General features: G+C 48.2%; 4 protein-coding genes and 1 non-coding gene across 6 annotated transcripts; 3 read left to right on the top strand and 2 right to left on the bottom strand.

The window, feature by feature from the left end:
• Positions 1 to 40,539: 40,539 nt before the first annotated feature.
• lg11h11orf65 (linkage group 11 C11orf65 homolog) lies at positions 40,540 to 45,569 on the top strand. 2 transcript variants are annotated; one of them, XM_031836376.1, is made up of 10 exons: positions 40,540 to 40,944; positions 41,178 to 41,227; positions 41,438 to 41,546; positions 41,618 to 41,710; positions 41,792 to 41,845; positions 42,314 to 42,523; positions 42,703 to 42,836; positions 44,425 to 44,595; positions 44,710 to 44,765; positions 44,902 to 45,569. In XM_031836376.1, the coding sequence occupies exons 2-10, from the start codon at positions 41,199 to 41,201 to the stop codon at positions 45,054 to 45,056; spliced, it is 1,011 nt and encodes a 336-aa protein (XP_031692236.1). In that variant the 5' UTR covers positions 40,540 to 40,944; positions 41,178 to 41,198; the 3' UTR covers positions 45,057 to 45,569. The 2 variants fall into 2 exon arrangements, with proteins under 2 accessions (XP_031692236.1, XP_031692234.1); XM_031836374.1 differs by lacking the exon at positions 40,540 to 40,944 and having other exon boundaries at positions 40,954 to 41,227.
• On the bottom strand, positions 45,371 to 45,442 carry trnac-gca (transfer RNA cysteine (anticodon GCA)). Its single transcript has one exon. It is a non-coding gene; the product is annotated as a tRNA-Cys (tRNA).
• An 8,278-nt stretch (positions 45,570 to 53,847) lies between the features above and the next one.
• LOC109882385 (proteasome maturation protein-like) lies at positions 53,848 to 55,413 on the top strand. The gene is made up of 6 exons (XM_020474484.2): positions 53,848 to 53,944; positions 54,393 to 54,493; positions 54,597 to 54,657; positions 54,809 to 54,910; positions 55,027 to 55,120; positions 55,210 to 55,413. The coding sequence occupies exons 1-6, from the start codon at positions 53,942 to 53,944 to the stop codon at positions 55,275 to 55,277; spliced, it is 429 nt and encodes a 142-aa protein (XP_020330073.1). The 5' UTR covers positions 53,848 to 53,941; the 3' UTR covers positions 55,278 to 55,413.
• A 2,883-nt stretch (positions 55,414 to 58,296) lies between these two features.
• On the top strand, positions 58,297 to 60,276 carry LOC109882383 (NADH dehydrogenase [ubiquinone] 1 beta subcomplex subunit 4-like). Its single transcript, XM_020474481.2, has 3 exons — positions 58,297 to 58,507; positions 58,831 to 58,974; positions 60,109 to 60,276. The coding sequence occupies exons 1-3, from the start codon at positions 58,331 to 58,333 to the stop codon at positions 60,169 to 60,171; spliced, it is 384 nt and encodes a 127-aa protein (XP_020330070.1). The 5' UTR covers positions 58,297 to 58,330; the 3' UTR covers positions 60,172 to 60,276.
• Positions 60,277 to 60,352: 76 nt separating this feature from the next.
• Positions 60,353 to 70,009, bottom strand: LOC109882382 (homogentisate 1,2-dioxygenase). The gene is made up of 14 exons (XM_020474478.2): positions 69,581 to 70,009; positions 66,468 to 66,539; positions 66,222 to 66,310; positions 65,937 to 66,042; positions 65,794 to 65,853; positions 65,581 to 65,672; positions 65,453 to 65,487; positions 65,287 to 65,366; positions 64,505 to 64,604; positions 64,291 to 64,415; positions 61,389 to 61,493; positions 61,171 to 61,297; positions 60,800 to 60,981; positions 60,353 to 60,726 (listed from the first exon to the last, which is right to left on the bottom strand). Exons 1-14 carry the CDS (start codon positions 69,593 to 69,595, stop codon positions 60,583 to 60,585), a joined length of 1,332 nt encoding a protein of 443 aa, XP_020330067.1. The 5' UTR covers positions 69,596 to 70,009; the 3' UTR covers positions 60,353 to 60,582.
• Positions 70,010 to 70,368: the final 359 nt, after the last annotated feature.

Below are 70,368 nucleotides of genomic sequence, written 5' to 3'. Positions count from 1 at the left end.
TCTCAGCCCTGATAGCCCTCTACCTCTCAGCCCAGATAGCCTCTACCTCTCAGCCCAGATAGCCTCTACCTCTCAGCCCAGAAAGCCTCTACCTCTCAGCCCAGATAGCCTCTACCTCTCAGCCCAGATAGCATCTAACTCTCAGCCCAGATAGCCTCTACCTCTCAGCCCAGATAGCCTCTACCTCTCAGCCCAGATAGCCTCTACCTCTCAGCCAAGTTAGCCTCTACATTTCAGCCCAGATAGCCTCTACCTCTCAGCCCAGATAGCCTCAACCTCTCAGCCCAGATAGCCTCTACCTCTCAGCCCAGAAAGCCTCTACCTCTCAGCCCAGATAGCCTCTACCTCTCAGCCCAGATAGCCTCTGCCTCTCAGCCCAGATAGCTTCTACCTCTCAGCCCAGATAGCCTCTACCTCTCAGCCCAGATAGCCTCTACCTCTCAGCCCAGATAGACTCTACCTCTCATCCCAGATAGCCTATACCTCTCAGCCCAGATAGCCTCTACCTCTCAGCCCAGATAGACTCTACCTCTCAGCCCAGATAGCCTCTACCTCTGAGCCCAGATAGCTTCTACCTCTCAGCCCAGATAGCCTCTACCTCTCAGCCCAGATAGCCAATACCTCTCACCCCAGATAGCCTCTACCTCTCAGCCCAGATAGCCTCTACCTCTCAGCCCAGATAGCCTCTACCTCTCAGCCCAGATAGCCTCTACCTCTCAGCCCAGATAGTCTCTACCTCTCAGCCCAGAAATCTTCAACCTCTCAGCCCAGATAGCCTCTACCTCTCATCACAGATAGCATTTACCTCTCAGCCCAGATAGGCTCTACCTCTCAGCCCAGATAGCATTTACCTCTCAGCCCAGATAGCCTCTACCTCTCAGCCCAGATAGCTTCTACATCTCATCCCAGATAGCATTTACCTCTCATCCCAGATAGCGTTTACCTCTCAGCCCAGATAGCCTCTATCTCTCATCCCAGATAGCCTCTACTGCTCAGCCCAGATAGGCTCTACTACTCAGCCCAGTTAGCCTCTACCTTTCAGCTTAGATAGCATCTAACTCTCAGCCCAGATAGCCTCTACCTCTCACCCCAGATAGCCTCTACCGCTCAGCCCAGATAGCCTCTACCTCTCAGCCCAGTTAGCCTCTACATTTCAGCCCAGATAGCATCTAACTCTCAGCCCAGATAGCCTCTACCTCTCAGCCCAGATAGCCTCTACCTCTCAGCCCAGATAGCCTCTACCTCTCAGCCAAGATAGCCTCTACATTTCAGCCCAGATAGCATCTAACTCTCAGCACAGATATCCTCTACCTCTCGGCCCAGATAGCCTCTACCTCTCAGCCCTGATAGCCTCTACCTCTCAGCCCAGATAGCCTCTACCTCTCAGCCCAGATAGCCTCTACCTCTCAGCCCAGAAAGCCTCTACCTCTCAGCCCAGATAGCCTCTACCTCTCAGCCCAGATAGCATCTAACTCTCAGCCCAGATAGCCTCTACCTCTCAGCCCAGATAGACTCTACCTCTCATCCCAGATAGCCTATACCTCTCAGCCCAGATAGCCTGTACCTCTCAGCCCAGATAGACTCTACCTCTCAGCCCAGATAGCCTCTACCTCTGAGCCCAGATAGCTTCTACCTCTCAGCCCAGATAGCCTCTACCTCTCAGCCCAGATAGCCAATACCTCTCAGCCCAGAAAGCCTCTACCTCTCAGCCCAGATAGCCTCTACCTCTCAGCCCAGATAGCCTCTACCTCTCAGCCCAGATAGCCTCTACCTCTCACCCCATATAGCTTCTACCTCTCAGCCCAGATATACTCTACCTCTCAGCCCAGATAGCCTCTACTCTCACCCCAGATAGCCTCTACCTCTCAGCCCAGATAGCCTCTACCTCTCAGCCCAGATAGCCTCTACCTCTCAGCCCAGATAGCCTCTACCTCTCAGCCCAGATAGTCTCTACCTCTCAGCCCAGAAATCTTCAACCTCTCAGCCCAGATAGCCTCTACCTCTCAGCCCAGATAGCCTCTCCCTCTCAGCCCAGATAGCCTCTACCTCTCAGCCCAGATAGCCTCTACCTCTCAGCCCAGATAGCCTCTACCTCTCAGCCCAGATAGCCTCTACCTCTCAGCCCAGATAGCCTCTACCTCAGCCCATATAGCCTCTACCTCTCAGCCCAGATAGCCTATACCTCTCAGCCCAGGTAGCTTCTACCTCTCAGCCCAGATAGCCTCTACCTCTCAGCCCAGATAGCTTCTACCCTCTCATCACAGATAGCATTTACCTCTCATCCCAGATAGCATCTACCTTTCAGCCCAGATAGCCTCTACCTCTCATCACAGATAGCATTTACCTCTCAGCCCAGATAGGCTCTACCACTCTGCCCAGATAGCATTTACCTCCAGCCCAGATAGCCTCTACCTCTCAGTCCAGATAGCTTCTACATCTCATCCCAGATAGCATTTACCTCTCATCCCAGATAGCGTTTACCTCTCAGCCCAGATAGCCTCTACCTCTCATCCCAGATAGCCTCTACCGCTCAGCCCAGATAGTCTCTACTTCTCAGCCCAGTTAGCCTCTACCTTTCAGCTTAGATAGCATCTAACTCTCAGCCCAGATAAGCCTCTACCTCTCACCCCAGATAGCCTCTACCGCTCAGCCCAGATAGCCTCTACCTCTCAGCCCAGTTAGCCTCTACATTTCAGCCCAGATTGCATCTAACTCTCAGCCCAGATAGCCTCTACCTCTCAGCCCAGACAGCCTCTACCTCTCAGCCCAGATAGGCTCGATCTCTCAGCCCATATAGACTCTACCTCTCACCCCAGATAGCCTCTACCACTCAGCCCAGATAGCGTCTACCTCTCAGATCAGTTTGCCTCTACATTTCAGCCCAGATAGCATCTAACTCTCAGCACAGATATCCTCTACCTCTCGGCCCAGATAGCCTCTACCTCTCAGTCCAGATAGCCTCTACCTCTCAGCCCAGATAGCCTCTACCTCTCAGCCCAGATAGCCTCTACCTCTCAGCCCAGATAGCCTCTACCTCTCATCCCAGATAGCCTCTACCTCTCAGCCCAGATAGCATGTACCTCTCATCCCAGATAGCGTTTACCTCTCAGCCCAGATAGCCTCTACCTCTCACCCCAGACAGCCTCTACCGCTCAGCCCAGATAGTCTCTACCTTTCAGCCCAGATAGCATCTAATTCTTAGCACAGATATCCTCTACCTCTCAGCCCAGATAGCCTCTACCTCTCATCCCAGATAGCCTCTACCGCTCAGCCCAGATAGTCTCTACTTCTCAGCCCAGTTAGCCTCTACCTTTCAGCTTAGATAGCATCTAACTCTCAGCCCAGATAGCCTCTACCTCTCACCCCAGATAGCCTCTACCGCTCAGCCCAGATAGCCTCTACCTCTCAGCCCAGTTAGCCTCTACATTTCAGCCCAGATTGCATCTAACTCTCAGCGCAGATAGCCTCTACCTCTCAGCCCAGACAGCCTCTACCTCTCAGCCCAGATAGGCTCGATCTCTCAGCCCATATAGCCTCTACCTCTCACCCCAGATAGCCTCTACCACTCAGCCCAGATAGCCTCTACCACTCAGCCAGATAGCCTCTACCTCTCAGATCAGTTAGCCTCTACATTTCAGCCCAGATAGCATCTAACTCTCAGCACAGATATCCTCTACCTCTCGGCCCAGATAGCCTCTACCTCTCAGTCCAGATATTCTCTACCTCTCAACCCAGATAGCCTCTACCTCTCAGCCCAGATAGCCTCTACCTTTCAGCCCAGATAGCCTCTACCTCTCAGCCCAGATAGCCTCTACCTCTCAGCCCAGATAGCCTCTACCTCTCAGCCCAGATAGCCTCTACCTTTCAGCCCAGATAGGCTCGATCTCTCAGCCCATATAGCCTCTACCTCTCAGCCCAGATAGCCTCTACCTCTCAGCCCAGATAGCCTCTACCTCTCAGCCCAGATAGGCTCGATCTTTCAGCCCATATAGCCTCTACCTCTCAGCCCAGATAGCCTCTACCTCTCAGCCCAGATAGCCTCTACCTCTCAGCCCAGATAGCCTCTACCTCTCACAGATAGCATTACCTCTCAGCCCAGATAGCATCTACCTCTCAGCCCAGATAGCCTCTACCTCTCAGCCCAGATAGCCTCTACCTCTCAGCCCAGATAGCCTCTACCTCTCAGCCCAGATAGCCTCTACCTCTCAGCCCAGATAGCCTCTACCTCTCAGCCCAGATAGCCTCTACCTCTCAGCCCAGATAGCCTCTACCTCTCAGCCCAGATAGCCTCTACCTCTCAGCCCAGATAGCCTCTACCTCTCAGCCCAGATAGCCTCTACCTCTCAGCCCAGATAGCCTCTACCTCTCAGCCCAGATAGACTCTACCTCTCATCCCAGATAGCCTATACCTCTCAGCCCAGATAGACTCTACCTCTCAGCCCAGATAGCCTCTACCTCTCAGCCCAGATAGCTTCTACCTCTCAGCCCAGATAGCCTCTACCTCTCAGCCCAGATAGCCAATACCTCTCAGCCCAGAAGCCTCTACCTCTCAGCCCAGATAGCCTCTACCTCTCAGCCCAGATAGCCTCTACCTCTCAGCCCAGATAGCCTCTACCTCTCACCCAGATAGCTTCTACCTCTCAGCCCAGATATACTCTACCTCTCAGCCCAGATAGCCTCTACCTCTCAGCCCAGATAGCCTCTACCTCTCAGCCCAGATAGCCTCTACCTCTCAGCCCAGATAGCCTCTACCTCTCAGCCCAGATAGCCTCTACCTCTCAGCCCAGATAGTCTCTACCTCTCAGCCCAGATAGCTTCAACCTCTCAGCCCAGATAGCCTCTACCTCTCAGCCCAGATAGCCTCTACCTCTCAGCCCAGATAGCCTCTACCTCTCAGCCCAGATAGCCTTACCTCTCAGCCCAGATAGCCTCTACCTCTCATCCCAGATAGCCTCTACCTCTCAGCCCAGATAGCCTCTACTTCTCAGCCCAGTAGCCTCTACCTTTCAGCTTAGATAGCATCTAACTCTCAGCCCAGATAGCCTCTACCTCTCACCCCAGATAGCCTCTACCTCTCAGCCCAGATAGCCTCTACCTCTCAGCCCAGATAGCCTCTACCTCTCAGCCCAGATAGCATCTAACTCTCAGCCCAGATAGCCTCTACCTCTCAGCCCAGATAGCCTCTACCTCTCAGCCCAGATAGGCTCGATCTCTCAGCCCATATAGACTCTACCTCTCACCCCAGATAGCCTCTACCACTCAGCCCAGATAGCGTCTACCTCTCAGATCAGTTAGCCTCTACATTTCAGCCCAGATAGCATCTAACTCTCAGCACAGATAGCCTCTACCTCTCGGCCCAGATAGCCTCTACCTCTCAGCCCAGATAGCCTCTACCTCTCAGCCCAGATAGCCTCTACCTCTCAGCCCAGATAGCCTCTACCTCTCAGCCCAGATAGCCTCTACCTCTCAGCCCAGATAGCCTCTACCTCTCAGCCCAGATAGCATTACCTCTCATCCCAGATAGCCTTTACCTCTCAGCCCAGATAGCCTCTACCTCTCACCCCAGATAGCCTCTACCTCTCAGCCCAGATAGTCTCTACCTTTCAGCCCAGATAGCATCTAATCTCAGCCAGATAGCCTCTACCTCTCAGCCCAGATAGCCTCTACCTCTCAGCCCAGATAGCCTCTACCGCTCAGCCCAGATAGTCTCTACTTCTCAGCCCAGATAGCCTCTACCTTCAGCTTAGATAGCATCTAACTCTCAGCCCAGATAGCCTCTACCTCTCACCCCAGATAGCCTCTACCTCTCAGCCCAGATAGCCTCTACCTCTCAGCCCAGTTAGCCTCTACATTTCAGCCCAGATAGCATCTAACTCTCAGCCCAGATAGCCTCTACCTCTCAGCCCAGATAGCCTCTACCTCTCAGCCCAGATAGGCTCTACCTCTCAGCCCATATAGCCTCTACCTCTCACCCCAGATAGCCTCTACCTCTCAGCCCAGATAGCCTCTACCTCTCAGCCCAGATAGCCTCTACCTCTCAGATCAGTTAGCCTCTACATCTCAGCCCAGATAGCATCTAACTCTCAGCCCAGATAGCCTCTACCTCTCGGCCCAGATAGCCTCTACCTCTCAGCCCAGATAGCCTCTACCTCTCAACCCAGATAGCCTCTACCTCTCAGCCCAGATAGCCTCTACCTCTCAGCCCAGATAGCCTCTACCTCTCAGCCCAGATAGCCTCTACCTCTCAGCCCAGATAGCCTCTACCTCTCAGCCCAGATAGCCTCTACCTCTCAGCCCAGATAGGCTCTACCTCTCAGCCCAGATAGCCTCTACCTCTCAGCCCAGATAGCCTCTACCTCTCAGCCCAGATAGCCTCTACCTCTCAGCCCAGATAGGCTCTACCTCTCAGCCCAGATAGCCTCTACCTCTCAGCCCAGATAGCCTCTACCTCTCAGCCCAGATAGCCTCTACCTCTCAGCCCAGATAGCCTCTACCTCTCATCCCAGATAGCATTTACCTCTCATCCCAGATAGCATCTACCTCTCAGCCCAGATAGCCTCTAACTCTCACCCCAGATAGCCTCTACCTCTCAGCCCAGATAGCCTCTATCTCTCAGCACAGATATCCTCTACCTATCGGCCCAGATAGCCTCTACCTCTCAGCCCAGATAGCCTCTACCTCTCAGCCCAGATAGCCTCTACCTCTCAGCCCAGATAGCCTCTACCTCTCAGCCCAGATAGCCTCTACCTCTCAGCCCAGATAGCCTCTACCTCTCAGCCCAGATAGCCTCTACCTCTCAGCCCAGATAGCCTCTACCTCTCATCCCAGATAGCCTCTACCTCTCAGCCCAGATAGACTCTACCTCTCAGCCCAGATAGCCTCTACCTCTCAGCCCAGATAGCTTCTAACTCTCAGCCCAGATAGCCTCTACCTCTCAGCCCAGATAGCCTCTACCTCTCAGCCCAGATAGCCTCTACCTCTCAGCCCAGATAGCCTCTACCTCTCAGCCCAGATAGCCTCTACCTCTCAGCCCAGATAGCCTCTACCTCTCACCCAGATAGCTTCTACCTCTCAGCCCAGATAGCCTCTACCTCTCAGCCCAGATAGCCTCTACCTCTCACCCCAGATAGCCTCTACCTCTCAGCCCAGATAGCCTCTACCTCTCAGCCCAGATAGCCTCTACCTCTCAGCCCAGATAGCCTCTACCTCTCAGCCCAGATAGTCTCTACCTCTCAGCCCAGATAGCTTCTACCTCTCAGCCCAGATAGCCTCTACCTCTCAGCCCAGATAGCCTCTACCTCTCAGCCCAGATAGCCTCTACCTCTCAGCCCAGATAGCCTCTACCTCTCAGCCCAGATAGCCTCTACCTCTCAGCCCAGATAGCCTCTACCTCTCAGCCCAGATAGCCTCTACCTCTCAGCCCAGATAGCCTCTACCTCTCAGCCCAGATAGCCTCTACCTCTCAGCCCAGATAGCCTCTACCTCTCAGCCCAGATAGCTTCTACCTCTCAGCCCAGATAGCCTCTACCTCTCAGCCCAGATAGCTTCTACCTCTCAGCCCAGATAGCCTTACCTCTCAGCCCAGATAGCCTCTACCTCTCAGCCCAGATAGCCTCTACCTCTCAGCCAGATAGCATTTACCTCTCAGCCCAGATAGGCTCTACCTCTCAGCCCAGATAGCCTCTACCTCTCAGCCCAGATAGCCTCTACCTCTCAGCCCAGATAGCTTCTACCTCTCATCCCAGATAGCATCTACCTCTCATCCCAGATAGCGTCTACCTCTCAGCCCAGATAGCCTCTACCTCTCAGCCCAGATAGCCTCTACCTCTCAGCCCAGATAGCCTCTACTTCTCAGCCCAGATAGCCTCTACCTCTCAGCCCAGATAGCCTCTACCTCTCAGCCCAGATAGCCTCTACCTCTCAGCCCAGATAGCCTCTACCTCTCAGCCCAGATAGCCTCTACCTCTCAGCCCAGATAGCCTCTACCTCTCAGCCCAGATAGCCTCTACCTCTCACCCCAGATAGCTTCTACCTCTCAGCCCAGATATACTCTACCTCTCAGCCCAGATAGCCTCTACCTCTCACCCCAGATAGCCTCTACCTCTCAGCCCAGATAGCCTCTACCTCTCAGCCCAGATAGCCTCTACCTCTCAGCCCAGATAGCCTCTACCTCTCAGCCCAGATAGCCTCTACCTCTCAGCCCAGATAGCTCTACCTCTCAGCCCAGATAGCCTCTACCTCTCAGCCCAGATAGCCTCTACCTCTCAGCCCAGATAGCCTCTACCTCTCAGCCCAGATAGCCTCTACCTCTCAGCCCAGATAGCCTCTACCTCTCAGCCCAGATAGCCTCTACCTCTCAGCCCAGATAGCCTCTACCTCTCAGCCCAGATAGCCTCTACCTCTCAGCCCAGATAGCCTCTACCTCTCAGCCCAGATAGCCTCTACCTCTCAGCCCAGGTAGCTTCTACCTCTCAGCCCAGATAGCCTCTACCTCTCAGCCCAGATAGCTTCTACCTCTCATCACAGATAGCATTTACCTCTCATCCCAGATAGCATCTACCTTTCAGCCCAGATAGCCTCTACCTCTCATCACAGATAGCATTTACCTCTCAGCCCAGATAGGCTCTACCTCTCAGCCCAGATAGCCTCTACCTCTCAGCCCAGATAGCCTCTACCTCTCAGCCCAGATAGCTTCTACATCTCATCCCAGATAGCATTTACCTCTCATCCCAGATAGCGTTTACCTCTCAGCCCAGATAGCCTCTACCTCTCATCCCAGATAGCCTCTACCTCTCAGCCCAGATAGTCTCTACTTCTCAGCCCAGTTAGCCTCTACCTTTCAGCTTAGATAGCATCTAACTCTCAGCCCAGATAGCCTCTACCTCTCACCCCAGATAGCCTCTACCGCTCAGCCCAGATAGCCTCTACCTCTCAGCCCAGTTAGCCTCTACATTTCAGCCCAGATTGCATCTAACTCTCAGCCCAGATAGCCTCTACCTCTCAGCCCAGACAGCCTCTACCTCTCAGCCCAGATAGGCTCGATCTCTCAGCCCATATAGCCTCTACCTCTCACCCCAGATAGCCTCTACCACTCAGCCCAGATAGCCTCTACCTCTCAGATCAGTTAGCCTCTACATTTCAGCCCAGATAGCATCTAACTCTCAGCACAGATATCCTCTACCTCTCGGCCCAGATAGCCTCTACCTCTCAGCCCAGATAGCCTCTACCTCTCAGCCCAGATAGCCTCTACCTCTCAGCCCAGATAGCCTCTACCTCTCAGCCCAGATACCCTCTACCTCTCAGCCCAGATAGCCTCTACCTCTCAGCCCAGATAGCCTCTACCTCTCAGCCCAGATAGCCTCTACCTCTCATCCCAGATAGCCTCTACCTCTCAGCCCAGATAGCATCTACCTCTCATCCCAGATAGCGTTTACCTCTCAGCCCAGATAGCCTCTACCTCTCACCCCAGATAGCCTCTACCTCTCAGCCCAGATAGCCTCTACCTCTCAGCCCAGATAGCATCTAATTCTCAGCCCAGATAGCCTCTACCTCTCAGCCCAGATAGCCTCTACCTCTCATCCCAGATAGCCTCTACCGCTCAGCCCAGATAGTCTCTACTTCTCAGCCCAGATAGCCTCTACCTTTCAGCCCAGATAGCATCTAACTCTCAGCCCAGATAGCCTCTACCTCTCACCCCAGATAGCCTCTACCTCTCAGCCCAGATAGCCTCTACCTCTCAGCCCAGATAGCCTCTACCTTCAGCCCAGATAGCATCTACTCTCAGCCCAGATAGCCTCTACCTCTCAGCCCAGATAGCCTCTACCTCTCAGCCCAGATAGCCTCTACCTCTCAGCCCAGATAGCCTCTACCTCTCAGCCCAGATAGCCTCTACCTCTCAGCCCAGATAGCCTCTACCTCTCAGCCCAGATAGCCTCTACCTCTCAGCCCAGATCAGCCAGTTAGCCTCTACATCTCAGCCCAGATAGCATCTACCTCAGCCCAGATAGCCTCTACCTCTCAGCCCAGATAGCCTCTACCTCTCAGCCCAGATAGCCTCTACCTCTCAGCCCAGATAGCCTCTACCTCTCAGCCCAGATAGCCTCTACCTCTCAGCCCAGATAGCCTCTACCTCTCAGCCCAGATAGCCTCTACCTCTCAGCCCAGATAGCCTCTACCTCTCAGCCCAGATAGCCTCTACCTCTCAGCCCAGATAGCCTCTACCTCTCAGCCCAGATAGCCTCTACCTCTCAGCCCAGATAGCCTCTACCTCTCAGCCCAGATAGCCTCTACCTCTCAGCCCAGATAGCCTCTACCTCTCAGCCCAGATAGCCTCTACCTCTCAGCCCAGATAGCCTCTACCTCTCAGCCCAGATAGCCTCTACCTCTCAGCCCAGATAGCCTCTACCTCTCAGCCCAGATAGCCTCTACCTCTCAGCCCAGATAGCCTCTACCTCTCAGCCCAGATAGCCTCTACCTCTCAGCCCAGATAGCCTCTACCTCTCAGCCCAGATAGCCTCTACCTCTCAGCCCAGATAGCCTCTACCTCTCAGCCCAGATAGCCTCTACCTCTCAGCCCAGATAGCCTCTACCTCTCAGCCCAGATAGCTTCTACCTCTCAGCCCAGATAGCCTCTACCTCTCAGCCCAGATAGCCTCTACCTCTCAGCCCAGATAGCCTCTACCTCTCAGCCCAGATAGCCTCTACCTCTCAGCCCAGATAGCCTCTACCTCTCAGCCCAGATAGACTCTACCTCTCAGCCCAGATAGCCTCTACCTCTGAGCCCAGATAGCTTCTACCTCTCAGCCCAGATAGCCTCTACCTCTCAGCCCAGATAGCCAATACCTCTCAGCCCAGAAAGCCTCTACCTCTCAGCCCAGATAGCCTCTACCTCTCAGCCCAGATAGCCTCTACCTCTCAGCCCAGATAGCCTCTACCTCTCACCCCAGATAGCTTCTACCTCTCAGCCCAGATATACTCTACCTCTCAGCCCAGATAGCCTCTACCTCTCACCCAGATAGCCTCTACCTCTCAGCCCAGATAGCCTCTACCTCTCAGCCCAGATAGCCTCTACCTCTCAGCCCAGATAGCCTCTACCTCTCAGCCCAGATAGCCTCTACCTCTCAGCCCAGAAAGCTTCACCTCTCAGCCCAGATAGCCTCTACCTCTCAGCCCAGATAGCCTCTACCTCTCAGCCCAGATAGCCTCTACCTCTCAGCCCAGATAGCCTCTACCTCTCAGCCCAGATAGCCTCTACCTCTCAGCCCAGATAGCCTCTACCTCTCAGCCCAGATAGCCTCTACCTCTCAGCCCATATAGCCTCTACCTCTCAGCCCAGATAGCCTATACCTCTCAGCCCAGGTAGCTTCTACCTCTCAGCCCAGATAGCCTCTACCTCTCAGCCCAGATAGCTTCTACCTCTCATCACAGATAGCATTTACCTCTCATCCCAGATAGCATCTACCTTTCAGCCCAGATAGCCTCTACCTCTCATCACAGATAGCATTTACCTCTCAGCCCAGATAGGCTCTACCTCTCAGCCCAGATAGCCTCTACCTCTCAGCCCAGATAGCCTCTACCTCTCAGCCCAGATAGCTTCTACATCTCATCCCAGATAGCATTTACCTCTCATCCCAGATAGCGTTTACCTCTCAGCCCAGATAGCCTCTACCTCTCATCCCAGATAGCCTCTACCGCTCAGCCCAGATAGTCTCTACTTCTCAGCCCAGTTAGCCTCTACCTTTCAGCTTAGATAGCATCTAACTCTCAGCCCAGATAGCCTCTACCTCTCACCCCAGATAGCCTCTACCGCTCAGCCCAGATAGCCTCTACCTCTCAGCCCAGTTAGCCTCTACATTTCAGCCCAGATTGCATCTAACTCTCAGCCCAGATAGCCTCTACCTCTCAGCCCAGACAGCCTCTACCTCTCAGCCCAGATAGGCTCGATCTCTCAGCCCATATAGCCTCTACCTCTCACCCCAGATAGCCTCTACCACTCAGCCCAGATAGCCTCTACCTCTCAGATCAGTTAGCCTCTACATTTCAGCCCAGATAGCATCTAACTCTCAGCACAGATATCCTCTACCTCTCGGCCCAGATAGCCTCTACCTCTCAGTCCAGATAGCCTCTACCTCTCAGCCCAGATAGCCTCTACCTCTCAGCCCAGATAGCCTCTACCTCTCAGCCCAGATAGCCTCTACCTCTCAGCCCAGATAGCCTCTACCTCTCAGCCCAGATAGCCTCTACCTCTCAGCCCAGATAGCCTCTACCTCTCATCCCAGATAGCCTCTACCTCTCAGCCCAGATAGCATCTACCTCTCAGCCCAGATAGCCTTTACCTCTCAGCCCAGATAGCCTCTACCTCTCAGCCCAGATAGCCTCTACTTCTCAGCCCAGATAGCCTCTACCTCTCAGCCCAGATAGCATCTAACTCTCAGCACAGATAGCCTCTACCTCTCAGCCCAGATAGCCTCTACCTCTCAGCCCAGATAGCCTCTACCTCTCAGCCCAGATAGTCTCTACTTCTCAGCCCAGATAGCCTCTACCTTCAGCCCAGATAGCATCTAACTCTCAGCCCAGATAGCCTCTACCTCTCAGCCCAGATAGCCTCTACCTCTCAGCCCAGATAGCCTCTACCTCTCAGCCCAGATAGCCTCTACCTTTCAGCCCAGATAGCCTCTAACTCTCAGCCCAGATAGCCTCTACCTCTCAGCCCAGATAGCCTCTACCTCTCAGCCCAGATAGCCTCTACCTCTCAGCCCAGATAGCCTCTACCTCTCAGCCCAGATAGCCTCTACCTCTCAGCCCAGATAGCCTCTACCTCTCAGCCCAGATAGCCTCTACCTCTCAGCCCAGACTCAGCCAAGTTAGCCTCTACATTTCAGCCCAGATAGCATCTAACTCTCAGCCCAGATAGCCTCTACCTCTCAGCCCAGATAGCCTCTACCTCTCAGCCCAGATAGCCTCTACCTCTCAGCCCAGATAGCCTCTACCTCTCAGCCCAGATAGCCTCTACCTCTCAGCCCAGATAGCCTCTACCTCTCAGCCCAGATAGCCTCTACCTCTCAGCCCAGATAGCCTCTACCTCTCAGCCCAGATAGCCTCTACCTCTCAGCCCAGATAGCCTCTACCTCTCAGCCCAGATAGCCTCTACCTCTCAGCCCAGATAGCCTCTACCTCTCAGCCCAGATAGCCTCTACCTCTCAGCCCAGATAGCCTCTACCTCTCAGCCCAGATAGCCTCTACCTCTCAGCCCAGATAGCCTCTACCTCTCAGCCCAGATAGCCTCTACCTCTCAGCCCAGATAGCTTCTACCTCTCAGCCCAGATAGCCTCTACCTCTCAGCCCAGATAGCCTCTACCTCTCAGCCCAGATAGCCTCTACCTCTCAGCCCAGATAGCCTCTACCTCTCAGCCCAGATAGCCTCTACCTCTCAGCCCAGGTAGCTTCTACCTCTCAGCCCAGATAGCCTCTACCTCTCAGCCCAGATAGCTTCTACCTCTCATCACAGATAGCATTTACCTCTCAGCCCAGATAGCATCTACCTTTCAGCCCAGATAGCCTCTACCTCTCATCACAGATAGCATTTACCTCTCAGCCCAGATAGGCTCTACCTCTCAGCCCAGATAGCATTTACCTCTCAGCCCAGATAGCCTCTACCTCTCAGCCCAGATAGCTTCTACATCTCATCCCAGATAGCATTTACCTCTCATCCCAGATAGCTTTTACCTCTCAGCCCAGATAGCCTCTACCTCTCATCCCAGATAGCCTCTACTGCTCAGCCCAGATAGTCTCTACTTTCTCAGCCCAGTTAGCCTCTACCTTTCAGCTTAGATAGCATCTAACTCTCAGCCCAGATAGCCTCTACCTCTCCACCCCAGATAGCCTCTACCGCTCAGCCCAGATAGCCACTACCTCTCAGCCCAGTTAGCCTCTACATTTCAGCCCAGATTGCATCTAACTCTCAGCCCAGATAGCCTCTACCTCTCAGCCCAGACAGCCTCTACCTCTCAGCCCAGATAGGCTCGATCTCTCAGCCCATATAGCCTCTACCTCTCACCCCAGATAGTCTCTGCCACTCAGCCCAGATAGCCTCTACCTCTGAGCCCAGATAGCTTCTACCTATCAGCCCAGATAGCCTCTACCTCTCAGCCCAGATAGCCTCTACCTCTCATCCCAGATAGCCTCTACCTCTCAGCCCAGATAGCTTCTACCTCTCAGCCCAGATAGCCTCTACCTCTCAGCCCAGATAGCCTCTACCTCTTAGCCCAGATAGACTCTACCTCTCAGCCCAGATAGCCTCTACCTCTCAGCCCAGATAGCCTTTACCTCTCAGCCCAGATAGCCTCTACCTCTCAGCCCAGATAGCCTCTACCTCTCAGCCCAGATAGGCTCGATCTTTCAGCCCATATAGCCTCTACCTCTCAGCCCAGATAGCCTCTACCTCTCAGCCCAGATAGCCTCTACCTCTCAGCCCAGAGAGCCTATACCTCTCATCCCAGATAGCATTTACCTCTCATCCCAGATAGCATCTACCTCTCAGACCAGATAGCCTCTAACTCTCACCCCAGATAGCCTCTACCTCTCAGCCCAAATAGCCTCTATCTCTCACCCCAGATAGCCTCTACCTCTCAGCCCAGATAACCTCTACCTCTCAGCCCAGATAGCCTCTACCTCTCATCACAGATAGCATTTACCTCTCATCCCAGATAGCATCTACCTCTCAGACCAGATAGCCTCTAACTCTCACCCCAGATAGCCTCTACCTCTCAGCCCAGATAGCCTCTACCTCTCATCACAGATAGCATTTACCTCTCAGCCCAGATAGGCTCTACCTCTCAGCCCAGATAGCATTTACCTCTCAGCCCAGATAGCCTCTACCTCTCAGCCCAGATAGCTTCTACATCTCATCCCAGAGAGCATTTACCTCTCATCCCAGATAGCGTTTACCTCTCAGCCCAGATAGCCTCTACCTCTCATCCCAGATAGCCTCTACCGCTCAGCCCAGATAGTCTCTACTTCTCATCACAGATAGCATTTACCTCTCATCCCAGAAAGCATCTACCTCTCAGCCCAGATAGACTCTATCTCTCACCCCAGATAGCCTCTACCTCTCAGCCCAGATAGCCTCTACCTCTCATCACAGATAGCATTTACCTCTCAGCCCAGATAGGTTCTACCTCTCAGCCCAGATAGCATTTACCTCTCAGCCCAGATAGCCTCTACCTCTCAGCCCAGATAGCTTCTACATCTCATCCCAGATAGCATTTACCTCTCATCCCAGATAGCGTTTACCTCTCAGCCCAGATAGCCTCTACCTCTCAACCCAGATAGCCTCTACCGCTCAGCCCAGATAGCCTCTACTTCTCAGCCCAGTTAGCCTCTACCTCTCAGCTTAGATAGCATCTAACTCTCAGCCCAGATAGCCTCTACCTCTCACCCCAGATAGCCTCTACCTCTCAGCCCAGATAGCCTCTACCTCTCAGCCCAGTTAACCTCTACATTTCAGCCCAGATAGCATCTAACTCTCAGCACAGATATCCTCTACCTCTCGGCCCAGATAGCCTCTACCTCTCAGCCCAGATAGCCTCTACCTCTCAGCCCAGATAGCCTCTACCTCTCAGCCCAGATAGCCTCTACCTCTCAGCCCAGAAAGCCTCTACCTCTCAGCCCAGATAGCCTCTAGCTCTCAGCCCAGATAGCCTCTACCTCTCAGCCCAGATAGCTTCTACCTCTCAGCCCAGATAGCCTCTACCTCTCAGCCCAGATAGCCTCTACCTCTCAGCCCAGATAGACTCTACCTCTCATCCCAGATAGCCTCTACCTCTCAGCCCAGATAGCCTGTACCTCTCAGCCCAGATAGACTCTACCTCTCAGCCCAGATTGCCTCTACCTCTGAGCCCAGATAGCTTCTACCTCTCAGCCCAGATAGCCTCTACCTCTCAGCCCAGATAGCCAATACCTCTCAGCCCAGAAAGCCTCTACCTCTCAGCCCAGATAGCCTCTACCTCTCAGCCCAGATAGCCTCTACCTCTCACCCCATATAGCTTCTACCTCTCAGCCCAGATATACTCTACCTCTCAGCCCAGAAAGCCAATACCTCTCAGCCCAGATAGCCTCTACCTCTCACCCCAGATAGCCTCTACCTCTCAGCCCAGATAGCCTCTACCTCTCAGCCCAGATAGCCTCTACCTCTCAGCCCAGATAGCCTCTACCTCTCAGCCCAGATAGCCTCTACCTCTCAGCCCAGATAGTCTCTACCTCTCAGCCCAGAAAGCTTCAACCTCTCAGCCCAGATAGCCTCTACCTCTCAGCCCAGATAGCCTCTACCTCTCAGCCCAGATAGCCTCTACCTCTCAGCCCAGAAAGCCTCTACCTCTCAGCCCAGATAGCCTCTACCTCTCAGCCCAGATAGCCTCTACCTCTCAGCCCATATAGCCTCTACCTCTCAGCCCAGATAGCCTATACCTCTCAGCCCAGGTAGCTTCTACCTCTCAGCCCAGATAGCCTCTACCTCTCAGCCCAGATAGCTTCTACCTCTCATCACAGATAGCATTTACCTCTCATCCCAGATAGCATCTACCTTTCAGCCCAGATAGCCTCTACCTCTCATCACAGATAGCATTTACCTCTCAGCCCAGATAGGCTCTACCTCTCAGCCCAGATAGCATTTACCTCTCAGCCCAGATAGCCTCTACCTCTCAGCCCAGATAGCTTCTACATCTCATCCCAGATAGCATTTACCTCTCATCCCAGATAGCGTTTACCTCTCAGCCCAGATAGCCTCTACCTCTCATCCCAGATAGCCTCTACCGCTCAGCCCAGATAGTCTCTACTTCTCAGCCCAGTTAGCCTCTACCTTTCAGCTTAGATAGCATCTAACTCTCAGCCCAGATAGCCTCTACCTCTCACCACAGATAGCCTCTACCGCTCAGCCCAGATAGCCTCTACCTCTCAGCCCAGTTAGCCTCTACTTTTCAGCCCAGATTGCATCTAACTCTCAGCCCAGATAGCCTCTACCTCTCAGCCCAGACAGCCTCTACCTCTCAGCCCAGATAGGCTCGATCTCTCAGCCCATATAGCCTCTACCTCTCACCCCAGATAGCCTCTACCACTCAGCCCAGATAGCCTCTACCTCTCAGATCAGTTAGCCTCTACATTTCAGCCCAGATAGCATCTAACTCTCAGCACAGATATCCTCTACCTCTCGGCCCAGATAGCCTCTACCTCTCACCCCAGATAGCCTCTACCTCTCAGCCCAGATAGCCTCTACCTCTCATCACAGATAGCATTTACCTCTCAGCCCAGATAGGTTCTACCTCTCAGCCCAGATAGCATTTACCTCTCAGCCCAGATAGCCTCTACCTCTCAGCCCAGATAGCTTCTACATCTCATCCCAGATAGCATTTACCTCTCATCCCAGATAGCGTTTACCTCTCAGCCCAGATAGCCTCTACCTCTCAACCCAGATAGCCTCTACCGCTCAGCCCAGATAGCCTCTACTTCTCAGCCCAGTTAGCCTCTACCTCTCAGCTTAGATAGCATCTAACTCTCAGCCCAGATAGCCTCTACCTCTCACCCCAGATAGCCTCTACCTCTCAGCCCAGATAGCCTCTACCTCTCAGCCCAGTTAACCTCTACATTTCAGCCCAGATAGCATCTAACTCTCAGCACAGATATCCTCTACCTCTCGGCCCAGATAGCCTCTACCTCTCAGCCCAGATAGCCTCTACCTCTCAGCCCAGATAGCCTCTACCTCTCAGCCCAGATAGCCTCTACCTCTCAGCCCAGAAAGCCTCTACCTCTCAGCCCAGATAGCCTCTAGCTCTCAGCCCAGATAGCCTCTACCTCTCAGCCCAGATAGCTTCTACCTCTCAGCCCAGATAGCCTCTACCTCTCAGCCCAGATAGCCTCTACCTCTCAGCCCAGATAGACTCTACCTCTCATCCCAGATAGACTCTACCTCTCATCCCAGATAGCCTCTACCTCTCAGCCCAGATAGCCTGTACCTCTCAGCCCAGATAGACTCTACCTCTCAGCCCAGATTGCCTCTACCTCTGAGCCCAGATAGCTTCTACCTCTCAGCCCAGATAGCCTCTACCTCTCAGCCCAGATAGCCAATACCTCTCAGCCCAGAAAGCCTCTACCTCTCAGCCCAGATAGCCTCTACCTCTCAGCCCAGATAGCCTCTACCTCTCACCCCATATAGCTTCTACCTCTCAGCCCAGATATACTCTACCTCTCAGCCCAGAAAGCCAATACCTCTCAGCCCAGATAGCCTCTACCTCTCACCCCAGATAGCCTCTACCTCTCAGCCCAGATAGCCTCTACCTCTCAGCCCAGATAGCCTCTACCTCTCAGCCCAGATAGCCTCTACCTCTCAGCCCAGATAGCCTCTACCTCTCAGCCCAGATAGTCTCTACCTCTCAGCCCAGAAAGCTTCAACCTCTCAGCCCAGATAGCCTCTACCTCTCAGCCCAGATAGCCTCTACCTCTCAGCCCAGATAGCCTCTACCTCTCAGCCCAGAAAGCCTCTACCTCTCAGCCCAGATAGCCTCTACCTCTCAGCCCAGATAGCCTCTACCTCTCAGCCCATATAGCCTCTACCTCTCAGCCCAGATAGCCTATACCTCTCAGCCCAGGTAGCTTCTACCTCTCAGCCCAGATAGCCTCTACCTCTCAGCCCAGATAGCTTCTACCTCTCATCACAGATAGCATTTACCTCTCATCCCAGATAGCATCTACCTTTCAGCCCAGATAGCCTCTACCTCTCATCACAGATAGCATTTACCTCTCAGCCCAGATAGGCTCTACCTCTCAGCCCAGATAGCATTTACCTCTCAGCCCAGATAGCCTCTACCTCTCAGCCCAGATAGCTTCTACATCTCATCCCAGATAGCATTTACCTCTCATCCCAGATAGCGTTTACCTCTCAGCCCAGATAGCCTCTACCTCTCATCCCAGATAGCCTCTACCGCTCAGCCCAGATAGTCTCTACTTCTCAGCCCAGTTAGCCTCTACCTTTCAGCTTAGATAGCATCTAACTCTCAGCCCAGATAGCCTCTACCTCTCACCACAGATAGCCTCTACCGCTCAGCCCAGATAGCCTCTACCTCTCAGCCCAGTTAGCCTCTACATTTCAGCCCAGATTGCATCTAACTCTCAGCCCAGATAGCCTCTACCTCTCAGCCCAGACAGCCTCTACCTCTCAGCCCAGATAGGCTCGATCTCTCAGCCCATATAGCCTCTACCCCTCACCCCAGATAGTCTCTGCCACTCAGCCCAGATAGCCTCTACCTCTGAGCCCAGATAGCTTCTACCTATCAGCCCAGATAGCCTCTACCTCTCAGCCCAGATAGCCTCTACCTCTCATCCCAGATAGCCTCTACCTCTCAGCCCAGATAGCTTCTACCTCTCAGCCCAGATAGCCTCTACCTCTCAGCCCAGATAGCCTCTACCTCTTAGCCCAGATAGACTCTACCTCTCAGCCCAGATAGCCTCTACCTCTCAGCCCAGATAGCCTTTACCTCTCAGCCCAGATAGCCTCTACCTCTCAGCCCAGATAGCCTCTACCTCTCAGCCCAGATAGGCTCGATCTTTCAGCCCATATAGCCTCTACCTCTCAGCCCAGATAGCCTCTACCTCTCAGCCCAGATAGCCTCTACCTCTCAGCCCAGAGAGCCTATACCTCTCATCCCAGATAGCATTTACCTCTCATCCCAGATAGCATCTACCTCTCAGACCAGATAGCCTCTAACTCTCACCCCAGATAGCCTCTACCTCTCAGCCCAAATAGCCTCTATCTCTCACCCCAGATAGCCTCTACCTCTCAGCCCAGATAACCTCTACCTCTCAGCCCAGATAGCCTCTACCTCTCATCACAGATAGCATTTACCTCTCATCCCAGATAGCATCTACCTCTCAGACCAGATAGCCTCTAACTCTCACCCCAGATAGCCTCTACCTCTCAGCCCAGATAGCCTCTACCTCTCATCACAGATAGCATTTACCTCTCAGCCCAGATAGGCTCTACCTCTCAGCCCAGATAGCATTTACCTCTCAGCCCAGATAGCCTCTACCTCTCAGCCCAGATAGCTTCTACATCTCATCCCAGAGAGCATTTACCTCTCATCCCAGATAGCGTTTACCTCTCAGCCCAGATAGCCTCTACCTCTCATCCCAGATAGCCTCTACCGCTCAGCCCAGATAGTCTCTACTTCTCATCACAGATAGCATTTACCTCTCATCCCAGAAAGCATCTACCTCTCAGCCCAGATAGACTCTATCTCTCACCCCAGATAGCCTCTACCTCTCAGCCCAGATAGCCTCTACCTCTCATCACAGATAGCATTTACCTCTCAGCCCAGATAGGTTCTACCTCTCAGCCCAGATAGCATTTACCTCTCAGCCCAGATAGCCTCTACCTCTCAGCCCAGATAGCTTCTACATCTCATCCCAGATAGCATTTACCTCTCATCCCAGATAGCGTTTACCTCTCAGCCCAGATAGCCTCTACCTCTCAGCCCAGTTAACCTCTACATTTCAGCCCAGATAGCATCTAACTCTCAGCACAGATATCCTCTACCTCTCGGCCCAGATAGCCTCTACCTCTCAGCCCAGATAGCCTCTACCTCTCAGCCCAGATAGCCTCTACCTCTCAGCCCAGATAGCCTCTACCTCTCAGCCCAGAAAGCCTCTACCTCTCAGCCCAGATAGCCTCTAGCTCTCAGCCCAGATAGCCTCTACCTCTCAGCCCAGATAGCTTCTACCTCTCAGCCCAGATAGCCTCTACCTCTCAGCCCAGATAGCCTCTACCTCTCAGCCCAGATAGACTCTACCTCTCATCCCAGATAGCCTCTACCTCTCAGCCCAGATAGCCTGTACCTCTCAGCCCAGATAGACTCTACCTCTCAGCCCAGATTGCCTCTACCTCTGAGCCCAGATAGCTTCTACCTCTCAGCCCAGATAGCCTCTACCTCTCAGCCCAGATAGCCAATACCTCTCAGCCCAGAAAGCCTCTACCTCTCAGCCCAGATAGCCTCTACCTCTCAGCCCAGATAGCCTCTACCTCTCACCCCATATAGCTTCTACCTCTCAGCCCAGATATACTCTACCTCTCAGCCCAGAAAGCCAATACCTCTCAGCCCAGATAGCCTCTACCTCTCACCCCAGATAGCCTCTACCTCTCAGCCCAGATAGCCTCTACCTCTCAGCCCAGATAGCCTCTACCTCTCAGCCCAGATAGCCTCTACCTCTCAGCCCAGATAGCCTCTACCTCTCAGCCCAGATAGTCTCTACCTCTCAGCCCAGAAAGCTTCAACCTCTCAGCCCAGATAGCCTCTACCTCTCAGCCCAGATAGCCTCTACCTCTCAGCCCAGATAGCCTCTACCTCTCAGCCCAGAAAGCCTCTACCTCTCAGCCCAGATAGCCTCTACCTCTCAGCCCAGATAGCCTCTACCTCTCAGCCCATATAGCCTCTACCTCTCAGCCCAGATAGCCTATACCTCTCAGCCCAGGTAGCTTCTACCTCTCAGCCCAGATAGCCTCTACCTCTCAGCCCAGATAGCTTCTACCTCTCATCACAGATAGCATTTACCTCTCATCCCAGATAGCATCTACCTTTCAGCCCAGATAGCCTCTACCTCTCATCACAGATAGCATTTACCTCTCAGCCCAGATAGGCTCTACCTCTCAGCCCAGATAGCATTTACCTCTCAGCCCAGATAGCCTCTACCTCTCAGCCCAGATAGCTTCTACATCTCATCCCAGATAGCATTTACCTCTCATCCCAGATAGCGTTTACCTCTCAGCCCAGATAGCCTCTACCTCTCATCCCAGATAGCCTCTACCGCTCAGCCCAGATAGTCTCTACTTCTCAGCCCAGTTAGCCTCTACCTTTCAGCTTAGATAGCATCTAACTCTCAGCCCAGATAGCCTCTACCTCTCACCACAGATAGCCTCTACCGCTCAGCCCAGATAGCCTCTACCTCTCAGCCCAGTTAGCCTCTACTTTTCAGCCCAGATTGCATCTAACTCTCAGCCCAGATAGCCTCTACCTCTCAGCCCAGACAGCCTCTACCTCTCAGCCCAGATAGGCTCGATCTCTCAGCCCATATAGCCTCTACCTCTCACCCCAGATAGCCTCTACCACTCAGCCCAGATAGCCTCTACCTCTCAGATCAGTTAGCCTCTACATTTCAGCCCAGATAGCATCTAACTCTCAGCACAGATATCCTCTACCTCTCGGCCCAGATAGCCTCTACCTCTCAGCCCAGATAGCCTCTACCTCTCATCACAGATAGCATTTACCTCTCAGCCCAGATAGGTTCTACCTCTCAGCCCAGATAGCATTTACCTCTCAGCCCAGATAGCCTCTACCTCTCAGCCCAGATAGCTTCTACATCTCATCCCAGATAGCATTTACCTCTCATCCCAGATAGCGTTTACCTCTCAGCCCAGATAGCCTCTACCTCTCAACCCAGATAGCCTCTACCGCTCAGCCCAGATAGCCTCTACTTCTCAGCCCAGTTAGCCTCTACCTCTCAGCTTAGATAGCATCTAACTCTCAGCCCAGATAGCCTCTACCTCTCACCCCAGATAGCCTCTACCTCTCAGCCCAGATAGCCTCTACCTCTCAGCCCAGTTAACCTCTACATTTCAGCCCAGATAGCATCTAACTCTCAGCACAGATATCCTCTACCTCTCGGCCCAGATAGCCTCTACCTCTCAGCCCAGATAGCCTCTACCTCTCAGCCCAGATAGCCTCTACCTCTCAGCCCAGATAGCCTCTACCTCTCAGCCCAGAAAGCCTCTACCTCTCAGCCCAGATAGCCTCTAGCTCTCAGCCCAGATAGCCTCTACCTCTCAGCCCAGATAGCTTCTACCTCTCAGCCCAGATAGCCTCTACCTCTCAGCCCAGATAGCCTCTACCTCTCAGCCCAGATAGACTCTACCTCTCATCCCAGATAGCCTCTACCTCTCAGCCCAGATAGCCTGTACCTCTCAGCCCAGATAGACTCTACCTCTCAGCCCAGATTGCCTCTACCTCTGAGCCCAGATAGCTTCTACCTCTCAGCCCAGATAGCCTCTACCTCTCAGCCCAGATAGCCAATACCTCTCAGCCCAGAAAGCCTCTACCTCTCAGCCCAGATAGCCTCTACCTCTCAGCCCAGATAGCCTCTACCTCTCACCCCATATAGCTTCTACCTCTCAGCCCAGATATACTCTACCTCTCAGCCCAGAAAGCCAATACCTCTCAGCCCAGATAGCCTCTACCTCTCACCCCAGATAGCCTCTACCTCTCAGCCCAGATAGCCTCTACCTCTCAGCCCAGATAGCCTCTACCTCTCAGCCCAGATAGCCTCTACCTCTCAGCCCAGATAGCCTCTACCTCTCAGCCCAGATAGTCTCTACCTCTCAGCCCAGAAAGCTTCAACCTCTCAGCCCAGATAGCCTCTACCTCTCAGCCCAGATAGCCTCTACCTCTCAGCCCAGATAGCCTCTACCTCTCAGCCCAGAAAGCCTCTACCTCTCAGCCCAGATAGCCTCTACCTCTCAGCCCAGATAGCCTCTACCTCTCAGCCCATATAGCCTCTACCTCTCAGCCCAGATAGCCTATACCTCTCAGCCCAGGTAGCTTCTACCTCTCAGCCCAGATAGCCTCTACCTCTCAGCCCAGATAGCTTCTACCTCTCATCACAGATAGCATTTACCTCTCATCCCAGATAGCATCTACCTTTCAGCCCAGATAGCCTCTACCTCTCATCACAGATAGCATTTACCTCTCAGCCCAGATAGGCTCTACCTCTCAGCCCAGATAGCATTTACCTCTCAGCCCAGATAGCCTCTACCTCTCAGCCCAGATAGCTTCTACATCTCATCCCAGATAGCATTTACCTCTCATCCCAGATAGCGTTTACCTCTCAGCCCAGATAGCCTCTACCTCTCATCCCAGATAGCCTCTACCGCTCAGCCCAGATAGTCTCTACTTCTCAGCCCAGTTAGCCTCTACCTTTCAGCTTAGATAGCATCTAACTCTCAGCCCAGATAGCCTCTACCTCTCACCACAGATAGCCTCTACCGCTCAGCCCAGATAGCCTCTACCTCTCAGCCCAGTTAGCCTCTACTTTTCAGCCCAGATTGCATCTAACTCTCAGCCCAGATAGCCTCTACCTCTCAGCCCAGACAGCCTCTACCTCTCAACCCAGATAGGCTCGATCTCTCAGCCCATATAGCCTCTACCTCTCACCCCAGATAGCCTCTACCACTCAGCCCAGATAGCCTCTACCTCTCAGATCAGTTAGCCTCTACATTTCAGCCCAGATAGCATCTAACTCTCAGCACAGATATCCTCTACCTCTCGGCCCAGATAGCCTCTACCTCTCAGTCCAGATAGCCTCTACCTCTCAGCCCAGATAGCCTCTACCTCTCAGCCCAGATAGCCTCTACCTCTCAGCCCAGAAACCCTCTACCTCTCAGCCCAGATAGCCTCTACCTCTCAGCCCAGATAGCCTCTACCTCTCAGCCCAGATATTCTCTACCTCTCAGCCCAGATAGCCTCTACCTCTCATCCCAGATAGCCTCTACCTCTCAGCCCAGATAGCATGTACCTCTCATCCCAGATAGCGTTTACCTCTCAGCCCAGATAGCCTCTACCTCTCACCCCAGACAGCCTCTACCGCTCAGCCCAGATAGCCTCTACCTTTCAGCCCAGATAGCATCTAATTCTTAGCACAGATATCCTCTACCTCTCAGCCCAGATAGCCTCTACCTCTCATCCCAGATAGCCTCTACCGCTCAGCCCAGATAGTCTCTACTTCTCAGCCCAGTTAGCCTCTACCTTTCAGCTTAGATAGCATCTAACTCTCAGCCCAGATAGCCTCTACCTCTCACCCCAGTTAGCCTCTACATTTCAGCCCAGATTGCATCTAACTCTCAGCCCAGATAGCCTCTACCTCTCAGCCCAGACAGCCTCTACCTCTCAGCCCAGATAGGCTCGATCTCTCAGCCCATATAGCCTCTACCTCTCACCCCAGATAGCCTCTACCACTCAGCCCAGATAGCCTCTACCTCTCAGCCCAGAAAGTCTCTACCTCTCAGCCCAGATAGCCTCTACCTCTCAGCCCAGATAGCCTCTACCTCTCAGCCCATATAGCCTCTACCTCTCAGCCCAGATAGCCTATACCTCTCAGCCCAGGTAGCTTCTACCTCTCAGCCCAGATAGCCTCTACCTCTCAGCCCAGATAGCTTCTACCTCTCATCACAGATAGCATTTACCTCTCATCCCAGATAGCATCTACCTTTCAGCCCAGATAGCCTCTACCTCTCATCACAGATAGCATTTACCTCTCAGCCCAGATAGGCTCTACCTCTCAGCCCAGATAGCATTTACCTCTCAGCCCAGATAGCCTCTACCTCTCAGCCCAGATAGCTTCTACATCTCATCCCAGATAGCATTTACCTCTCATCCCAGATAGCGTTTACCTCTCAGCCCAGATAGCCTCTACCTCTCATCCCAGATAGCCTCTACCGCTCAGCCCAGATAGTCTCTACTTCTCAGCCCAGTTAGCCTCTACCTTTCAGCTTAGATAGCATCTAACTCTCAGCCCAGATAGCCTCTACCTCTCACCACAGATAGCCTCTACCGCTCAGCCCAGATAGCCTCTACCTCTCAGCCCAGTTAGCCTCTACTTTTCAGCCCAGATTGCATCTAACTCTCAGCCCAGATAGCCTCTACCTCTCAGCCCAGACAGACTCTACCTCTCAGCCCAGATAGGCTCGATCTCTCAGCCCATATAGCCTCTACCTCTCACCCCAGATAGCCTCTACCACTCAGCCCAGATAGCCTCTACCTCTCAGATCAGTTAGCCTCTACATTTCAGCCCAGATAGCATCTAACTCTCAGCACAGATATCCTCTACCTCTCGGCCCAGATAGCCTCTACCTCTCAGTCCAGATAGCCTCTACCTCTCAGCCCAGATAGCCTCTACCTCTCAGCCCAGATAGCCTCTACCTCTCAGCCCAGAAACCCTCTACCTCTCAGCCCAGATAGCCTCTACCTCTCAGCCCAGATAGCCTCTACCTCTCAGCCCAGATATTCTCTACCTCTCAGCCCAGATAGCCTCTACCTCTCATCCCAGATAGCCTCTACCTCTCAGCCCAGATAGCATGTACCTCTCATCCCAGATAGCGTTTACCTCTCAGCCCAGATAGCCTCTACCTCTCACCCCAGACAGCCTCTACCGCTCAGCCCAGATAGCCTCTACCTTTCAGCCCAGATAGCATCTAATTCTTAGCACAGATATCCTCTACCTCTCAGCCCAGATAGCCTCTACCTCTCATCCCAGATAGCCTCTACCGCTCAGCCCAGATAGTCTCTACTTCTCAGCCCAGTTAGCCTCTACCTTTCAGCTTAGATAGCATCTAACTCTCAGCCCAGATAGCCTCTACCTCTCACCCCAGTTAGCCTCTACATTTCAGCCCAGATTGCATCTAACTCTCAGCCCAGATAGCCTCTACCTCTCAGCCCAGACAGCCTCTACCTCTCAGCCCAGATAGGCTCGATCTCTCAGCCCATATAGCCTCTACCTCTCACCCCAGATAGCCTCTACCACTCAGCCCAGATAGCCTCTACCTCTCAGATCAGTTAGCCTCTACATTTCAGCCCAGATAGCATCTAACTCTCAGCACAGATATCCTCTACCTCTCGGCCCAGATAGCCTCTACCTCTCAGTCCAGATATTCTCTACCTCTCAGCCCAGAAAGCCTCTACCTCTCAGCCCAGATAGCCTCTACCTCTCAGCCCAGAAAGCCTCTACCTCTCAGCCCAGATAGCCTCTACCTCTCAGCCCAGATAGCCTCTACCTCTCAGCCCAGATAGCCTCTACCTCTCAGCCCAGATAGCCTCTACCTCTCATCCCAGATAGCCTCTACCTCTCAGCCCAGATAGCATGTACCTCTCATCCCAGATAGCGTTTACCTCTCAGCCCAGATAGCCTCTACCTCTCATCCCAGATAGCGTTTACCTTTCAGCCCAGATAGCCTCTACCTCTCACCCCAGACAGCCTCTACCGCTCAGCCCAGATAGCCTCTACCTTTCAGCCCAGATAGCATCTAATTCTTAGCACAGATATCCTCTACCTCTCAGCCCAGATAGCCTCTACCTCTCAGCCCAGATAGCCTCTACCTCTCGGGCCAGATAGCCTCTACCTTTCGGGCCAGATAGCCTCTACCTCTCATCCCAGATAGCATTTACCTCTCAGCCCAGATAGCCTCTACCTCTCAGCCCAGATAGCATTTACCTCTCAGCCCAGATAGCCTCTACCTCTCAGCCTAGATCGCTTCTACCTCTCATCCCAGATAGCATTTACCTCTCATCCCAGATAGCGTTTACCTCTCAGCCCAGATAGCCTCTAGCTCTCATCCCAGATATCCTCTACCGCTCAGCCCAGATAGCCTCTACTTCTCAGCCCAGTTAGCCTCTACCTTTCAGCCCAGATAGCCTCTACCTCTCACCCCAGATAGCCTCTACCGCTCAGCCCAGATAGCCTCTACCTCTCAGCCCAGTTAGCCTCTACCTTTCAGCCCAGATAGCATCTAATACTTAGCACAGATATCCTCTACCTCTCAGCCCAGATAGCCTCTACCTCTCAGCCCAGATAGCCTCTACCTCTCACCCCAGATAGCCTCTACCTCTCAGCCCAGATAGCCTCTACCTCTCACCCCAGATAGCCTCTACCTCTCAGCCCAGATAGCCTCTACCTCTCACCCCAGATAGCCTCTACCTCTCAGCCCAGATAGCCTCTACCACTCAGCCCAGATAGCCTCTACCTCTCACCCCAGATAGCCTCTACCTCTCAGCCCAGATAGCCTCTACCTCTCAGCCCAGATAGCCTCTACCTCTCACCCCAGATAGCCTCTACCTCTCAGCCCAGATAGCCTCTACCTCTCACCCCAGATAGCCTCTACCTCTCAGCCCAGATAGCCTCTACCTCTCACCCCAGATAGCCTCTACCACTCAGCCCAGATAGCCTCTACCTCTCACCCCAGATAGCCTCTACCTCTCAGCCCAGATAGCCTCTACCTCTCAGCCCAGATAGCCTCTACCTCTCAGCCCAGATAGCTTCTACCTCTCAGCCCAGATAGCCTCTACCTCTCAGCCCAGATAGCCTCTACCTCTCAGCCCAGGTAGACTCTACCTCTCAGCCCAGATAGCCTCTACCTCTCAGCCCAGATAGCCTCTACCTCTCACCCCAGATAGCCTCTACCTCTCAGCCCAGATAGGCTCTACCTCTCAGCCCAGATAGCCTGTACCTCTCATCCCAGATAGCATTTACCTCTCAGCCCAGATAGCCTCTACCTCTCAGCCCAGATAGCATTTACCTCTCAGCCCAGATAGCCTCTACCTCTCAGCCCAGATCGCTTCTACCTCTCATCCCAGATAGCATTTACCTCTCATCCCAGATAGCGTTTACCTCTCAGCCCAGATAGCCTCTACCTCTCAGCCCAGATAGCCTCTACCTCTCAGCCCAGTTAGCCTCTACCTTTCAGCCCAGATAGCATCTAACTCTCAGCACAGATATCCTCTACCTCTTGGCCCAGATAGCCTCTACCTCTCAGCCCAGATAGCGTTTACCTCTCAGCCCAGATAGCCTCTACCTCTCAGCCCAGATAGCCTCTACCTCTCAGCCCAGATAGCCTCAGTAAGCATGGAGTGACGAGCCAGTGTTGACACATGAACACCATTACATGCTGCAGTTTGATCTAGGAAAAAGCAAAATAGGTCAACTGAAAATCAGTTCATTGGTAGATTGAGATAGTTCACCCTTTGATGTAAGTTTAAATGTAACACATTTTTTATATCAGTATAATCTGATTTGAACATTTAACTTTCTCGACAGGTGAACAGAGATTATTTCATAGCCAATCACCCTTCAGAGGAAGAGGAAGTGACATCACTTCCTGTTAAAGAGGAATAGGACTCCAAGGCAGACATGTTGTCCTCCACGCTGGAGTCAGCTCTCGCCCCTCACTGGAGTGTCCGAATACGCAGGAACAAGCAGGGTGTCGCCTGCACCGACATTGGCGTGGTTGGCAAGGCAACCAGCGAGCCCGGACAGGAACCCCAAGACAGTGGACTGGAAGTGGGCGAGGGGGGAACATTTTTGAAGCTGCACGACCCTCTTGGGATTGACTCTGTAGTACAACAACAACAACAACAGTTTTTGGAGACCAAGAACCAACGTGTTGGGGAGAGGGTGTTGACCCTCGGATCTCAAGCCCATGAGAGGGCTTCAACCCTGGCTAGCAGCAGAAGCACAGTGGGGGGCTGGTTTGAGGGGAGTACCCCCAGCCACAAACTAGACCACCCAACAAAGGCCCCAGTTTCTAATTCTGTCTCTCTGGATGTGAGTTGGGGGAGGCTGAACAACAGAGGGGTAGAGGGTGGAATTGACTTCCCTGATACTCGCACCCCCCCCTTCTCTCCAAACCTGAATGTACACAGGGGAGTGTCACAGGCTGGTCGTCAAGGAGACCAGCCGTCACTGCTGAGTTCCAAACTAACAACCAGTAGCCACCTTCTCTCCCTGAGGAGGCTCAACACTATTGCTATCTCCACCCACTCAGAGACCAACGCTCCCTCTATCTCTTCTCCAACCAATCACAGGGATGGAGAGTCTTCAGGTCCACATTTCTCTCCAACTGTAAACAATGACAGAGCATCAAAGACAATTAGGGCACACCTCTCCTTAACCTCATCCAATGACGGAGACAGAGAGAGGTCCAAGTCCCTCCCCTATTCAGCTTCCCCCACTTACAGGACAACAGAGAGGTCAAGGCCCCTCCCCTTACCAACTTCCAAACACAGAGAAGCAGACACAAACAGAACACACCTATTTTCAAACTCGCCCAATTACCAAAACACAGAGGGCACACCCCGCACCAACCTTCCCCAGACTTCCAGGGTTTATCCCACCAAAACCTTCCCCAGTAAGCAGACTCTTTTGTTTAGTGGTGTAGAGAGACGTCCACCCTTAGAGAGATCAGGTGCAACCACCGTCCATCTGTCTTCCTCTCCACCATCCCAATATGGCCACCTGGAATCTCTAAGGAGTCAACCTCTTCCCAGAGGAACCACACTGAGGTCTACTAGCCGGAGACAATACACCAGTCTAGAGGACAGTGGGTCTAATCCCAGTTCCCCCCTCCTCAGTCCCACTACCACCACCACTATCAACCACAACAACAACAACCACACATCCAGCCTCTCAAGCACTTCTAGCAACAATAACACAGGCCCCTGCAGCACCAATGATATCACAGGTGTTAATCCCCAAAGCAGCATCAATAACTCCAATAACACAGGCCCCTGCAGCACCAATGATATCACAGGTGTTAATCCCCAAAGCAGCATCAATAACTCCAATAACACAGGCCCCTGCAGCACCAATGATATCACAGGTGTTATTCCCCAAAGCAGCATCAATAACTCCAATAACACAGGCCCCTGCAGCACCAATGATATCACAGGTGTTAATCCCCAAAGCAGCATCAATAACTCCAATAACACAGTGCAAAACACCCACACCGCCCCATCCCAACTGCAGTCCCCTAAAACCACCTACACCCCTACCACAACCCCCCAACCACGAATACTTAAAACCAGCTACGTCCCCAGTAACCCTAGCCCTTACACCCAACTGTTGTCCCCAGTCAGCTACACCCCCATATCCCTGAGTATGAACACCACCCAGGACCCCTCTACTCCTCCCTTCTCCCCACTCAGCGCACCACCTCTTGGGGAGAGGACGTTCACAGGCAGCCTGGCCCGCTCCCCTAAGAAACACCGGTACCCAGTGGAAGAGAGGGTAACATCACATAGAGCGTGGCAGGAGTCTCTGGAGCCACAACACTCTGAGGAAACCAGTAGGAGGCTGTCACAGTCTCATTCACGTCAGAGCCCAGCTGATCTGACCAGCTCTACGGCCCCAACCAGACCCCTCCGTAGTGTAGGGTGTCCTGCCATCTTCACCTCCCTGAGATTGGGGAGCCCCACCTGGGCTATGTCACTTCTGTCTCCCCAAACCCCCAGGACCACCAAACTACAGGTCTGGAGGGGAGACTCAATGCATCATTTATCCATAATGCCTGATACAACGGTGAAGGAGGGAGGGCGAGCTCTCTCAGAGTGTGTTAGCAACCACACTTCACGGTTCACATTCGACCACACAGGAACAGACTCGACCGCACTAGGACCACAGAGGAAGATATCTGCCCCTCTCTCCCTTCCTGATTTTGGGAGCTTTTACAAGCCTTGGTTTAGCTCCCTGCCCTACTCCACTCTCAAGTCTTCACGAACAACCCTGGGTGAGTTCACACACACAACCTCACCACAAACCCCTCTCTCACCCTCTACCTCACCCCAAACCCCTCTTTCACCCTCTACCTCACCCCAACGCTACCCTTTCTACAGCCATCGCAGGACTGGGTCACGGGACAGTTCAAAGGTTATTGCCTTGGAAACGGATAGTGTCATCAACAACTCCAAACAGACCAGTGAAGACGATGTTGAGACACTTGTATACCGGATTTCTGAGATCGATTCCTCCACCATATTGGACAGTATTAGACTTGCACAACCCTGTTTTCCTCAACACACTCCAGACACACGAGTCGTCACAGATATCAAGTCAAATGAGCTCTCCCGTCTCACCTCTGATCTCTCACAATCGTCACAACACAGTCAGGTGATAGGAAGTCCCAGCTGTCAATCATACCAAAGCGCCAATGACAGTGGAGCATTAGACACTGAGAAGGTTGTGTGTAAAATGGAAAGTTTCCTTAAGAGTGCAGTGGTCCCATTACAACCTCAGAGCCCAACGAAAGAGGCAGAGAAGGGGCAGAAGGGAAGGAACAAAATGGACCTGGTGCTGAGTCGACACCAGCCGACCTTCAGAGTCAACCATCTGTATGACGAGAGGAGGGAGAGGACACCCCAGCCTCCCTCTGTCAGCAGAGCAAGTGACATTAGTGATGGCACTGACTGTAGCGAATCTAGCGATCAAGCAGAGGAGGACAGCAAGGACAGATGGAGGGAGAATGATGGCTTTATTAAACCTTCGACCTCTTTCTGGGCTGGCAGTGAGCGCACATCAGATATGACTAAGGAAAATGTTAGATGTGAACACTCACAAGGTTTAAAAGACAACAAAGAGGCTAGAAACAGAGACCAGCCTCATGATATGGACCTTCCTCAATTTCAGGCTTACAATGACAAAAGCTTCACTCTACCCAGAAACCAACCTTCTAGTCCAGAGATCAGCCCAACCAGGCAACAGTTTGAAGCTTACCAAGAGGAGAGGATCAGTAGAGCCAGAAAGCAACCTCCTCAGAGAGATTTTAGCCCCGTTAGACATCAACCCTGGGGCCCCAGCCGCTCTGCAAGCCTCCCTGCCTACAGATCCTCCTCAGGCAGCCCCAGGAACACTTTCTCCGTCTTCCACTTCAGCCATGAGGACTCCAAGAACCACAATGTCTTCCATTTCAACCACGAGGATTCCAAGAACAACAACATGTTACTCAGCCTCAGGCTTCCTCATACGAAGAAGACTACCTTTCTCTGTGAGCCAGGGGAAGGAGGGTTTGGTTCCAGGGTGGGCCAGCGTGGCAGTGAGGGACGTATGGCCTCCTTCTCCTCCTGTGCTGATCTCAAATACGGTCTGGAGGCTGGACGTTCCTTCTCTGTGAGCTCCGTGCTCTCCAGTCGACCTTCTGGTCCTGGACGCATCTCCACCAGCCCCAGGATCAGCAGTGTCAGTTACCTCACTGACCCCTCTCTGTCCTTTGGAGAAGAAGTCATGACTTGGGATGACCTCCGGGTCAAAGGTGATTGGATAATACCAATGTGGGACACACACACAACCACTAGCCACAAAACCACAGGTGAAAGCCAAGCTGTAAAAACCACAGGTGACAGCCAAGCTGTAAATAACTGGTCCGTCATTAGTGACCAGACCTCCAAAAATGAGCGTAAAACAATCACAGCTAACTTTACAGATCCACGCAAGTCTAGATCCAAATCCTTACCCAGAAATGTATCCTGGGGTTCAGAGGTCACTTGCCAATCTCCGACCACCACCGGCTGCATGTGGAATCCCGTCAGCCTGGAGACCTCTCACTTCCTCTGGGATACAGAGCGTCCTGCAACCACCCCTCCGTCCCCTCTCTGGTCCCCAGCCTCCAGACGCATATCTCGCCCCACCAGCTCCTCCTCCCCTGCCTCCACGTCCCCCACAGACCGCAGGGTGTCACAGGACAGTCTGTCCCCCAGGGGGCGCTTGCCCTCCAGGGGCTACGTCTCCAACCTGGCTGCCTTCGAGGAGTCCGACTCAGACTCAGCCTTTGACATGGACTCTGACACAACCACAGACGATGAATACTGCCTGCCAGGTGACAGCGGCGAGAAGGAAACAGAACTGTGAGAGGAGACCATGTATATGCTAAGTGGGTCTGTCTGTCTCCTTTTGGTTTCCTCATATAGAAAGGAAACCTATTAAGCTACCATCTGATTCAGAGAGGGTTGGGTTAAATGCGGAAGACAAATTTGGTTTGAATGCGTTCAGTTGTGCAACTGACCAGGTATCCCCTTTCCTTCCCTTTCCCTATTTATGACCAGTAAAAACAGACTTCATTTGGTGTCCATGACAGTAAATAAGACTGCACTGTCAGAGTGAACATGATATCATATCACAGGTTAAATGTCATGGTGCTCATGTCATCCTGGTACTCAAAGAGCAGCTTATCACATGAGCTCACCACATCCAAGACCATGGCTCTTTGTTTGTTGATGTCACAGGCTGCTCCGATATTGGCCTCTCACTTGACTTTCTCATGTGCTGATATTTGTTAAATGATCGGTGGGAAGTGTACACTGAGTGTACAAAACATTAAGAACACCTTCCTAATATTGAGTTTACCTCCCTTTTTTTCCTCACGTGGAAAGAGCAGGTGGAAAGAGCAGGTGTTCATAATGTTTTGTACACTCAGTGTACTTTCTGGGTTGACTGTACTACTTTATCAGCTACACAAAATGAGTTAACAACAGGCTCTGTAAAGCTATTCTATCCTGTTCTGATCAGGGCCTGTATTCACAAAGCATCCCTAAGTAGGAGTGCTGACCTAGGATCAGGTCCCTCCCGGTACATATGATTGTATTCATTGTGATCTGAAAGCCACAACTGATCCTAGATCAACACTCCTACACAGACTCCTTGTGAATACAGGCCCTGTTGTGGTTGAGCCCTGCACCTGATGAGAGGTATATCTACCATGATGAGAGGTATATCTACCATGATGAGAGGTATATCTACCATGATGAGAGGTATATCTACCATGATGAGAGTTATATATACCATGATGAGAGGTATATATACCATGATGAGAGGTATATATACCATGATGAGAGGTATATCTACCATGATGAGAGGTATATCTACCATGATGAGAGGTATATCTACCATGATGAGAGGTATATCTACCATGATGAGAGGTATATCTACCATGATGAGAGGTATATCTACCATGATGAGAGGTATATCTACCATCATCAGAGTGCGTGGCGTCTACATTTAATTGCTGCTCATCAACAGGCTTTAAGATAACATCCTATATGATATACAGGGTAAATATCTTTGAGCGTTTTTGTTGTAACGAGAATGATTGTTTGCGTTTCTTTTTTGGTTATCCTTGAATGCTTTTCGTGAAATGCTTATGTATGCATTATAAACAGATCATTGTTATTCAACTTTTGTGAATTACTTTTTATATATGGTTAGCGGCGATGGAAATTAATAACTCTACCTACATGTACATATTACCTCAATTACCTCGACACCGGTGCCCCCGCACATTGACTCTGTACCAGTACCCCCCTGTATACAGGCTCACTATTGTTATTTACTGCTGCTCTTTAATTATTTGTGATTCTTATCTCTTACTTTTGTTAGGTATTTTCTTAAAACTACATTGTTGGTTAAAGGCTTGTAAGTAAGCATTTCACTGTAAGGTCTACACCTGTTGTATTCAGCATTTCACGGTAAGGTCTACTACACCTGTTGTATTCAGCATTTCACTGTAAGGTCTACTACACCTGTTGTATTCGGCATTTCACTGTAAGGTCTACTACACCTGTTGTATTCAGCATTTCACTGTAAGGTCTACTACACCTGTTGTATTCAGCATTTCACTGTAAGGTCTACTACACCTGTTGTATTCAGCATTTCACTGTAAGGTCTACACCTGTTGTATTCAGCATTTCACTGTAAGGTCTACACCTGTTGTATTCAGCATTTCACTGTAAGGTCTACTACACCTGTTGTATTCAGCATTTCACTGTAAGGTCTACTACACCTGTTGTATTCAGCATTTCACTGTAAGGTCTACTACACCTGTTGTATTCAGCATTTCACTGTAAGGTCTACACCTGTTGTATTCAGCATTTCACTGTAAGGTCTACTACACCTGTTGTATTTGGCGCATGTGACAAATAACATTTGATTTGATTTTGATGTATTTGATACCATTCCACTGATTCCGATCCAGTTAGTACCAGGAGGCCGTTCTCCACTATTAAGTTGCCACCAACCTGTGATACAATTCAATTATTTTGAACATTCCCAGAATATTGCCAAGAAAGTTCTGAGAATCTTGCTTACGTCACCATTTTTGAGAACTTAACCAGAATATAGTAAAACTGACATTAAATAGAACCACATGGGAAGTTGTGTTTCTGTTTCTTAACGTTATTGCAACCATTTGAGAACATGACTTCAGATAGAACCATGAGGAAACTAGTAGGGAACATTATGCTGAACTACTGACATTCCCACAGAAGAAAGTAGTTTCTTAACTAAGTAAAAAATACTTTAAAGTACTTAAAGTCATTTTTTGGTTTATCTGTACTTTACTTCACTACTTACATTTTCATTTTCACATTTTACTCACGTACATTTCCCCAGACTCACTTGTACTTGTTACATTTTCAATGCTCAGGCAGGACAGTAATATAACACGTTGCCATTGCTACTGCCTCTGATCTGGTGGACTTACTGAACACAAATACTGTGCTTGTAAAATAAGTCTGAGTGTTGGAGTGTTTTTTTTTTTTAACTAGGCAAGTCAGTTAAGAAAAAAATCTTATTTTCAATGACAGCCTAGGAACAGTGGGTTAACTGCCTGTTCAGGGGCAGAACGACAGATTTGTACCTTGTCAGCTCGGGGATTCGAACTTGCAACCTTTCGGTTACTAGTCCAACGCTCTAAGCACCTGGCTACCCTGCCGCCCCATGCAGTGTTATGAAAAGTGTTCCCCTGGCTTGCCTAATATAAGGAATTTGATGTATAGAATTTACTTGTACTTTTTACTTTTACTCAGGTATGACAATGTATTACTTTTTCCACCACTGTACATTAAGTACATTTGAAATCAGATACTTTTAGACTTTTACTCAAGTTGTATTTTACTGGGTGACTAACTTTTACTTGAGTAATTTTCTATACATTGTCATTTACTCAGTCTTTACTCAGTCTGTACTCAGTCTGTACTCAGTCTGTACTCAAGTCATTTACTCAATCTTTACTCAGTCTTTACCCGGTCTTTACTCAGTCATTTACTCAGTCATTTACTCAGTCTTTACTCAGTCATTACTCAGTCTTTACTCAGTCATTTACTCAGTCTTTACTCAGTCATTTACTCAGTCTTTGTTCAGTCTTTACTCAGTCTGTCACTTATTTAGTCTTTAACTCAGAAATTGACTCAGTCTTTACTCAAGTTATTTACTCAATCTTTACTCAGTCTTTACCCGGTCTTTACTCAGTCATTTACTCAGTCATTTACTCAGTCTTTACTCAGTCATTACTCAGTCTTTACTCAGTCATTTACTCTGTCTTTACTCAGTCTTTACTGAGTCATTTACTCATTTACTCAGTCATTACTCAGCCATTTACTAATTCATTACTCAGTCTTTACTCAGTCTTTACTCAGTCATTTACTCAATCTTTACTCAGTCTTTACCCCGGTCTTTACTCAGTCATTTACTCAGTCATTTACTCAGTCTTTACTCAGTCATTACTCAGTCTTTACTCAGTCATTTACTCAGTCTTTACTCAGTCATTTACTCAGTCTTTGTTCAGTCTTTACTCAGTCTGTCACTTATTTAGTCTTTAACTCAGAAATTGACTCAGTCTTTACTCAAGTTATTTACTCAATCTTTACTCAGTCTTTACCCGGTCTTTACTCAGTCATTTACTCAGTCATTTACTCAGTCTTTACTCAGTCATTACTCAGTCTTTACTCAGTCATTTACTCTGTCTTTACTCAGTCTTTACTCAGTCATTTCCTCAGTCATTTACTCGGTCATTTACTCAGTCTTTACTCAGTCATTTACTCAGTCTTTACTCAGTCTTTACTGAGTCATTTACTCATTTACTCAGTCATTACTCAGCCATTTACTCAGTCATTTACTCCGTCTTTACTCAGTCATTTACTCCGTCTTTACTCAGTCTTTACTCTGTCATTACTCAGTCTTTATTCAGTCATTTACTCAGTCATTTACTCCATATATATCTTTACTTTTACTCAAGTATGACAATTGATTACTGATTCCATCACTGATGGTTAGTTAAGGTATTATGTGGATTAACAATAAACCATTTTTAATTGAGTATCTGCCCAATACATGATAGTTTTATCAAAGAATTTTGTCCAGTAGGGTTTTCATATCAAACTATTATGTCCAAAAATATATTTATATCAAACTCGTATCAAACTCGTATCTATGTCCAACAAGAATGTGTGCTGTGACAGTAGTAGTTTGCTATGACTTTCCCCTTGCATACCACAAGAGCAGGTGTACCAAACCACATTCCAGCTATGAGAATGGACCTAGACTAACAATATCGAACACAAAGCCTCTCCACATACTTGTTGCTTTAAATAGTGCCTTTAATGAGTATAGGTGTGTCTATTTAACTGTATTGTACTAAAGAGGGTGTTTTTCCTATGTATTCCAGTTACATCCATGCAGTGTTATGCTGTGATGCAGCTGTTTGTCTGTGTGGTTAGGTTAGACAGATGGTAGAATGCAGCTGTTTGTCTGTGTGGTTAGGTTAGACAGATGGTAGAATGCAGCTGGTCACAGTTCCCTTTGGCCATTTTCTATTATGTCACTTGGGAAAGGACACACATGGCTGCACAGCCAGAGAAATGTGGACAAGCTGTAATGGTTTTGTCATGCATTAGTCATCTTGACTGCAGAACAGACGAGTCAAGACAAACCCTCAAGGTCCATATTGAAAAGGGCTTTGTTTTCAGTGTGTCTGTTCAAAGCCTGTCTGTTTGTGTCTCTTTCTATACTGTTCTGTATAGTAATAATTAATAAGTCATGCAGTGTTATGAAAAGTATAGCTCTCAGGCGTCGTTACGTAAATATTCAGTGGGTGTAGGTGCTATCAACAGTACTCATGGCCTTTCATACATGTGCCTGCTTGTCTTTTTCGTTACACTTCAAATGACTTCTCCCCACTGCAGTTCAACCTGGCAGCACAACTTTCAAATGGGTGTATTCTAATAGTTATTGCATAATGATGGGTTATTAAAATGTCAATTCAAATGGTAATTTATCAAATCTGATCTTGGCAGTAATAGGCTTGAACATTTGGGCAGAATTTCTCCCTTCTCCCTTCCCTTCTCCCTTCCCTTCTCCCTTCCCTTCTCCCTTCTCCCTTCCCTTCTCCCTTCTCCCTTCCCTTCTCCTTTCTCCCTTCTCTTCTCCCTGCCCTTCTCCCTTCTTCCTTCCCTTCTCCCTTCTCCCTTCTCTTCTCCCTTCTCCCTTCTCCCTTCTCTTCTCCCTTCCCTTCTCCCTTCTCCCTTCCCTTCTCCCTTCCCTTCTCCCTTCCCTTCTCCCTTCTCCCTTCTCTTCTCCCTTCCCTTCTCCCTTCCCTTCTCCCTTCTCCCTTCCCTTCTCCCTTCTTCCTTCCCTTCTCCCTTCTCCCTTCTCTTCTCCCTTCTCCCTTCCCTTCTCCCTTCCCTTCTCCCTTCTCTTCTCCCTTCTCCCTTCCCTTCTCCCTTCCCTTCTCCCTTCTCTTCTCCCTTCCCTTCTCCCTTCTCTTCTCCCTTCCCTTCTCCCTTCTCTTCTCCCTTCTCCCTTCCCATCATCCCCGCTTCTATCCATCTACCTCACACCCTGGCAAGGTTTCTCTTTCTTTCTCTCTCTCTCTCTCTCTCTCTCTCTCTGTGCGTATGCCCAGACAGGCTGCAAATACATTTTGTACATATATGCGCGAATTGAATGTGAGGCTGGGCTGGCCCAGAAGTAGGTGGGCGTATGCATGGCCACCCCTACACCTGCACCACAGGGTGAGATTGAAGTTGTCCTCAACTGCCTTGTTGCCTTGCATGCACTGCTCTGTGTAAACTAGAGTATACTGATGTACAGTATTTCCCTCTTTTTCTAGAGGGACAGTGTGTAATGTGTGATTAACTAAATTGATTTTGTATTTGTATAGAATCTTCATTCTCCATAGAGACGCTGGATGCAGAGTTTCAGTCCCTTGCAATTCCTCACATCCTGAACGTTAAGTAGAAAAGAACATCCATAGACACGGAGCTGTTGCAGCAGATAGACCACTTCCTATAGGTAACATCCATAGACACAGAGCTGTTGCAGCAGATAGACCACTTCCTACAGGTAACATCCATAGACACAGAGCTGTTGCAGCAGATAGACCACTTCATACAGGTAACATCCATAGACACAGAGCTGTTGCAGCAGATAGACCACTTCCTACAGGTAACATCCATAGACACAGAGCTGTTGCAGCAGATAGACCACTTCATACAGGTAACATCCATAGACACAGAGCTGTTGCAGCAGATAGACCACTTCCTACAGGTAACATCCATAGACACAGAGCTGCTGCAGCAGCTAGATCACTTCCTACAGGTAACATCCATAGACATGGAGCTGCTGCAACAGCAGAGATCTCATGTGTGTGTGTGTGTGTGTGTGTGTGTGTGTGTGTGGGGGGGGGGGGGGGGGGGGGGGGGGGGGGGGGGACAAAATGCTATGAGCTTGATGCTCATTTCCAATAAATATTAAGGGGTCTTATTCTTATTTGTTTGACAAACAAAATCAATATTGCTCTTTTGTCCATAATAATCTCATCATGTAGGCTATACCCGCGCTATATCGACTGGCTGTTGTGTAGAGCGCACGTAGGCAAACTCCCTATAAAACGCAACAAAAAAATTGTTAGATAACGATCAATAGAGTAGATTTTTTTTTCTTCCTTTATTTAACCAGGTAGGCAAGTTGAGAACCAGTTCTAATTTATAACTGCGACCTGGCCAAGATAAAGCAAAGCAGTTCGAAACATACAACAACACAGAGTTACACGTGGAGTAAAACAAACATACAGTCAATAATACAGTAGAAAAATGAGTATATATACAATGTGAGCAAATTAGGTGAGATAAGTAAGGTAAATGCAATAAAAAGGCCACGGGAAATGCGATGGAAACTCGTGTAACTGCAAAAATGTGTATGTGCACTACATCATCACGCATATACTTTTATTCCAAACAAAATATACTTGATGGAAACACAATTGTGGTAGGAATATAGCATTTTGTTTGTATGCGAATTTATGCATATTCGCGTGACAAGACGTCGCCAATTGGATGGAAATGTAGCTCGTGACAGGCTCTGCATGTTGCTTGGTAACCAAATGGCGTTTGCTCAAACAGATGAAAACCCGAACATACAAACCCTGCGTTTAGGGCATGTTTTGCAAATATATGTAACGAAAACAAATGATGACAAGGATTAACTAACTTGTTATCTCTATATTTCAAAGGTTCAAGCTTTCTGTTTTGAACAGACACATTTAGGGTAAGTTCTGTGCGCAATTGGAATAGGTGGTTGGATCATCATAGTGCGACGAATGTAGACGGTTCCGTTTTCTGACGCAGATGCTGGGCGAGTCACTTGTCTGTCTGTCTTTTGCAAGTGTGTATTCTACGCGTTCCTGTGTCCTGTTTTGCTGCATTGGTTATCTGTCCATTGTGGCCGTTGCATAACAGCAGTTCTTTAATGCACTTTGTAATTACCCATTTCGGTCACAGGCACAGGTCCAGTTCATAAGCATGGAGAAGAACAATTACGCAATAGAAAGGTTAGTAGAAGTTATTCCCACTCAACATTAAATGGATACGCCTCCACCACCTAACACCTAAAGTTACCATGCCTCAGTATTTTAGAGCAGGTATAAGATGATGTGCCACAACTCAAGCAGTAAAAGTGAAGGTTCTTAGTACCAGTCACACCACCCCACTTCAAACACGGATCTCAGCCCACCATAGTTACCCCTTTAATCCCCTCCCAGTGCCCCTTCGTCCCACCCAGTGGAGGAGATGATGGAGCTGGACGGCAGGCAGCAGAGAGTCTACCACAGGGCTGCCAGGATGATACAGAGGACATGGAGGAGACATGTGGTGGGTGGAACCACAATACAACACACACTAACACGCACAGACCGTGTAACCTCTCTATATCCTATGTGTAGGATACACGCGTGTTCCAGTACTTCAAGAACCTTGTGAGGTTCCGTAACCAGGGAGACCCTCGACTCCTGCTTAAAAATGTCAACCCCAGAGAGGTAGAGACACCAGATATACACACACATGCAGACAGACACACACAGACAGACACATTATGAATGTTACTATGGTTGTTGCAGGCAAATATTCTGGATGCTGCTGCAGGAGTCCACATCAGATTCAGACTGGGAGGGGTAAGTTCATTTTGTCAGTGCTAAAATGCACATTATAATCTGGGTGGTTCAAGCCCCGAATGCTGATTGGCTGACAGCTGTGTTATATCAGACCATATCAGACCAACGTTTGGACAGACAAGCTGTCTTCTTCAGACCCCGGTATGACAAAACATGTTTTATTGCTCTAATTATGTTGGTAACCAGTTTTCAGTAGCAATAAGGCACCTCAGGGTTTGTGGTATATGGCCAATATACCACGGCTAAGGGCTGTATCCAGGCTCTCCGCGTTGCATCGTGCATAAGAATAGCCCTTAGCCGTGGTATATTGGCCATATACCACACATCCCTGGGCCTTATTGCTTAGATAAACACCCATCACTCGCAATATTAATACCTGAATTTATTTCAAAATCTATCTGCGATGATTTAAGCAATACAAATAGATGTGTGCATACTAATGTGAGATGAGTTTCTCTCCCCTCACAGACCACCTTTCCACCGAGCATCTACTATAAGATCTACACCCATCGACCCATTGTGGACATGTGTGCCAACAGCCCCAAGGACTACACCCACCCTAGACAGAAGAGGTCAGTCCCCAGGCAGATACACAACGGGAGGACCCAGGTGCAGGACGACCATGCTGGCTGGTACCACCGCGTGGAGAACAACGGCTGGAGACTGCTCTCTGGGAAGGTGGTGCAGCAGTTCTGATTCCATGATATCACACTGTATCAGATGTGGGTTCAGTATGATATGGTTGGAAACGCCAACAGAGATACTTTGTTTGCCTTCATTATTTTAGTGCAGTACTCAGCTACTCTGTGAAAGAAGTATCATTTGAGAAGCGCTGTGCACTCTCTGTATTGGTTCAGGCTGCTCTGTTAGGTGACATCATCACGTTGGAGACCAATGGCAGGAAGGTGGAGTTTCACCATTCCAAACTGCAGCGTCGTCAGGACGTGGACAGGAGGAAGAAGAGGAGGAAGATTGAATGGTTGAAGCAGATGTGAGTTAAGTGTGCATTCTTACCTGCAACAGCACTACTCACCTGTTCACTCACCTGTATTCAACAGCACTACTCACCTGTTCACTCACCTGTATTCAACAGCACTACTCACCTGTATTCAACAGCACTACTCACCTGTATTCAACAGTACTACTCACCTGTATTCAACAGTACTACTCACCTGTATTCAACAGTACTACTCACCTGTATTCAACAGTACTACTCACCTGTATTCAACAGTACTACTCACCTGTATTCAACAGTACTACTCACCTGTATTCAACACAGTACTACTCACCTGTATTCAACAGTACTACTCACCTGTATTCAACAGCACTACTCACCTGTTCACTCACCTGTATTCAACAGTACTACTCACCTGTATTCAACAGTACTACTCACCTGTTCACTCACCTGTATTCAACAGTACTACTCACCTGTATTCAACAGTACTACTCACCTGTATTCAACAGTACTACTCACCTGTATTCAACAGTACTACTCACCTGTATTCAACAGCACTACTCACCTGTATTCAACAGCACTACTCACCTGTATTCAACAGTACTACTCACCTGTATTCAACAGTACTACTCACCTGTATTCAACAGTACTACTCACCTGTATTCAACAGTACTACTCACCTGTATTCAACAGTACTACTCACCTGTATTCAACAGTACTACTCACCTGTTCACTCACCTGTATTCAACAGTACTACTCACCTGTATGCTCAAACTGCATCATTGTTGCTTATCTGTAACAGCAATGCTAACCTGTAATAGCCTCAGCTGTCCCTTTACCTGTCCCCTCAACCCTACCTGTCCCCCTCAACCCTACCTGTCCCTCTTCCTGTCCCCCTCACCCACACCTGTCACTCTACCTGCCCCCCTCACCCCACCTGTCCCCCTCACCCACACCTGTCCCTCTACCTGTCCCCCTCAACCCTACCTGTCCCCCTCAGCCTACCTGTCCCTCTACCTGTCCCCCTCACCCACACCTGTCACTCTACCTGTTACCCCCTTACCTGTCCTTCTACCTTTCCCCCTCACCGGTCTGTCTACCTGTCCCCCTCAGCCTCGCCTGTCTCTCTACTTGTCCTCCTCAGCCTTCACCTGTCCCTCTACCTGTCCCCATCAGCCTCGCCTGTCTCTCTACTTGTCCTCCTCAGCCTCACCTGTCCCTCTACCTGTCCCCCTCAGCCTCACCTGTCTCTCTACCTGTTCCCCTCACCCACACCTGTCCCTCTACCTGTTCCTCTCCCCCCTACCTGTCCCTCTACCTGTTCCCCTCAGCCTCACCTGTCCCCCCCACCCACACCTGTCCCTCTACCTGTTCCCCTCAGCCTCACCTGTCCCCCCCACCAACACCTGTCCCTCTACCTGTTCTCCTCAGCCTCACCTGTCCCCCTCAATCTCACCTGTCCATCTACCTGTTCCCCTCACCAACACCTGTCTCTCTACCTGTTCCCCTCACCCACACCTGTCCCTCTACCTGTTCCCCTCAGTCTCACCTGTCCCCCTCAATCCCACCTGTCCATCTACCTGTTCCCCTCAGCCTCACCTGTCCTTCAATCAACTGTCCGCAGGTATGACCGTGGCTGTCTGCATGCACGTACAGAGCATAGTGAGACAGCCATGCTGGTGGAGCGGTCAGCCCAGGGCATGATGGACGCCGTGGAGCAGCTGGGACCCAACCACATCGTAGAGTGGGAAGTGGATGAACTACTGGAGTGGACCAACGCTCTCAACTTTGACGAGTAAATAACCGCCATATGTACCTTTTTTTTATCATCCTTCATTATAACAGGTGATCCCATTGAGACAGTTGCAATAGTGTTACCCAAAGCAACAAATTTTTCATATTTCTGCAGGTATATTAATGACTGGGGGGTTGTGGGTACCAGTAATTCCTCTGAGTCTTGGAAAGGTACATTTTTTTTTATTCCTTGACCTGAGGCACATAATAGCGACACCAACAATTTACGTGAGATTATAGCACCCCCCTCTGGTGAAAGGGAGTAAAAAGGTTATTTCGCTCTCTTTCTGTTTCTCTTTCTCCCAAGACAAGAGGCTGGTTCCTTCCAACCTGGAGCCTTGTGTTGAGTTCTCAGGGCTGGGGCAGGAGGACAGCCAGGTGGATACCTACAGCAGTGTCCTCCATCCCCTGGTCTCCAGCCTCATCAAGTCAGAACACTCCAAGGCCAATCTCTTTGACTGACTGACTGACTGACTGGCTGGCATTGTATTGCTGACCAGACCAGTAAATTGCAATTAGCAACCATCAGACACTATTACTATGACACTATACAGTGAGATTAAATTAAATGTGATGAGATGTAAAGCAAAGTGGTGAATGTAACTATTATAATACATTATAGGTTGTTGTTGCTAAGGGTAACAGTGTTTTTTTTCTACTCTACTGTTCTCGAAACTGTAATGGACATACTCACACCAGATGTAGGCTGATACAATGTGCTTCTAAAGATTATACTTACTGAGGTTCAAGTATGAGAAAAAGTATCAAACAAAATGAGGGGGCACCCGGATTTGAACCGGGGACCTCTTGATCTGCAGTCAAATGCTCTACCACTGAGCTATACCCCCGTACTCATAACAAGTGGAAAATAATTTTGATATAAATCTTAATCCATTCGTGAATGTTGTACATTTAATATCAGTATGATAAACCATATATAGATGCATATAAACGGCACGGTAGTTCCAAAAGCTGCATCCATCCTACTTTCCTTTTTATTTACATCTATCTGCCCGCTTGTATTTCTATCATCTGATTGGGAAGCGTGGTCAAACGGTGGAAGAGGGTCAGAGGTCGGTGGGTAGTGCGGACGTAATGGAGAAGTGGGTGAAGAAACAGCTGTGCTGGAATGCGAACAATATTGGTGTCCGTTCTGATTGCAGCGGGTGGATGAGGGTCAGAGGTCGGCAGTGGGAAGACATAGGAACAAAATAAATGACGATACAGAAAGCAGTGGAGCGTCTAGTAAATAAAGCCACCCGATCAGGTGCACTGCACCCCGGAAGCATAAATATGGCCAAAGTAGGAAGAAAGAGTGATGATGTGTTGGAGTGGAAAGTGGTAATAGTGTTCGATGACAACACAGGGCCTCACTTACGACTAACTAATGCCGTAGAGAAAGAGGTAGGTGAAGTGAAATTAGTTTGTTTCATTGGACATGGTGAATTGTTAATATTGTGTGGTAGCCAGGCTCAGCAAGAGAATATTCTGAAAATGGAAAACGCTTAATGCGAAGAAGATTAAAACCATGTCCCTGGTGCATATGATAGATAGAGGGGAGTCATAGGGTCCCAACTATATGTCCACAGGTTATATTAAAGAAGATGTGACGGGAGGCCAATAGGTTGTTCAGTAGGAAAGAGGGTCAAAGTGAAAGTCTATCAGTGATGCTGAGGTTTTGAGAAAGTCATGCAGGGAAAAGCACAGATAGGATTCCTCAGTTACAATGTTAAGAGAATTTTCCCCATATGCACTGCAGTGTATTAAATGCCAAAGAATGGGACATGGAGCCAGAGGGGTGTCCAAGGTGGCTCTGGACAACCCTGACATCTGATTGGCCGCCCCAGGTGCCACCCCAAAATGTTATTCGCTACTGTCAGTTTGATGCTGATTGACATCTCATTTAACCTCTTGTTGAAAGAATCATTTATTTTCAACAGCAGTGCATTTTTCAAATCAGACTTCTGTTCCTTAAGGACCCAATGGTAGGCCAGGCCTACTTTAATCTACACATTTTAGTTAGCAGCTGTTAGTATCTAATCTTGTGGATCCCTGAATTATACATTTCCATAGAGATATGACACATTATTTAACGTGCATTTCATGCATTTCAAGATCAGAGAAGAGGGTCCTGTACAGCCGTGTTTGAAAACATTTCCCAGAACTCAGCTTGGTACTAGGGAAAAGGGCTTTCAACAGCTCCTGGTGTAAGGACAATTCATGGCTTGAATGTTCTGTAAGTCAAGATTCAACTTATTGTTTCGCCTGTAGTCATGTTTCTCTGACCAATACACCTGAATCTACCATCACATCACAGTCATGTTTCTCTGACCAATACACCTGAATGTACCTTCACATCACAGTCATGTTTCTCTGCCCAATACACCTGAATCTACCTTCACATCACAGTCATGTTTCTCTGCCCAATACACCTGAATCTACCTTCACATCACAGTCATGTTTCTCTGCCCAATACACCTGAATCTACCTTCACATCACAGTCATGTTTCTCTGCCCAATACACCTGAATCTACCTTCACATCACAGTCATGTTTCTCTGCCCAATACACCTGAATCTACCTTCACATCACAGTCAGGTTTCTCTGCCCAATACACCTGAATCTACCTTCACATCACAGTCATGTTTCTCTGTCCAATACACCTGAATCTACCTTCACATCACAGTCAGGTTTCTCTGCCCAATACACCTGAATCTACCTTCACATCACAGTCATGTTTCTCTGCCCAATACACCTGAATCTACCTTCACATCACAGTCATGTTTCTCTGCCCAATACACCTGAATCTACTTTCACATCACAGTCATGTTTCTCTGCCCAATACACCTGAATCTGCCTTCACATCACAGTCAGGTTTCTCTGCCCAATACACCTGAATCTACCTTCACATCACAGTCATGTTTCTCTGACCAATACACCTGAATCTGCCTTCACATCACAGTCAGGGTTTTGTAACTGGAAAAGGCCGCTGTTTAAAGATTCTGGGTTTAAGCTCCATTCAAAGGCAGAGCATCATATCAATGATATGTATGCTAGGAATCAGCATTAAAGGGCTATTGACAGCAACTCCTCAATGTTAGATGTCAGAAATAGCGAGTGGAAAAAGAAAGTGGAGGAAAACTGGACTTACATTATAACAGTTGCAGATGTTCTCCTATTAACTGCCACTCAAAATATAGTGCAGAGAGGTCATCGAGAGTCTGATGAGCAGAGAGGTCATCGAGAGTCTGATGAGCAGAGAGGTCATCGAGAGTCTGATGAGCAGAGAGGTCATCGAGAGTCTGATGAGCAGAGAGGTCATCGAGAGTCTGATGAGCAGAGAGGTCATCGAGAGTCTGATGAGCAGAGAGGTCATCTAGAGTCTGATGAGCAGAGAGGTCATCGAGAGTCTGATGAGCAGAGAGGTCATCGAGAGTCTGATGAGCAGAGAGGTCATCGAGAGTCTGATGAGCAGAGAGGTCGTCGGGAGTCTGAGCAGAGAGGTCATCGAGAGTCTGATGAGCAGAGAGGTCATCGAGAGTCTGATGAGCAGAGAGGTCATCGAGAGTCTGATGAGCAGAGAGGTCATCGAGAGTCTGATGAGCAGAGAGGTCATCGAGAGTCTGATGAGCAGAGAGGTCATCGAGAGTCTGATGAGCAGAGAGGTCATCGAGAGTCTGATGAGCAGAGAGGTCATCGAGAGTCTGATGAGCAGAGAGGTCATCGAGAGTGATGAGCAGAGAGGTCATCGAGAGTCTGATGAGCAGAGAGGTCATCGAGAGTCTGATGAGCAGAGAGGTCATCGAGAGTCTGATGAGCAGAGAGGTCATCGAGAGTCTGATGAGCAGAGAGGTCATCGAGAGTCTGATGAGCAGAGAGGTCATCGAGAGTCTGATGAGCAGAGAGGTCATCGAGAGTCTGATGAGCAGAGAGGTCATCGAGAGTCTGATGACTCACAACAAGGGTCATTTTTTGACAATCTTAGAAGAAATAGCAAAGCATGACCCTCCCATAGAGACAAGGATGAATGCATGTGGCAATACTAAGTACACAAGCCACCAAATCCAGAAGCAAGTTCTTGAGGGCTTAGCTGACATGGTACAGAGTGAAATAATTAGAGAAAGTAAAAGAAAGGGAAGTTTTTAGTGTAATTGAGATGAAACCAAAGATTTCAAGAAAAAATAACAACTGTATTTTAGTTGAGGTGCTATTACGACGAGGTCATCCACGAAATATGTTTTACACTTTCAGTCAGCTGAAAGCGTAGATGCAGCAGGTCTCACACAAATTATAATCGATTGCCTTGAAAAACATGTTCTGGACTACAGAAATAATCTTGTGCGGCAAGGCTATGACACTGCATCCGTCATGAGCAGAAAACATTCTGGTGTGTCTGCACGGATTAAAAACAGTGCAAGATTTGCATTTTATGTACACTGTAATGGACATTGTTTGAATTGTGTTTTTTTGTCGAGGCTGTAAAATCAGTGCCTGAGGCAGTTCACTTTTTTGCTCTCCTGCAGAAGCTTTATAACTTTGTATCTGGCTCGTGGCTTGCAGTTCAGAAAGAGCTTTATCCACAGCAGCAGCCCGCGGAACTACGGAGACTTACGGATGGAAGGTGGGCATGCAGATACATGGCATGCCGTAATCTGAGGGACGGGCTTCCAGCAGTTCTGAGAGTGCTACAGGATATCACCCTTGAAAATAGTGGTGATAGATCAGTGGAGGCAAGGGGCCTTCTTTCTCGGATAGATTTACATTTCATAGGGCTTTTGGTTACCTTTTGTAAAGTGCTTTGTGATGCCAAAAGTCTTTCTGACATGCTCCAATCAAGCTCTCTTGACCTAGCAAGGGCTGTGGATCTAATAGGTGCCCTTACAGACACATTACAGGAAGGGCTGTGGGTCTAGTAGGTGCCCTTACAGACACATTACAGGAAGGGCTGTGGATCTAGTAGGTTCCCTTACAGACACATTACAGGAAGGGCTGTGGATCTAGTAGGTGCCCTTACAGACACATTACAGGAAGGGCTGTGGATCTAGTAGGTGCCCTTACAGACACATTACAGGAAGGGCTGTGGATCTAGTAGGTTCCCTTACAGACACATTACAGGAAGGGCTGTGGATCTAGTAGGTGCTGTGGATCTAGTAGGTGCCCTTACAGACACATTACAGGAAGGGCTGTGGATCTAGTAGGTTCCCTTACAGACACATTACAGGAAGGGCTGTGGATCTAGTAGGTGCTGTGGATCTAGTAGGTGCCCTTACAGACACATTACAGGAAGGGCTGTGGATCTAGTAGGTGCCCTACAGACACATTACAGGAAGGGCTGTGGATCTAGTCGGTGCCCTTACAGACACATTACAGGAAGGGCTGTGGATCTAGTCGGTGCCCTTACAGACACATTACAGAAAGGGCTGTGGATCTAGTAGGTTCCCTTACAGGCACATTACAGGAAGGGCTGTGGATCTAGTAGGTGCCCTTACAGACACATTACAGGAAGGGCTGTGGATCTAGTAGGTGCCCTTACAGACACATTACAGGAAGGGCTGTGGATCTAGTAGGTTCCCTTACAGACACATTACAGGAAGGGCTGTGGATCTAGTAGGTGCTGTGGATCTAGTAGGTGCCCTTACAGACACATTACAGGAAGGGCTGTGGATCTAGTAGGTTCCCTTACAGACACATTACAGGAAGGGCTGTGGATCTAGTAGGTGCTGTGGATCTAGTAGGTGCCCTTACAGACACATTACAGGAAGGGCTGTGGATCTAGTAGGTGCCCTACAGACACATTACAGGAAGGGCTGTGGATCTAGTCGGTGCCCTTACAGACACATTACAGGAAGGGCTGTGGATCTAGTAGGTGCCCTTACAGACACATTACAGGAAGGGCTGTGGATCTAGTAGGTGCCCTTACAGACACATTACAGGAAGGGCTGTGGATCTAGTAGGTGCTGTGGGTCTAGTAGGTGCCCTTACAGACACATTACAGGAAGGGCTGTGGATCTAGTAGGTGCCCTTACAGACACATTACAGGACTACAGAAGGTAGGGTTACTATGGAGAACTATGGAAAGAGGTTGAAGAGATGGCAGAGCTCTGTGAAATAAGTGTACAATCAGTGTGTAAAAGACAGGCTAAAACAAGCTTAAGATTTCACAACTCATTGATGATGATGTAGGACAGAAAAATAGTGACCAAAGTGACGGTGAGAGCATCCAAAGAGCTGTCTTTTATCAGGTGCTTGACAGTCTCACAGCTGAGCTGCCGAGGCGTTTTTCAAAGAATAAATGCGAGATAAGGGGTCCAGTCTCTCAACCCAAACAGTACAACATTCCTTAATGAGGAGCCTCTGTTTGCCTTTGCTCAGACCTTTGAGTCAGATTTAGAGGACCTCAAACATGAGGTTCATCAAACCAGGCGGCTACTTGATAGGAGAGAGAAAAGTGGAAGGGACAGACCGTCTACTCTCCTTGACTTTGTTGTGTTTCTAGAACCTTATAAAGAGGTCTTCCATGAGCTATTTCGACTTTGTAAGATATCTGTTGTTACACCAGTCAGCAGTGCTTCTTGCGAGAGAAGCTTATCAGCCTTAAAACGGATTAAATCCTACCTTAGGACAACCATGGTTGACGACAGGTTAAGTCACCTCTGAATTCTCAGTGTTGAGTGAAGGAGGACACGCTCCCTCAACATGGATGAGTTTGTGAAACATTTTGCCAGTTCTCACCAGAACTGCAGAATATTGCTGTTTAAAATCTATCTAGGATAATTTGGTGCTTAGACGGTCCCTCTGGTCATGATTAAAACCTGCACTGTGTACTACCTAGTACACTGACATTCTAAAATTATAAATCTAAAAGGGTATCATGTCAAACAGGTTTAACGTGGTCTTGATTAGGCCAATTCCAAAACTTTTCTTTGCTATTTTATTATTATAATTGTTTTATTTCACCTTTATTTAACCAGGTAGGCTAGTTGAGAACACCTTTATTTAACCAGGTAGGCTAGTTGAGAACACCTTTATTTAACCAGGTAGGCCAGTTGAGAACACCTTTATTTAACCAGGTAGGCTAGTTGAGAACACCTTTATTTAACCAGGTAGGCTAGTTGAGAACACCTTTATTTAACCAGGTAGGCTAGTTGAGAACACCTTTATTTAACCAGGTAGGCTAGTTGAGAACAAGTTCTCATTTGCAACTGCGACCTGGCCAAGATGAAGCATAGCAGTGTGAACAGACAACACAGAGTTACACATGGAGTAAACAATTAACAAGTCAATAACACAGTAGAAAAAAAAGAGAGTCTATATACAATGTGTGCAAAAGGCATGAGGAGGTAGGCGAATAATTACAATTTTGCAGATTAACACTGGAGTGATAAATGATCAGATGGTCATGTACAGGTAGAGATATTGGTGTGCAAAACAGCAGAAAAGTAAATAAATAAAAACAGTATGGGGATGAGGTAGGTAAAAATGGGTGGGCTATTTACCGATAGACTATGTACAGCTGCAGCGATCGGTTAGCTGCTCAGATAGCAGATGTTTGAAGTTGGTGAGGGAGATAAGTCTCCATTAGTTAACATAATATATATGAGCATAAATATGATACTGTAAATTTGTAATATTGATGGGCATCAAAATAATTTATATTTTTCAAATCCGTTTCTGCTTGATACCTGGTATGTCAAATTGCAGTGTGTTTTTTTTGTAAATTTACTTTTTTTTGTAAATAAACTATGCAATTTTGTAACACACAAGTGTTGTCTTATCTCCTTGGTGCTTGAGCTTTATTTTCTGAAAATATTTTGGATGTTCAACACTTATGGACCCAGATTTTATATTAATGAAAACAGAGTGACCCAAGTTTCTCCAGTGTGTGTGTGTGTGTGTGTGTGTTAGAGAGAGAGAGAGAGAAATCGGGCTGCAGTTCCGAGGTAGAGACACTGACTATTCCTAGTATGTTAAAGAGTTCTAGTGAACTAACCCTTCTGGACCTCACAATCTGCTACATTGAGTTCTAGTGAACTAACCCTTCTGGACCTCACAATCTGCTACATTGAGTTCTAGTGAACTAACCCTTCTGGACCTCACAATCTGCTACATTGAGTTCTAGTGAAGTAACCCTTATGGACCTCACTATCTGCTACATTGAGTTCTAGTGAACTAACCCTTCTGGACCTCACAATCTGCTACATTGAGTTCTAGTGAACTAACCCTTATGGACCTCACTATCTGCTACATTGAGTTCTAGTGAAGTAACCCTTATGGACCTCACTATCTGCTACATTGAGTTCTAGTGAACTAACCCTTCTGGACCTCACTATCTGCTACATTGAGTTCTAGTGAAGTAACCCTTATGGACCTCACTATCTGGCACATTGAAGAACTCCGGGTTCAGTGAATTATCACCTCTATCTCTAATCAGCAATCATAGGATTCATTCATGCTCCTTAGATGCCAGGTTAGGGTTACACACTAATGTTCTGTCATGGTCTATGGACGCCCTGAAGTATCCTTGACCACCCCCTGGTCACCCTGTGTATAAAACTCTAGTTTCACCACTGTGTGTAGCTGCTCAGTGTAAAGGAAACAAAATATGTGCCAAGTGTAGAGGGGCACATGATTACGGTGAATGTGGAAACAATGTGAAGGTTAAGTACTGTACTTAAGTAGTGCAGCATTTGGTATAGAGAGAGGCTCAGAGATATAGGATCAGTCATGATGCATCATATGCAGAGGCCGTAAAATAGGTTAGTAGAACTACAGTGTGGACTGATGGAGCTTACATGGACATACCTGTAGTAAGTGGACCTACTGTCGGCTGGTGCTTCTGATGGCCGAGGCCTGTTCAGAAATCTTGTGCTCATAAATGTGCAGTGCCAAAGGACACCTCGACAGTGAATAAAGTTGACTTCCTAGCTTTTATTGGTAAGGTTATCAGTACGACAGTACGGGTTGTGGAAAGCAGAAATGCCAGGTTGGAGGTTATTGTGGAGAAGAGATATTGGGGGTTACAGATGTTGCCGTTGAAATGGTTATTGACATGCTGAACAATCCTACGGGTGTTTCAGCATGATATAGATCAAGTTTAATGGGGTTGGGGAGGATGTGGTAGAAGTTAGGAATTTATTTGGTTTTGAATTGTATTTTCATGGTAGTACATAATAGGACAGATCATGGTTGATCGTAAATTCCAGCACAGTAGGTGGCGGCATGCACTTTTAACGTGTGCTTGCGGACCGCCATGACATCATAGAAGAAGAAAAATAAGTGACGTCATACTAACGCGACCCTGACCGGAAGTTTTGTACTAAAAGTGGAAACAGCCGCATCACAGGGACAATGGTAGCTATCAAATTACCAACATTTGTTGTTTAATTCATACATTAAATGTGTAAAATGTATATTTGATAGATAGCTATGTTGTCTATACGAAATACCAATTAATCGTGCGGTTTTATTAATGTATTGCTTGCTGTATTTGTAGAGACGTTTGGATTTTGATTAGTCACTCATGCCGGTGAACTAGCTAAAGTTAGCGCGTTATTAGCAGCGATGATGTCCAACGTTAGCTCTAGCTAGCTATTTGTGTTTGTTTGTGTCAGTTTGTTTTGGTTAATTCATCTAAACTAGCGCTAACAATCTTGCCTATCCTTTGCTTCGTGCCAGCTAGGTAGTTAAGTAGCAGTTATCTCAGCTGTTTGGGATACACTAAAGTGTTAGCTAGTAGGTAACGTTAGTCATCATGCCTCTACTATAATGCTAACTGGGTTGTTATATTGTTCGTCTCCAGAATACTCGTGGACTACGATCACAGCTTAAGGACAGTGTACCGGTGACGGGCATGGGTCAACAGGTTGGGGCTTATGGCGTCCAGGACACACTCAGGAGCGGGTGAGAGAACTGTCTCTGCTGGACACTCATTCAACTCAAAAGTATGTAACATTAACTATATAACAGTTTGTGAGACATAACTGATAGTTGAACTCTCTCTCAGGTTCAGCAGTGTGAAAAATGAGCTGCTCCCCAGCCATGCGCTGGAGCTGTCAGAAAAGAATGTGAGTGACACAATACGCTGTTGTTCTGAGCTAAAGGCTAGGTATATGTTCTGGGAGTTAATACAAGTCTTCAGGTCTCATACAACTTTTCTCGAATAAAACACTAATGCTACTTTAGCTCCAACATTGACTTTTGTACTCTCCCTTGCAGTTTCAGTTGAACCAGGACAAGATGAACTTCTCCAACCTCAGAAACATCCAGGGCCTCCATGCTCCCCTGAAACTGCAGATGGAGTACAGGGCAGCCAGACAGGTAGACACACATGTCTCTCTGATCTTCATTGAAAACAAAGAATAGTGTTGGTGAAAATGCAATAAGCAACTTATCCCTTACCACTTTCCCTGTCCCTTCTCTCTCTCCCTTCTCAGATCCAGCGCCTTCCATTCCTGCAAAGCTCACACCTGGCCCTGGACACTCTCAAAGGGAACGATGAGAGCATCAGCTTTGAGGACATCCTCAACGGTAAGAGACACTGTATACAGACAAGACAACAGCAGAAAGAAGTTAAACTAATGTGAACTTAGCACTATTTTGTGTCCATCTCCCTGCAGACCCATCCCAAAGTGAGATGGTGGGTGAGCCCCACGTCATGATGGAGTATAAGCTGGGCCTGATGTGAGAGCCGTCAGACCCCCGGATGTTTGTGTTTACCCTCTGTTCACTTCCTCATATGAGACAGCACTCAAGACTTTCGTATCGTTGGATTCCTTTGTTTCTAATAAATCCTATAACTCAACCATGTTGTTGATCTATTACAGGTGTGTGCTAGTGTTTTTGGTGTATGCTTGCCTGTTCACTGAATTTATAGAAATACACACTTAAGCATAAGATGCATTGCAACTTTTAAGAAAAAAACTCTTATGAATCTTATCCATCACGACAACACACGTCTGTCAGATGCCCCTGACTGTTGGTCCCCCCTTGTGGTACAAAAAAACACTGCACCAGGTCCTCGTGCTTCAGCACACACGCCACTTGCGGTCACGTCCAATCTACCTCCCTCACCTCATCCCCAACGACTGCCAGCATCCAGCCTGACAGGGCAGAAAGCCATCCAGTTGCTAGGCTGCGTCCCCGTCTCCATAGTGAACACGTCTGCTGACATCCCACAGCATGACAGAGTCATGGGAATTGCAGTACGCGATGAGGTCACCAGTGGGGCTGAGTGAGATGTGGTTGATGGAGCTGCGGAAGCCGTAGAATGTCTAGGCACGTGGCGGTCCGGTTGTCCCACAAGGACAGTCTTCAGCCGAGGAGGTGGACAGGCTAGGGGAGGAACTACACTGTTGATAGAACCAGTGTGGCTGTGTAGCGGCACCTCTCACTCTGCAGGTCCCACACCTTTATAATATGGCTAATCATGTCTACAAATATGATGGCACACATTACCTCAACACAGTCAGCATGTGTGTGCCAAGTTTGGTAGAAGAACAGGAATTTTTTATTTCCTAACAAACCTTAACTATGTCATCAAGGGAGCAGGAGGCCACAAAGTCTCCTCCGGAATGGAAGGAGCAGCCCCAAGTGGCTCTCTGGGGTCAGCACACAGCGGCCCTCAGAAAGGTCCCATATCTGGAACCTGGAGTCCCACCAGTGGCCCCTAGCTTAGCCCCGTCAGGGTGGATGTTAACCCCAGAGAGCCGTCGCTGTGCCCTGGCCTGTTGAAATCAGCTCTCCTTCAGGAAGCCTCCAGAGCTGGTCGTCACCAGCCGAGGCAACCACTAGTTTGCTTGGGTGTAGAGCCAGGTAGCTGACAAGCGGGGTGTGGGCCAAGAGATGTTTTATGGTGAAAAAAGTCAACAGTAACTTTATCATACATTTAGTAGTTTGAGTTACTATTAGGGATATAAAATGCCTTGATACATAAAGGGTGAGCAGGGTATTCATCACATCTTACCTTGTGTCTTCAGCTTTCTAATATCTTCAGTCTTTTCTTCTCCTGGCCCACTCACCTGTACTGGAGACGGTGGAAATCTCTGGCTTTTTGGAGCTTGTCCTGCTGCTGAGGCTGTTTGTCTGTATTCTCCCTCTGTGTTTTTCATCTCGCTGTAATAAAAGGGTTTTGAGTGTTCACATCTAACAGACATTTGTGCACCATCTCATTCCACTCCGTTTGAAAGCAGTTCATCGTTTTGGACATGCCCATGCTGATAAGGAAGTTGGGTGGAAAGTCATTGACCACTTCGGGTGGGACTTACCTGTTTTGCATGTTATTTTGGTATTAATACATGTCACATACAGTATCAATTTGCAAACAATGTAAAAATAATAATAATAGTAATTGAGTTACTAAATCCACATACAAACATGGTCTCTTTTTGCATTCTTGAGTAAGGCAGCTCCAAAATGCAGGTGTTTCAGCCTGGCGTGTTATGTTTTATCTACAGTAGCTTTGATTGGACTGATCATGTCAACGTCATACTTTCAAAATCTTGGCTAGGAGTCATCATCATGAATCAAGTCGACAATCTACTGGCAAATCCTTTTTAATCCTTGTCATGAAGAGAAATAATGAAGAGAAATTATAGATAAAATGTATCTGTCCTCATCGGCCATTGGACATAAACATTACACAACAAGTTGCAAATTCAACAATGAGTGGTTTGGAAAGAATCGATGACAAGTGGCTAACTACAAGCATTGTAAAGAAATCACTAGCCTGCTATTCAGTGGAGGGGCTGTGTGGTCCAGAATCTAGGATTAAGTGTCTCTTTAACAAGTTTAAAATGGTAAACATTCAACATTGGCCATGCTGTCAATGAAGCATGATTTGTGCCACACTCAAAACAATTGCTAACTCGTAACTGCGAAAACTTGACTTCAGTGAGTTCAAGACAACTGGCAATTCTGGAAAAAATGAGCTCCAACTGGAAAATATGTTTTGAACGGTCATCCATCTCGGAATTGTAAGTCGGGAACTTGGGCCTATTTATTTGAGATTCAGCCTGAAGATCAATGACGTCAATATGATTCAACCTTGTTTTTTATCCCCAAGTTCACAGTTGTCTTGAAAGCACCATAAATCCAGAGAATGCCAAACTTTGATGACAAAATTTGCCCACGAAGGACTGCCAAGCCACCTTCCTGTTCAAGTGAGCACAGCACAACAAGGTGAGTCCAAAAATGACTTGTATGCTGCTGCATAAATGATGTAATATGCCAGGGATATATTTATACATGTAGCCTATGACCTGTTTTAGAGAAATGTAATCATCACATTTTGTAAGAGCTTTCATTGTCCACTTATATGCACCCTTTATTTATCCTACAGTTCTGACTTGGTGTACAGGGAGAACACTAAGAACGGCACATGTTTGAATTCTGCTGCTGTACATTTCAAAAGTGCTAAACAAATAGTTATATTGACTATGTCCGTCCTAGCTCGCTCATGAATGTCTTCATTGAAATTACGGATTGTCTTATCTGCTTGTCATCCCCTTATGCCATAGTTTGTACATCTCAATTGTCAATAGAAACCACATTTATTTAAGCAAGTCAGCCATATCAGCTATGTTTTTTTTAAAGGCATTAAATTAGGCTGAATGAACTGTTTCGCTGCCAGACAAGGCTCCGCTGACGGAGGAAAACTCTGCTGCTGGAAGAGAACGCGATACTTTGTGGTAATCTAATCTCGTTGTCTGTCTCTACGGTCATTGGTCTCTACTCACAAACATGGCGGACTACCGCGAAGCGCCCTTGGCCACTCGGCCAAAAACGTTGGACCCAGCTGAATATTTCAACCTTTCGCTGGACCAGAGACGTGCCGAGGAGGAGAGGGCTGGTTTAAGGGCCCAGCTGAAGAGACAATATCAGATGCAGCTAAACAACCCGCACAGAAAAGAGCTTATTGTAAGTAGAGTGAGCTAACATGCTAACGCTAGCTAGCTTGCGAATGTCAGACCCACAGTTCACCCAGAGGTAATGCTATTGATGGTGTTTGCTAACTAACGTTACTTTTGTTGATGTGACCTTGATGTTACTATTTCGGAATAAGTTTGCTCTTTAAACTAATTTGTGATGCATTGTTGTATTCAGTTAATTGTATTCTGGGTGAACATGACTGTTTCTGAATTCAACCGTTTTTACCACGATAGTAGTTGACTGCAATAAGACTGGCACCCACTCTCAAAGAATGGCCATCATTATTGACATGCTGTTTTTTGTGCTTACAGGAAGACCCTGCCTTGACACGCTGGGTGTATGCACGCACCAACCCCTACAACCACTTCAGAGCCACCAAGAAGACGTCGCTGCTAGGTGGGCTCTTTGGAGTGGTTCCCCTCTTCGTCCTGTACTACGTTCTGAAGACGGACAGGGTATGGATGAGATGACACCAACCCTTATCCTACGTGTTCCCTGACATTAGGGGTCTGTTTCAAATCCACCCTAGCCTTTATACCAGTGGTCAACAACCTTTTCTGAGCCAAGATCACTTTGAGTCAAAATACAAAATGAGATCTACCACTCAGGTTTTTTTTTTTTTAAACATGACTTAAACGTAAGCAACTCAATATTAGGAAAGTGTTCCTACCTATATTATGAAGGCAAACTTGTACAGGGCCACCAGACTGCCCACTAAGGTCATCCATTGAACAGACACATTTGCTGTCTAATGCAGAAGTGATTGGAGTATGAGCCCTCAGACAGAGACAGTAAATTCATCTTAGCTCATCGACATGGTGAAATTATCATTTTTGCATTATTGGAAGCAAATATACTTTGAAGCTTTGTCTGACTCCATAATAGTTTCAAGATTTCTGCCAAATATTTAAGTCAGGGAGAAGCCTAGCATGTGTTCTAAGTTCATCTTCTACTCACCATTCCTTGTGACAGTCTACATGGTGTAACAGTATAACTTTAGACCGTCCCCTCACCCATACCCGGGCGCGAACCAGGGACCCTCTGCACACAGTCACCCACAAAGCATCGTTACCCATCGCTCCACAAAAGCCGCGGCCCTTGCAGAGCAAGGGGAACCACTACTTCAAGGTCTCAGAGCAAGTGACGTCACCGATTGAAACGCTATTTAGCGCGCACCGCTAACTAAGCTAGCCGTTTCACATCCGTTACAATGGCACCACCATTGTTATTAAGAGCCTCTCTCTGAATCAGAGAGCTGTCACAGACCTGGGTACTGAGGCTCACACTGCTGTAATTTCTCTATTTCTCCACTGCGAGGAAGAAAAACAACCCTGTATTTATTCATGGGACATTAGTTCATATTATAAACACGCCACCAAGAGGTTGCTTAGAGCATGGCTTCCCAAACGCAGTCTTTTTGGTTTTAGCTAAGCACGACACAGCTGAGTCAAATAACTTATCAAGCTTTGATTATTTAAAACAACTGTGTAGTGCTAGGGGCAGAAATTAGTTTGGGAAACCCTGGCTTAGGTGACAATGCTTTCTCTCTGTTGCCATCGTAACCTCATTTAAACCCCCCCCCCCCCCAGGACAAGAAGGAGGAGCAGATCAAAGCTGGAACCTACGACCGCAAGTTCAAGCTCGCCTACTGAGTTTGCTCATTGCAGATCTCCATTGTAAAGTATTGTAGATTTAATGTCAGAGTGTGTATCTGTTATTGTTAACTGAATAAAATGTCCTTTTGTTGAAAAAGCTAATCAAATGTCTGCCTGTCATTACAAACATACATGGGCTGTGAATGACATGAGCAGCAGAGTGGTGAAAACATGATAATACATCTTCCAGGGAATTTTTATTGATTCACTTTTGTCCAGTAACTTTTTAATCAATGAACTGGTCAGTCAAACAAGCATACACCAATTACCCAAACACTATTAGGCTGTGAGTGATAGAATGAATTGAGCCACGGTATAGTGGTATGAAGCTAAAGAGGTCCAGGATGTTGGCTTTATGGGCCTTTGCGCCTTAAGTGATCTAGGGGAAGCAATGACTGTTCTGCTTCTCTACTGTTTGCTTGGTCTCCAGTTGGGGTCGAAGTGTTTGCGTAGCGGCTCCCAGCACTGGTAGTAACTCTTGTCCAGCCTCTGACACGTCTCCAGACCCCACTTAGTAACCGCCATGCTGAACGACGACTCAAACATGAAGGCCTGAGAGAGAGAGGGGGATGTTACTTGACGGCTCACTGATATTTACAGTTTTATAATTTCACGTGTGTGTTACCATGGTCCCATCGGCCACCCTCTCTGGTTTGAGGAGAGCGGTGCTGCTCTTCTCGAAGCAGTCTCTGTCAGGGCCATGAGGGGTCATCGTGCTGTGGAGAGTGCCCCCTCCTGGCTGGAAGCCCTCCTCCTTGGCCTCATAGTGGCCCTTGATCAGCCCCATGAACTCACTCATACAGTTCCCTGGAACACAGACAGGGGGAGCTCTAACACAGACACACTACTACAAAATACATTACAGAGAGACCAGGGACAGGTTAGGGTAGTCCCTAGATGGCTATGCTAGAAAAGGACAACGTTCTCTGTAACATCAGAACTGAAGACGAGCGAGTGCTTGAGATATTTGTTCTTAAAGTGTGTGTGTGGTCGTACTGTGGTAGTACGGGGGTCTGAAGGTGTGGTCGGCCACTCCCCAGCGTGGGGGGAAGATGACAAAGTCAGCCATGGCGACTCCTGGACGAGAGGACTTGGCCGTCAACACTGTGAAGATGGAAGGATCCTGGTGCACAGATTGAGGAGAGGAAGGGTTAGGGGCGTGTGTCTATGCATGCTTATGTGTGTATGTGTGTGTGTGTGTGTGAGGTTCTCACCGCATGATCGAAGGCCACACAGTTGATGACCATGAAGTTGTCCAGGTTGTATTTGTATGGAGTGTAGTTTCCATGCCACGCTACCACATTGAAGGGAGAGAAACTCTGCAATCACACACACAAGAAGGAATAGAATAATCAAATGTACGGTAGGGGTGAGGCAGGCGTCAGCATCCCTACCGCACCTTGGACCTGGAGTTATAGCCATTCCTCAAGTCAATTTTCATTTCTGGAAAGAGGGACCTTGATATTCAGAATTGAAAAACAGAAGTACACCAGCATAAGGGAAAAAAAGAACCTGAGGATAAGGGCTGATTTGGAACGGTGGGCCTCCTCTCCTTCTCTACTATTCTTTTCATTCTCCCCATTCGCTGTGATCTTCAGCTCCAGGTATTTATGCAGTAATTGGTTTCACAATCAAACTTTCCCAAACTTTCAGGGCCCTCGGCTCGGAGAGAGATGGGGTGGAGAGAGAGACACGAAGAGGGTGTAGAGATATTTCTTCATCTTGATTGTTAAAACCACAGCAATTTTATGTAGCAGTTCTGATAATGTCACTGTGAAAGAGACATTCAATGGTAGTTCTAAAATCAATATTATTCATTACAGCTCAAGCAGTCTTCAGGACTGACCCATGTACCCTCTCAAACGTGCGCAAGCACACACGCACTCTCCCACAGACATACACCATAAATGAAATACTAACACACTCGTATGCAGTACAAATACACACAGTCACCATGCACCCAGGGGGTCGGAGTACCCCAAGGCAGGTAATCTCTTGGGCATTACAGTTCCTGTGATAACTCTGCCAGACTCGATTAAAAACGGAGTGAGAGAAGATAAAAACACAAACATATTGGCCCAGTCAAGCAAATAATAAGTTAATTTGAGCAATTTGATCTCTCTGCAGGGGGACCAAACAGCAGGACGAGACAGAGACGGAACCTGCCCCCCCCCCCCCTCCCACTTACACACACGGTGGAGGAGAGAGAAAGTGCAAGCCCCGACACCCAGTCTGAACCCAGAGATGACTAAGAGAAAGGGAGGTGGATGGAGAGAGGTTAATGAAAGAAAGAGGGGACTGGTGTATGCATCCACATGGCATTCGGAAAGTATTCAGATCTCATCACTTTTTACACATTTTGTTATTGTTACAGCCTTTTTCTAAAATTGATAAAAATGTATGTTTTTCCTCATCAATCTACACATAATACCCCATAATGACAAAGCAAAAACTGTTTAGAAATATTTGCAAATGTATTACATTTTTTTAAAAACACCTCATTTACATAAGAGTTCGGACCCTTTTCCTAGAGACTCGAAATTGAACTCAGGTGCATCCTGTTTACACTGATCATCCTTGAGATGTTTCTACAACTTGACTGGAGTCCACCTGTGAAACAGCATGCTTGGAGTTTGCCAAAAGGCACCTAAAGGACTCGCAGATCATGAGAAACAAGATTCTCTGATCTGATGAAACCAAGATTGAACTCTTTGGCCTGAATACCTAGCATCACGTCTGCAGGAAGCCTTCCACCATCCCTACGGTGAAGCATGGTGGTGGCAGCATCATGCTGTGGGGATGATTTTCAGCGGCAGGGACTGGGAGACGAGTCAGGATCGAGGGAAATATCAACAGAGCAAAGTACAGAGAAATCATTGATGAAAACCTACTCCAGAGCACTCTGGACCTCAGATAGGGGTGAAGGTTCACCTTCCAACAGGACAAATGACTTTAAGCACACAGCCAAGACAACATAGGAGTGGCTTCGGGACAAGTCTCTGAATGTCCCTGAGTGGCCCAGCCAGAGCCAGGACGAACATCTCTGGAGAGACCTGAAAGTAGCTGTGCAGCGATGCTCCCTATCCAACCTGACAGACCTTGAGAGAATCTGCAGAGAAGAATGGGAGAAAATACCCAAATAAAGGTGTGCAAAGCTTGTAGCATCATACCCAAGAAGACTTGAGGATGTGATCGCTGCCAAAGATGCTTCCATAAAGTAGGGTCTGAATATTTATGTAAATTAGATTTTTTTATTTATTTGTAATACATATGCAAACATTTCTAAAAACCTGTTTTTGCTTTGTCATTATGGGGTATTGTGATGTCATTATGGGGTATTGTGATGTCATTATGGGGTATTGTGATGTCATTATGGGGTATTGTGATGTCATTATGGGGTATTGTGATGTCATTATGGGGTATTGTGATGTCATTATGGGGTATTGTGTGTAGATTGATAAAAATCATTTTTTAAATCCATTTTAGAATAAGGCTGTAAGTTAACAAAATGTGGAAAAGGTGAAAGGGTCTGAATACTTCCTGAATACACTGTATCCCCTCTTACACAGGTGTTTCCACGGTTACCTCCCTCCCTAACACACACAAACACACGCAGACACACCCTCTGTCCTCCCCTTCCCTGTCTTTAAAATCCCCTCCTGTCAGACAAAATGAGTCAATCCAATTACCTGCTCGACAGGATGCTTTCAGAGCGGGGTGGGAAATCCTTCCACGGTAAAATATGCTGAAATTAATTCTTAACTCGAGCAAGGTTTTCTCCCCTTCTGAAAAGACAGGTAGGTATCTGGCGGGAACTCCAGGACGCGTTAATCATAATTGGTTAAGGCTGGTAAGTGAGCCGAGACGGGAGCCTGCTGATCAGAACTGTCAGGCATTTTATATTAAATAATCGGGGAGGGCAGTTCAATGTTAATGTGCAGCTATTCTCGGAGTTGGGACGGCTAGATAGCTAATCGCCAACATTAGTGGTGTCCCATGTATATTTTATAAGCTACTATCATGAATTATAGTGCTGTGTATTGTAATGTCTGTGACAGAACATGTATATATGAACCCAAAGACACACGTGTACTCATGTCGCGCACAGGTACACACCTGTTGGCTGGAGAACAGTTTGCCCTGATACTTGTTGATGACGGTGTAGCCTGTGGCCACCTCACGGTCCTCATACCACGCTACCGGAGTCAGGAAGTCCCTGGGATTGGCCAGTCCGTTGGCCCCTAGGAAGATGATAGGTTCACAAATGTTATAGCGTTGAAAGGTGGGAGGGTCAAGGTGTCACGTTGAGGAGGAATGGTGTCACACGCACCTATGGGTCCCAGGTCGGGAAGCTCAAAGTGGGCTCCGTACACCTCCAACACGTATCCTCTGGTCTCCCCGAACACATTCACACTGAAACGCATTCCTTGCTGCAGCACACAAGGGACATACAGATATATGCGAGGGGACAGGTGAAGGTTGACAGTTACAGGTTGAAAGTTACAGGTTGCAGGTGAAGGTTGACAGTTGCAGGTGCAGGTTGAAAGTTCAGGTGAAGGTTGAAAGTTGCAGGTTGACAGTTACAGGTTGCAGGTGAAAGTTGACAGTTGCAGGTGCAGGTTGACAGTTACAGGTGAAGGTGAAGGTTGACAGTTGTAGGTGAGGGTTGGCAGTTACAGGTGAGGGTTGCAGGTGAAGGTTGACAGTTGCAGGTTGACAGTTGCAGGTGAAGGTTGACAGTTGTAGGTGAGGGTTGGCAGTTACAGGTGAGGGTTGCAGGTGAAGGTTGACAGTTGTAGGTTGACAGTTACAGGTGAGGGTTGGCAGTTACAGGTGAGGGTTGGCAGTTACAGGTGAAGATTGAAAGTTACAGGTTGACAGTTCAGGTGAAGTTTGACAGTGGCAGGTTGAAAGTTGCAAGTTGACAGTTACAGGTGATGGTTGACAGTTACAGGTGATGGTTGACAGTTACAGGTGAGGGTTGACATTACAGGTGACAGTGATTATCACAGGGTGAAGGTTGACAGTGAGCGGGATTCATGTGAAGCATGGTTTTGTTGTTGAGAGCCGTCAAGATCGACAGGCTTAAGTTCTCTGGTGCTGCCGTCTCACCTGGATGACACAGATCTCGTTGGGTTCCACCATCATCTTCCCAAACTCTGTAGTGATCAGAATCTCCCCCTGCTGGGGCACTGAGAGAGAGAATGGGGGTACTTACTTATTGCTTATTAACTTAACATGTGTACCTTTACTAAAAAAAAATGCATATTTGACTGACCAATGAGGAAATCTCCATCTGAATTGTTGAAACACCTGAAAAGCAGAGACCACATAAAATTGTTGACATGGGGCTCAGAGTTGTAAAGCTCAATTATGGGAGAGATGATCACCACACACACCACACACCTGTCAACCATGGAGGTGTTGCAGGTGAACATGTGGATGCCGATCCCATTGCGGGACTTGGTGTCTCCTGCTCCACATAGGGTGTGCAGACCCTATGATTGACAGATGGGAGAACCAATCAGACCCAGGACAGATGACAAGCTATTCAGCGGAAACAGCTATTTTCTACCAAGTAAAACCAGAGGACTGAGTGAAGGAGGGATTATGTTTTACCGTCACAAAGTCCACTTTCTTCTCTGAGGATTTGGGGATGGTGAACGGCATCCAACGGAGCTACGAAAAGGAAATATTTTAAAATGTTGAGACTTAATTTCCCTGTTTATCTTCTCTCTCTCTCTCCCTCTTTCCCTCTGTACCTGGTTAGGGTCAGGTTCCACTTCGTCCCAGTTCTCTGTTAGGTTCCCACAGTGCATTGCGGTGTAGGGCTTGTGGCGGACGGACGGCAGGATACGGTACAACCAGCTGTAGAATCGAGGAAAGAAAGTTAGCAAAGATAGTGTGCTCGTCTGTGTGCTCGTCTGTGTGCTCGTCTGTGTGCTCGTCTGTGAATAAGTGCATAAAATTGCTTTGCTGTACACATCATCTGAGGACCATTGAAAGGAGGATACATTCCTGCCAATCACTATTAAATGACTGGATACCTCCTCTTATTGGTTGGCCGTGGGCAGGTGAAGGCGGAGCCAGAGAGTTGTTCAGCATAGAGACCATAGGGACACACCTGAGGGTTGTTCTGGAGAGACACAACAGAGCTGGGTTCAACATCCCAGAGGGGGTAACGGAGGTGTGAGAGGTGTTTGCAGGGGCTACAGAACCTAAAATGTAGGCTATACAGGTGTGTTTTAAGGGGTGGTGTTGTATAACAGGTGAGGTGTAGTGTGGAATGTTACCTGTCCCTCAGGTAAGGACCCTGGGCAGCGAGGGTCTTCAGAGGAGAACTCATTCCCAAACCCACTCAGGTACTGGAGGAGATTGAGAGAGAGACGCTACAGTTGACAGTGACACTTCACATCTGCCTTCAGTATTACATTATATTATGACATCATCATGTCTATGTTGTTGAGTCCTTATACACTGTACAAAAATATAAATGCAACAATTTTACTGATTTACAGTTCATATAAAGGAAATCAGTCAATTGAAATAAAATAATTAGTCTCTAATCTATGGATCGCACATCTGGGAATACAGATCTGCATCTGTTGTTCACAGATACCTTTAAAAAAAAAGTAGGGGAGTGGCTCAGAAAACCAGTCAGTATCTGGTGTGACCACCATTTGCCTCATGGAGCACGACACATCTACTTCGCATAGAGTTGATCAGGCTGTTGATTGTGGCCTGTTGAATGTTGTCCCACTCTTCAATGGCTGTGTGAAGTTCCTGGATATTGGCAGGAACTGGAGCGCGCTGTCATATCTGTCGATCCAGAGCATCCCAAACATGCTCAATGGGTGACATGTCTGGTGAGTATGCAGGCCATGGAAGAACTGGGACATTTTCAGCTTCCAGGAATTGTGTACAGATCCTAGCGACATGGGGCCGTGCATTATCATGCTGAAACATGAGGTGATGGCGGTGAATTAATGGCACGACAATGGGCCTCGTCACGGTATTTCGTCATGGTATCTGTGCATTCAAATTGATCAAATGCAATTGTGTTTGTTTTCTGTAGCTAATGCCTGCCCATATTATAACCACACCGCCACCATGAGGCAATCTGTTCACAAAATTGACATAAGCAAACCGCTCGCCCACACGAAGCCATACACGCCGTCGACCATCTGCCTGGTACATTTGAAACCGGGATTAATCCATGAAGAGCTCACTTCTCCAGCGTGCCAGTGGCCATCGAAGGTGAACATTTTCCCACTGAAATGGATTACAACGCTGAACTGCAGTCAGGTCAAGACCCTGGTGAGGACGACGAGCATGCAGATGAGGTTCCCTGAGATGGTTTCTGACAGTTTGGGCAGAAATTCTTCGCTTGTACAAACCCACAGTCTCATCAGCTGTCTGGGTAGCTGGTCTCAGACGATCCCGCAAGTGAAAAAGATGGATGGGATGGAGGTCTTGGGCTGGCGTGGTTACACGTAGTCTGCCGATGTGAGGCCGGTTGGACGTACTGACAAATTCTCTAAAACGATGTTGGAGGTGGCTTATGGTAGAGAAATGAACATTACATTCTCTGGCAACTGCTCTGGTGGACATTCCTGCAGTCAGCATGCCAATTGCATGCTCCCTCAAAACTTGACACATCTGTGGCATTGTGTTGTGTGACAAAACTGCACATTATAAAGTGGCCTTTTATTGTCCCCAGCACAAAGTGCACCTGTGTAATGATCCTGCTGTTTAATCAGCATATTGATATGCCACACCTGTCAGGTGAATGGATTATCTTGGCGAATGAGAAATGCTCACTAACAGATCCAAACAAATTTGTGCACAGAATTTGAGAGAAATAAGCTTTTTGTACTTATGGGAATTATATAGGATCTTGTATTTCAGCTCATGAAACATGGGACCAATATTTTACCTAACATGTAGCTTTTATGCTCAGAGTAGTTGTGTCATCTGTTTGCATATGTAACGATTGTGAAATGGCTAGCTAGTTAGCGGTATTCGCGCTAAATAGCATTTCAATCGGTGACGTCACTTGCTCTGAGACCTTGAAGTAGTAGTTCCCCTTGATGCTCCTTTTGTAATGACCACCCAGAAACAGTTGTGCATCTTTTTTGGCATTGTATGCATGTAAGAAAACTGTGGCAAGACATCAGTAGGTTTATAATTGAACACATTTATGAAGATTTTACACTATTGTGGAGAGATGTACTGTTTGGATTCTTTACATACAATAGAAATAAGCGGAATAATTTTTATGTAATTAATTTCATTATTCTTTTGGCCAAATTTCATATACACAAATGTAAATTTACAAACAGAAAACCACATTTTCATACCCTACAAAAAGACATTGAACTGTATTTTAAGACGGTTAAATGCTCTAACAAAAAAGCTGTTAGAATTGTAAGTATATGCATGTCCCTTTAGGTCCTTGTGTAATTGTAATGTGATATTGTACCCCCTAGCCCCGCCCCTAGCTCGATTGTCCATTGTTTGTAATCTATGTATGCTTGTGTTCCCTCATGTGCTTTATGTATTGATTTGTTGTTAATAAAAAAATAAAAATAAATGAAAAAAATAGTTCCCCTTGCTCTGCAATGGCCGCGGCTTTTGTGGAGCGATGGGTAACGATGCTTCGTGGGTGACTGTTGTTAATGTGTGCAGAGGGTCCCTGGTTCGCGCCCGGGTATGGGCGAGGGGACGGTCTAAAGTTATACTGTTACACATACCTTGGCACACAATGCAAACCTACGTGACTTTTCTGATGTAGCCATGCAACGCCACAGCAGCACGACCCCGTTCTCTCTTTCTCCTCTCACAGTAGCCTACGCTTGGAACTTGGCGCACGCACCAAAAAATTGTGATGAGTCATCGCGGGTCTGCAAAAGCGCAAGCTCTTTTTGCAGTTATGCGCGCACTCACGTGATTACATTCCTTGCATTGTAGTTTACTTGGTGTGGAAGAATGATGCCCAAATTCTCAATAAATGACAGTGGCGGAATGAAACATGAGTGGCACAATGGCTGTCAACTGATTACAGTGTTACAGTGTTAACCGTGTTACCTCAGAACTCTGCTTTCCACAAGCCGCTAGGGAGCATCTGGGCAGCTGCTAAACGCAGCGCGCTGATTGGACATAAGGGAACGCCCCCCTTAGTCTTGCATTGCATATCATGAGACATTTGAGACATTTGTTGATGCGATTGAAAGTTTTTTTTTTTAACTATATATATGCTTATCGTTCCCATATGTCAGCATTTCTTATTTTAAATCGAATAACAATTTATGAGAAATAACAGCCCTCTGCAAAAAAAATAACCTGAATTTAGGTTCATCATAAATGGAGGTAATATTTACGGAAGTTGTTCCTCCTTAGTCCTTACCTTAAGCCCAGACATTGTGCTTCCTTATGAAACTGTCCTCCTGAAGAAAATACGTGTTTGAAGTCCAACACGCTGGTTAAAACGTAACTATTTCTCTCCAGTACCTCAGTATACGATACCTAACCAATACGCCACACAACCCCCACGTCCCGAGATGGAGAGAGTGAAAAAAAAGAGGAGAGGAGGGCTGGATTTATGCTTTTTCTCAATGTGGTTTTAATTAAGACCAGACCGTTCCGTGACGCATGGGGAGTTCTCTCTGGTAGAAAGGGGTGGATATGCATAGAAAAATAGAGACAGGGGTGGAGAGGCTGAGCAAACAAGGACCAAAGTCACAGGGAAAGCAAATACAACCCCAAACCACCTTTTAGATCCAACATGCGTCCAATGGCCATGAGACGTGTAGTTTTACGTTCCATCCACATCCGGGGTATGGATGCACTGACTGCGCTGATGGTGATGCATGTAGAAATATAATGAATTATATGGTGATGCACAACAGTGCACTGAAATTATAGAGATCTTATTCAATTACCATTCGACTTCCTAATGCTATGACTAAAACCAACGAGATGATGACTCCATTACTTAGCTGGCCATGTTGGAAAGGACAACAGTGGCAATATAGTCAGGCCTGCTGAGCATGTGGTATGTTTAAGCAATAAGGCCCAAGGGGGTGTGGTATATGGCCAATATACCATGGCTAAGGACAGTTAGTATGCATGATGCAATGCAGAGTGCCTGGATACAGCCCTTAGGTCATGGTATATTGGCCATATACCACACAC

Source organism: Oncorhynchus kisutch, linkage group LG11 (genome assembly GCF_002021735.2).
Source record: "Oncorhynchus kisutch isolate 150728-3 linkage group LG11, Okis_V2, whole genome shotgun sequence".
Classification (NCBI taxonomy): Eukaryota; Metazoa; Chordata; class Actinopteri; order Salmoniformes; family Salmonidae; genus Oncorhynchus; species Oncorhynchus kisutch.
This window is presented reverse-complemented; position numbering and strand designations above follow the sequence as displayed.

Coding starts and splice junctions, on each gene's coding strand:
- LOC109882383 (XM_020474481.2), top strand. CDS start 58,331: ATGGCGGACTACCGCGAAGCGCCCTTGGCCACTCGGCCAAAAACGTTG. Junction 58,508..58,830: donor CGCACAGAAAAGAGCTTATT/GTAAGTAGAGTG, acceptor TTGTGCTTACAG/GAAGACCCTGCCTTGACACG. Junction 58,975..60,108: donor ACGTTCTGAAGACGGACAGG/GTATGGATGAGA, acceptor CCCCCCCCCCAG/GACAAGAAGGAGGAGCAGAT.
- LOC109882382 (XM_020474478.2), bottom strand. Junction 64,605..65,286: donor ACGAGATCTGTGTCATCCAG/GTGAGACGGCAG, acceptor TGTGTGCTGCAG/CAAGGAATGCGTTTCAGTGT. Junction 60,982..61,170: donor CAGACCCCCGTACTACCACA/GTACGACCACAC, acceptor TCTGTGTTCCAG/GGAACTGTATGAGTGAGTTC.
- lg11h11orf65 (XM_031836376.1), top strand. CDS start 41,199: ATGGAGAAGAACAATTACGCAATAGAAAG. Junction 41,547..41,617: donor GGACATGGAGGAGACATGTG/GTGGGTGGAACC, acceptor TCCTATGTGTAG/GATACACGCGTGTTCCAGTA. Junction 44,766..44,901: donor TTCCTCTGAGTCTTGGAAAG/GTACATTTTTTT, acceptor CTTTCTCCCAAG/ACAAGAGGCTGGTTCCTTCC.
- LOC109882385 (XM_020474484.2), top strand. Junction 54,494..54,596: donor CAGGACACACTCAGGAGCGG/GTGAGAGAACTG, acceptor ACTCTCTCTCAG/GTTCAGCAGTGTGAAAAATG. Junction 54,658..54,808: donor TGGAGCTGTCAGAAAAGAAT/GTGAGTGACACA, acceptor TCTCCCTTGCAG/TTTCAGTTGAACCAGGACAA.